The sequence below is a fragment of the Rhinolophus ferrumequinum genome, chromosome 13, assembly GCF_004115265.2.
Source record: "Rhinolophus ferrumequinum isolate MPI-CBG mRhiFer1 chromosome 13, mRhiFer1_v1.p, whole genome shotgun sequence".
NCBI classification, from domain to species: domain Eukaryota; kingdom Metazoa; phylum Chordata; class Mammalia; order Chiroptera; family Rhinolophidae; genus Rhinolophus; species Rhinolophus ferrumequinum.
This window is the reverse complement of record NC_046296.1, coordinates 63,036,023-63,108,111: the sequence shown is the minus strand read 5'-3', so window position 1 is coordinate 63,108,111 and position 72,089 is coordinate 63,036,023.

Below are 72,089 nucleotides of genomic sequence, written 5' to 3'. Positions count from 1 at the left end.
CACTTTATTATTTTTTTTGCATTTGTTAAAGATCTCTCAGATTTCTTCTTCCACTACAAGTAGTATTTTTGCAATCAAAAATAATTTCCTCCTAAGAGTAAATATAGTGTCATTCACTAAAAGAATATGTTTATTGCTCAGTGCATACTTGTAATACAATGCAAATAATACTATGTATTGCAAAGTTATTAAGAAGACAGGATCTAGTCAAATTCAGGAACTCCAGTATTTACTATCTTTGTGTCTCGTCTCTATAAAGTTGCCTAACCTCTTCAAGCCCCTTGATTTTCTGATCTATAAGATGATACTCGTGCTTAGGGATAACAAGGCTATATGTTTCTCAGTAGAGAAAAACTAATATATTAGACACAGAAAGTGCAAGATCAAAGTTAATAGAAATAAAATTGAGTTAAACATTAAATTTAGAGGAGTGCATAAGTTACAAAAAGTGGTGGAGCGATAAACAAAATAATGTAGTGAAACTGTGGCAAGATTTTGGTCTCATGATCAAACAGTGAGTTAAGTGAACAGTAGAGTTGAATCTGACCAAATGGAGCAGATGACGCACCTGAATCTGAACTTCACTCATCCAACTTTCAGTTGCTTGGCAGTGGGCACTGATTGTATTCTAGTACTTTACAATGACACGAAAAACACCTAATGAAGTAGTTCACCATTATTAGAGGAAGGGCTGCACTTTTATTAACTCCTTTTTCATGTGAGATCTGAGAAGGTTTTTGGGATCAATTTGTATTACAGACAAAAGATTAAGTCTGTCAATTAATTTCTAGAACTGCTGTAAGGATGTTGCTAACCTTTATATATATATATATATATATATATATATATATACACATACACACATACACATATATCAGAGGGATTCTTCATTATGAATTTGTACAAGCTGGACAAACAGTTAACTGAGTTTACTATTTGGAAGTGCTGAAAAGGCTGTGTTAAAAATTTAGATGACCTGAATTTTCACCAACAATTCATGTCTCTTGCATCATGACAATGCACCAGCTCACATGGCACTGTCTGTGAGGGAGTTTTCAGCCAGCAAACAAATAACTGTATTGGAACACCCTCCCAACTCACCTGATCTGGCCCCCAATGACTTCTTTCTTTACTGAAGATAAAGGAAATGTTGAAAGGAAGACATTCTGATGACATTCAGGACATCAAGGGTAATACGACGAGAGCTCTGATGGCCATTCCAGAAAAAGAGTTCCAAAATTGCTTTGAAGGATGGACTAGGCACTGGCATCAGTGCATAGCTTCCCAAGGGGAGTACTTTGAAGGTGACCGTAGTGATTTTCAGCAGTGAGGTATGTAGCATCTTTCCTAGGATGAATTCGCGAACTTAACTGACCTCATAGTGTTGTTTTTTGTACACTTGGCAGTTGCTGTCTTGAACTAGGACTCACAGAAGCATGTTCTCCAGTTGTCAGCATGAATTGGGACTTCACAATTTTTAGCTCTTTGCTGCTCAAAAATTTCTGCATGTTACTTTAATTGCCTGGAGCGTTTGGGTCATGTACAGAAGGTAGTACAAACAGAAAATGAAGCCAGGGCCCCTTTCATAGAATGTGGTTATGAGGAGCTAAGGGGTAAGCGATTGTACAAGACTGGCACCACGTCTGTGTCAAGGAAACAAAGGCAGACTGGTTAAGTGGCTAAGAGAGATTTCAATCACTAAGATAATACTACAATACGGAAAAGAGTCCAGCATGAATTGACTGAACTTCCAGTTATATAGAGGTGACTGGGCGTTTTGAAGGGAGAATGAGGGAGTATGAAGGGCGAGTGGGGAGCTCCCCAGAAGAGAAGTGAAAAATTATGTAGTTGGTCAGCGTAAATTTGATTAGGTGAGCCAACTGTGTCTGTTAGCTGGCGATAAAGGAAGTCAGAATCCTGTGTTCCCACAGAAACTGCAGCCAGAGGCCTTGACTTTCCTGATTACATTTGAAAGGAACAACTTTCACGTAAGATATGAACACATCTCAAAGGGACAGAGGAAGGGGTCACATTTGTAAATTCATTTTCATAAATGCTCTGAGAAAGGGAGGCCAGGGGCCTTTGTCAGGTGTTGGTAAAACTAACAATGCATGCATTCCTTTAGCAGCCTTTGCTTTCTCAGGCAGGTACTTTAAGCAGGTTAGGGCCATCCTAGGTATGCAGCCACGGAGCTGTTAAAAACTGTGTTTGTTTAACTCTTTTAAATGTGGGGGTAGGGGACAGACTAGGTGAAATTATTTGTATGGAGCGTCTGTAATTTTTATAAGCCAGTGTTGAGGCTGAGTTAAGAAGAGGGCTCAGAGAAGCCTAGCTAGGGTTTAGTTAAGGGGAGAATTGTTTTAATTGGCTCACGGTAAGTACACAGAAAATGCTAAAAATCATCACTATTATCTAATTGAATGTCCTCATGAGTTAGTTGTTAATCTAATCACTGTGATTAGATTATTAAAGGTCACAAACCCAAACACCTTTCCACTATGTCCTTCTCTCCACCTCCTTCTGGATTCTCTTACTCATTACCTTCACAGAATAACACCCATGAATGCAAAACAAACAAAGAAAAATCAACCAACCAACCAACCAAGTAAAAAAACACACACATATAAACACACAGACTTAAATTCAGTATGCTTGGTCCATACTCTTATCACAGGTCACCTAGAATCATAAAATAGTTTCAAACTTGACTCTTTGCTATCAGTATTGTCATTTTTGTCACTTCCTAAATATTCTATAAAGTGGCACCATATTTACCTTTCTAATAAACAGTTTGATTTTTCACTCACTTCTGCTAATTACACACACACACACACACACACACACACACACACACTCCTTAGCTTATCACGTTTAGTCTTTCATGATCAGATACCTACCTTTCTCTTCAGCCTCTTCTCTTGCCTTTTTCCCTCCTACACTAATTTGTTGTCACTCTTTGAATAGCATTTGGCCTAAAAGGATTTCCTCAATCACCATCTCTCCACACCTCAAATAAACTCATGCTTCAGGAGTTTTCATATAGGTGACCTCATCTTTTAAGCCTTCCGTGATTCCCAGATTTAGCATCCTCTAGGCTTGAACTTTAAAAACGTTCTGTGGATAATTTAGTTATGGTATTTGGCAAATTATACTGGGATGTATCCTTTTAAGTATCTATTTCTTTCAATAATATGTAAGTGCTAGAAAAGCGAGGGTTTCTTTGTTCCTCGGTTTCTCAGATTAGCAACTACTGACACAGTAAACAATATATATGCTAAATGAATGAATGGATAATTGAAAAAATGAATAATAAGAGCAGAAAATGTTACAAAGATTCATTAAATGCTCACACAGTGTGAATCTGTGAGCTAGACATTGCAGCTACAAATACAAATGGGGAAGGTAATGGAAGCATTTACTTAAGGGTTTGAGTGTTTTTTTTCATTTATTTGAAATAGTATGTTGCCAACTGAACTTGAACCCGGGTTAATGCGTGCTCTATTATTACCTACATTTTCTCTAAGGACTGTCCTGTGGAGTTTTCTATATGACACAGTATAAAAAAAATCACAGAATGGAAAACAAGTTGATGAGGTGAGGAAATCCCCACAAGCTTTAAGTCCCAACCTCATTATTTATTTACTCCTGGAGGCTGTAACCTTTTCTCCAAAGAACTGCTCACTCATACAGAGAATTTAAATCCATTCCCGAAAATTAGCATCCAGACCAGGGATTGAGACCTATGGGAATCAAATGTGACTTAAAACAAATCTGAATCTAGTTCCATGAAAACAAATAAACAGCAAGGGACAGACAGCACTGTTACTAGAGAATTGCCTTAGAAAAACTGTAGAGAATTATAAGTGCATTTCTCTTTTCAGTGAGCTATCCAACTACAAAATTACAAATGTCTCATCCCAAAGTTACCCAGTCTAAGGAACTTAAGTAAGAGAGGTCACTGAATACATTCTCTGAGTTTGGGAAGCTGCTAACGTCTGGCCCTCGTCATCTCTCAGATCACCTTTCACCTGCACAGGAATGGCCTGGTTTGTAAAAGATGAAACATTTAGGGGATTGAGATTCCCAAGAATCATACTTAAAATTGCTTGATAGACGTTATAAAATTGTTGCGATGTGGACGGGACCATCTGTGCATTGAGAGATACTGGCTTCCGACATCAATGGCATGTATGACCCTGTGCTATTATATTAGGTTGGTGCAAAAGTAATTGTGGTTTTTTGCAGTTGTTTTTAACCTTTTAAACAGAAATTCCTTTTGCACCAACCTAATATAAGCTTTCTGAGCCTAGGTGTCCTAAGGTGTCCTAATCCAGATCACTTCCTTCTCAAAGGCTATAATTGAAGTGATATTATTCTTGTTTTTTCAACTTGACACACTATCTATCTATCTATCATCTATCTATCTATCTATCTATCTATCTATCTATCTATCTATCTATCTATCATCTATCTATCTATCATCTATCTATCTATCTATCTATCTATCTATCTATCTATCTATCTATCTATCATCTATCTACTTATTTATCTTGTACATCTGTGGTTTGCAATGCCCTATGGTAAAGGCTGAGGGGTATCAGAAAGGACTGAACCAGACTTCCTGCTTTGAGTTGCTTCAGTCTTGCGGGAAACACTGATCTGTTGTAAACAACTTTTGGAAACATGTGGCAGGATGAAGTAAGTGCTATAACTGAGTAAAAATGAAGTGCTTTGTGAGCCAGAGGACGGGAAACTCATTCAGACAAGGATAATAGAAAACTTCAGGAAGAGGAGAGATTTGTGGTGGGCTGTGAAGAACAGTAGGATTTAGAGAGAAAAAAGCAGTGGGAAGGCATTTTTGTCTCAGGGCCCAGAGGAGCACAGTTGGCGGGTATGAAATGTTTTATTTCACCAAGAGATGACTATCCAGTGAGGGACCTGTGAATGTCTGAGCATGGAGGGAAAAGGCCAGGCACAAAGGAGGAAGGTCACAGAGGTGTTAAGAGTTGAGGTGGGATTTTCCCTCACTTCTATGGAGATATAATTGCCATGTATAGCACTGTATCACTTTAAGGTGTACAACATAAGGATTTCATATATGTATATACTGAGAAATAGTTACCACAGTAGGTTTAGTTAACATTCATCACCTCACATAATTTTAAATTTTATTTCCTTGTGATGAGACCTTTTAGGATGTACTCTCTTAGCAGCTTTCAAATATACAATAGAGCATTGTTAGCTACAGTCACCATGCTGTACACTACATCCCCAGAATGTACTCATCTCATAACCGGAAGTTCGTACCTTCTGACCAACGTCACAAAGTTCCCCCACCCCAGCCTCCCTCCTCTGGCAACCACATTTCTGTTCTCTGTATGTTGTTGGCTTTTTCACATATAAGTGAGATCACACTATTTGTCGGACTTACTTCCCTTAGCATCGTGCCCTCAAAGTCCATCCATGTTGTTACAAATGGCAGGATTTTCTCCTTTTTAGGGCTAAATAGTATTCTACTGTAACTTTTGTTTTTTTTTAACCACAATTTTCTTTATGCATTCATCCACTAAGGGACACTTACACTGTTTGCATATCTTTACTACTCTAAATAATGAACATGGGTGTGCAGTTATCTCTTTGAGGTAGTCATTTTGTTTCCTTCGGATAAAATACCAGGAAATGGCAATAGGATTATATGGAGTTCCATATTGAATTTTTTGAGGATCCTCTATACTGTTTCCTATAATGGCAATATCAATTTACATTCCCACAAACAAAAGCTATAATTGATATTATGTTATTCATATATAAAAAGAAAAACTAGAAATTAATGAAGACTTCGAAAGTTAGAAATTGAGATAGTAAAATAGGAATGTTAAAACTGTGTGTGCATTCTTACTGATATCATTAGAAATGAATCTTAAGAGCCATTCTCTTCTGCACACAAAATAGGATAATGTGAAATTGTGTTCTTCTCCAAAAAAAAGCAAACGAACATTACTCTGTCTTTTTAAAAGCTTTACATTATTCATAATGTGGTATGGGTTATAAAGAAACATAATCTATGGAATGTGTTCAACATGAAATGTGTGCCTCTAAACATATAAAGTGTCAGGTGAAGAGAAAACCCCTCCCGAATCTTGCTAGTTTTTCCTCCCTGCTAATTTCAGAGGTGTTACCACAGTGAACCTGCCTTCATTCAAGATGCCACGATTGCCACTGTTTAAATCAGATGGCACAGATAGAAGTGGGATCAGTCTGTACCAAAAACGCATTTTAAAATAATTTTTCCTACAAATATGTGTTTTATACATGAGATATAAACAGAAAATATATTTTGAAGTATTTATTGGAAGCTTGTTTGGAAATTGGATGCTCAATGGGGAAGAGGGTTGTATGAGGCAATTTTCTAGCTGGACAACTTGTCTGAAAAGGGAAGGAGACCAGGAGAGGAGTGGGTGACAGACGTGATCTCGTGTAAGACATTTAATGACTCCATCAGTGAGGGGACAAGATTGCACTCAATTTACAATGCTCTCTATGCCTTGTATGGTCAGTTTGGAGCATGAAGCCCCCGCAAAGCACCTAGCATGTTACACCTGGACATGTGAGTCACAGGGACGATAGGTAGGATGGCGGTGGGAAGCTAATTCTAAAGTCTGGCAGCACCAGGAGCTTTCTATTTTCTCAATCCGTATCAGTTTCAAGCTTCCCTCCAGTATCAGAACTCTTTCCCTGTGCCTATTCTCCATTCTTAAGATGCCAAGCCAACTAAGAGAGCCCCAGGATCAGACACCTACTGGGCAGTGGGGGAGAATTACCCTGTTTCGCCGAAAATAAGACCTAGCCGGACAATCAGCTCTAATGCGTCTTTTGGAGCAGAAATTAATATAAGACGCGATCTTATATTATTTAAGACCTGGTTTTACGTTATACTAAAATAAGACTGGGTCTTATATTAATTTTTGCTCCAAAAGACCATTAGAACTGATTGTCTGACTAGGTCTTATTTTCGGGGAAACACGGTACTACCAATGGGGAGGCATAGATGTCTCTGTGGGGAATAGTGTTTGATATTGTTTCTTTCCCCCTGGGGGAAGTACATTGTCCCCCACTTAGTCTACTGTCATGCTTACATGGAATTACTGGGTTTCCTTCCCCAGCTTATATGATGTGTTCTTCTGGAAGGTGGAAAACAATTGAATTTGGGCCCTGGCATGGAGTAGTGCACAACGAATAGGAAGAGAAGAGAGAAAGGAGACAGCAAGAGGGAAAACGAGAAAAGGAGATAAGGGAAAGAGACAGGAAGGAATTTTAGAAGAATATATTTTAGCTAATTGTACTAAATCATTATCTATTGTTTTCACCCCGGAATGCCGCCATTCCGTTCCGCTTGCCACATTAGAGATGTCCAAAAAATAGCATCTGTTTAAACAGATGCTTTAAAAATACTTTGCATATCAAATACCAGACTTAATTTTAAACCATGGGGCAGCTATGAGGTGGGTATTATAAGAAAGGTGAGTATTTTTCTTCCCTCTGAGCAGAGAAGCAAAAGGTCATAGAGTGTGACATTAGATTACAAATCCCGTTCTACTAGATTCTACTTAGTTGTCAAGGTTGAAGTTCGTCTCCCCTCCTTCAGAATGCCTACCAAAGTTGGCAATGCTTTCTGAGGTTTCTGAACAAACAATAAAAAGTAAAGATTTAGGTCTTATCCAAATTTTGCTGCATGGCTTTCATTATGTTTTTTTGTATGCACCATCTTTCTATTTAGAAAACGTGCCATATTTCCAAACATCTGAAAAAGAAAATGAACTTAATAGTTCTTTGGTTATCAGACCAGAGGAGCACGTGATAAGGAATTAGGGGGAAACATATATAATTTAAATAGATTTCAATTCAAATGCTGAGCATGGACGTAGAATTCCAGAACAGTTTAAAGTTTGATGTGTGTACTTCTATCTCTACCTTGGGTATACAAGTATATCCATCAATATCAGGATATGTTTGTTAAAAGTTAAAATATGCTTAATCTCGGCCTTACACCAACACAGTCTTTTCCAGTGGTTTTCCCTTTAAAAGTATCTTCCACTTGACTCTCAGTACATCCTTTCCATAATTATTTATGCAATATTCACTTGCTTAAATCATCTCAATGGTACCCTAGTACTTACAGGATAGTTCAAATTCTTTGCTTCATTAGCCATAAAACTTGCCATTCTCAAAATGTTAAATTTACTTTTATGATTTTCTGTCTTCTTCCTGTGCCCAAGATATATTTTTTTCTTTACTTGCCAAACTTTTCCTGTCCTTTAGTATCAAACTCGAGTGCGTCATCTTTCCAAAGTCTTCTCTGGACAAATTTTTCCCCCGTACTGTAGGACTTTGTGCCTTTGTCATTCATCATTATTTTTTTCCACATAAATTAACACTGTGCTTGGCACCTTACAAGTGCTCAATAACTATATGTAGAATAAGTGAAAAAGTTATATAATTATCGATTTAATTCATATGTTAACCAGCTAACTAAGCAGGTGGTTTTCTGCTCTGTGTCTCATTTTCATTTCCTATGGAATAGAACAGTATCGTTGTTCAATATACAGGGAGTGCCAAAAAAATGTACACCCATTTTAAGAGATGTTATCTTAAAATGGGTGTACATTTTTTTGGCATTCTTTTGGTCCTCTCTGTATACTCTGAGTCCCTTCTAAACACTGACATTCTAAGCGTCTACATTATTGAGACAATATTGTTAGTATGATATAATGCATTGTTCCCAACCGAGTTGCAAATCATAGGTTTACAACGTCAAGTAATTTTGGGAAAGGTGGCACACTCCTCTTTCCATTGTCTCCCTAGGCACGCATATTTGCACATGAAACGCTAAATAAGCCCACAATAATATGTGCAATTTCCCTGAACTCACTCATTTCAAAATCCAGGTAGGTGTGTCATACGTTGTATGACCCATTCACGTTACGCCATTAATGTCTCAAAGTCAAGCCAAAGCTTCTCTATTCAAATAAAGCAAAGAACCAGGTAAGATTTAAGGTTTCTGATTGGGAAAAATATGACAGTGACGGATTCTACACACTTCCATGAGTCTAGCACTAGCTTAGGTACCATCTTTCCCACTAAGGAATGACACAATGCTATCAGAGAAACACGATGACCATCATGAATAATAGAGGAAATTAAGGAGGAAAGAGAAGTTACGGATTTACTTGAAGTCATCCAGCCATGAATTAGGGAGGCTCAGATTAGATGCTATTCTTTTATTTTCTGTTCTGTTTGACATATAGATTATTTTTAGTTTCAAATTGAACCTCACATTTTAGCAAAGTTCCAACATATCACTGAATTTTAAATTAACTGCACATGGCATAATATTTTTAAAATTTCAATTACTACACTTAATGGAACTATATGGGCGTATTTTCCCCCCAGAAGCTCCTGTAGATGTAAGAACATTTTTAAACTGTGGAATTATTACTTATAGAAGAGAAGGTGACAACCAAGCATTTTAACCATATGCAGCTTCGTCATAATATGCTGTAGATACGAAAAGCAGTAATAATAACATTACAGACTTTGATGAGATCAAGACAAATTATGTACCCAGTATTTAAATAACAAGACCACTGGGGATTACCTAGAATGGCAATAATTTTTCTGGGTAATTTTTTTTTTTTTTTTAAATAAAGCACACTGGAAAGGCAGTTTTCAGGATTACCGTGGTCTCTCAAAAATAAGACTTAGCCGGACCATCAGCTCTAATGCATCTTTTGGAGCAAAAATTAATATAAGACCCAGTCTTATTTTATTATACTATAAGACATATTAATTTTTGCTCCAAAAGACGCATTAGAGCTGATGGTTCAGCTAGGTCTTATTTTCAGGGATACACGGTAGATGTTAGTGGTGGGGATAATATTAAAGCTTTGATTATATTGCTATTTTTCATTGAAGATCTCTGGCACCAAAATCTCATTTAAAAGTGATAGATAAAAAGAAATTATAATGCACCTGTGATGAAAATCCTGATTCTGTTTACCACATTTTTGGACAAGTAAATGATCTCCCTGGTTCTTAGACACCTTCATGACAGAATGTTTCTCTTGCTGTGTGAGTCAAGGCCCAACGTCCACTACTGGGGAAGCCACATGAGACAAAGAAAGCTGGGTGGGGGAAAGACCACAGGTGGGCACCTCCTTGGCTTCTCTTTTTCAGTTGCTCTCTAATTCCCTGACAGTGCCATTGTCCAAGAAACCTAGAGAAAAAATGTCTTAGGAGCCAGCAACTCTTCCAGAGCAGAGCAGAGACAAGAAAGGCGGAAGATACCCTAAGAATGAATTAATAAAGGAACAGCACACACACCTATGTATACAATTATTGTTCAGATCAAAATGTGTTCACAATAGAAATAACAGTACAGACCTAGGACTTTATAGTTTTAAAAGCACAATCAGCTGATATTACTTAATTGTCCTGATAAATCTGTGAGGTCCTTGTCATTAAGGAGGAAACGGGTCAGAGAGGAGAATTAATTTACACAGGATTACACTGAGGAAAAGTGGGGTTTGAATCCACCCCAGTATATTCTCTCTCTCTCTCTGTCTCTCTGTCTCTGTCTCTCTCTCTCACACACACACAGGGTGCCAAAAAATGTACACACATTTTAAGAAAGGAAAGAACTGCATTAAAATTGTGCTGATTCTAACTACTTTGAGCACTTCCTGTAATTGCAGAAGTCAAATGTGACTTGTATTCATCTTTTGTTACCAGTGTATATCGAGTATTACAATTTTAACACCGTTTCTTTCCTTTCTTAAAATGTGTATATATTCTTTTTGGCACTCTGTGTGTGTGTGTGCAATATATATGTATATTATCGAGCCCCTTTAACATCTATAAATTTCTATCTCTTCTCCCTAAGTTAGCAAAATCATGGTCTGTGGATACCTGCTCTTTGCTCAGCAAGGTATAGATATCAGTGCCACAACTAGACTTTGGGAGGGAGGCTTTTTTCTTAACCTTTTCACTGCATTACATTGATTTCAAATGTGTTCTCCAAACTGTTTCAAAAATTCCAAAGACAATAATTGTAGTATTTATATTTTTAAGTAAATACAGTTAAGGCACTGAATTTTATTAAAATAAATGATTACTTTAAAATGTAAGAATTTCCTATTGTTATTCATTCTTGAAAAATGCAAAAATATAGAAAAATGTTCATCTGCTTTCCTAAACTTCCTTTCTGGAACACTGAGCTCATGGGGTAAAGTCGAACGTTGTAGTCAGTGGCCTGGAAACATCATTCGACTATAGGTGAACGTCACAGCAAAAATGTTACGAGTTGTAGATTTCTAAGTGGTAAACCCCGCACAAGGAAGATAGATTGGCTACTCAGGAGAATCTAAAGTCATGAAACTTTCTCTTTTTCTATTTTCTGTTTCCTCCCTCTATCCCGTCTTCTTGAACAATGCTGACTTTTTATTATGGTCTATGCTTTGAAGCAGCAGTTACTGCAAGTCCTTTAGGGTGTTATTAACTCATATTTTAAAGGCCTTTATTCATACCCAAATCAGACCATCTGTTTGACATTCATAGGAAGGTTAGAACAAAAAAAAAAAGATCAACATTTGTATTAGCTCTATAATGCAATAATACTGCATTATATTCTAGATGATAATGCAAATTCACAAATGAATTTTGGCTGTGTTTGCAGCCACTCAGGTCAAATGTATTAAATGGCTCTGTGGGCAACTTAAGAACTTTGAATATTGTAATACATAAATATGATTAGCTTAACCTAGGAAACCTCATTAATAAAACACAATCAGCCTTTATGAGCACACAGAGTATGTAAGGACTCTCACTTCTGTTTTAGGAATTCTAATGGTTTGTTAGTTTAAAATGCAGGGTCATCTTCTCTCTATGTAGTTTTCAATACTCTTGGAAATATAAGTTTTATCACTTTTTTATTGTAAATATAAGCTATTTTACATATTGGTCTTTTATTTCTCCCACATAGAAAGGATATAAAATAAGGAAACATGAGAGTTGGATTTGTGATTTCTGTTCAGTTTAGTGACCTTGAGCATATTTCTTAAAATTTCTCAACACATTCTTCTTAACTGTAAAATAAGAATAATTTCTAACTCATATAATTTTCTGACATCAGCAGTAAAAACTAATGTGGAAGAATTTTATAAACAGTAAAATATTTTGCATTAGTTTTTGATAATATTGATATATTTATTTAGCCATCTTCTCAAGAAAGAGTGAACCAAAGACATAAACCCTAAATCAGCGGTTTAATATGGCTGAATCACTCCCATGCTTGACTTCACAAATCTCTTAGTGTGAAGAATATAAAAAGAGATAATGAAATACACTATTGTCTGCTGAGGTTTATGCCCCAGACTCTTAAATTCACTAAACCAGAACCCTTCACACTTAGGCTTCTCTGAGCCCTATTTTATTTTCACGAGCTTCTTAAATAGAGCCCCAAACCCTTTTAAACTCAGTCACACAGAAGGAAAATCATAAGGAAGAGCAATATGACATCATCCAAAAGAACAAAGAGAAATGGAGACTATTGCAAACTATGTGGAACTTTTGAATTTCGAATCACTCTTCTGAAAGCTCCATTCCATAGCACTAAGACTCAAGTTAATCCTTGGTTCAAATGACAGCTCTTCTTGGGGGGGTATGGGAGGGAATTTCCTCATCTTCCTTACAGGCTGGGACTTGTCAGTGACAATCCCTCACATTATATATTTTTATTGTAAAGAGTTGAGGAGTTCTATTGTCAGTGAGAATTATTAACAACACTCTAGAAGGCAGAACTCAGTAGAGAATCGGAGGATTTTACCGTTTTAAGTTCACATTTTTCACCTTGCTATAGACGCTTCGTAACCTCCTAGGTCTAATGACATACTAAGGCTCACCAGCTTTTTGGAAATAATCCGTTTAATGCCATCTCCAAAAATCACTTCAATGTGTAAGAATAATCCTTTAATTACATTTCCCCAAAGAAATTACATTTCTACCTCATACACTGAGATGAGGATTCTTTCCACTTCCATTTCTCACCTTGATGTTATCCTACTGAGTGATTTTACCAAAACATGCTCATCAAACAGAATCATGCATGGTTTAGATAATCCAAATTCTAGAACACCCAGCATCGCAAACTATCTCCAAATATTCCCAAGACAGTAAAATTTAAATCTGTGCCCTGTATATTCTTAAATCCTTCATATGTTCCTACAGGAAAAAATTTGAATCCCCAAAAGTATAAATCATAATTTCTTTATTGTTTTTGTTTTGTTTTAGTCTCTTCAGTCCTAGTCACAGTGGTTTAGGAATTTTGATTGGCTATCTGGAAGAGAAGCCAAGAAGAGGCGCCTCAATTTGTCGTACTATTCTATGAAGTCAAGTAAGATAAGTGACTATTGGATACGTCAACAAACAAGTCATCGACAACCATGAGAAGAGTTGAAGCTGCACAGTGATAGGGATCCAGTGGGGGAGAGAAGATGAGAGGTTAGGATGTGGGGACGCGTAGAGACACTTCGCTCATTATTTTTTCCATGTAAACAAGTCAAGAGTATACACAGGTGAGTCAAATACGGATTGATTTTTGTATACAAGTTCTGCCAATTAAGTTGGCGAAATTCTTGCAATAATGTTGCTAACCTTTTTTGATATCAGAGGGACTATTCATTATGAATTTGTACCAACTGGACAGTTAACCAAGTTTACTATTTGGAAGTGCTGAAAAGGCTGCATGAAAAACTTAGACGACCTGAACTTGTCTCCAACTATTCATGGCTCTTGCATCACGACAATGCACCAGCTCACACAGCACTGTCTATGAGAGTTTTTAGCCAGTAAACAAATAACTGTATTGGAAAACCCTCCCTACTCACCTGATCTGGCCCCCAGTGGCTTCTTTCTTTACCTGAAGATAAAGGAAATACTGAAAGGCAGACATTTTGATGAAATTCAGGACACCAAGTGTAATACGATGGCAGCTCTGATGGCCATTCCAGAAAAAGAGTTCCAAAATTGTTTTGAAAGGTGGACTAGGCACTGGCGTTGGTGCATAGCTTCCCAAGGGGAGTACTTTGGAGGTGACCATAGTGATATTCAGCATGAGGTATGGGGCACTTTTTCTAGGATGAGTTTGCGAACTTAATTGTCAGACCCATATGTGCATAAGACCATAAGAGGAATTCAACAAAGAAAGAGAAATTGATGGTTCAGGAGAGAGATGGGATGATTGCAGGAATACTATCATTACCCTGATGAAGGTGATCATGTGATATCTAAGTGGACTCTTGAGAAATACATAGAAATTATCTAGACCTCTAAGGCAACATGGCTAATATTAAATGCAAAACTTTCATACAAAATTTAAACAACAAATCTTTATCCCCAGATATTCCAGAACAATGAATTTAATAATGTCCCACACCCTAAAACTAATGCAGATGTTTCTTATCTTCCAAAGTGTATTTGCTTTTCATTTATTTTCCATTAAGTATTGCTTAAACTTTTTGCCATGAACTATCCGTATTTTTGTTTCTAATGATGCCAATTATTAATGACATACATAAGAATAAAAAGTTGATTTTTTCATCTCCTACAAATTAATTGAAGCACAAAAAATTCTTACATGTGGTTCTGTTGCTAAATGTGATCATGTTTCATACTCGTTCACATCATATGGCATTAAAAACAGTACTGGACTCACTAGGAACCAAAACCAACTCTGAAATTGTGCCTTGACACTCCTCCTCAGGTTCTTGGCAGCAACATTTGCCCCATTCTTAATTTTTGCTAATGTCCAAAATACACTGTCCCATCACCTAGGCCAGAGCAACAGGTGACAAGAACAGACAGGCCCTTATAACAAGCTCCAAAAGCCAAGGATCTGCCTGCATCAGGTCTAGAGAGCAACAAAACTCACAGCCTAATATAAATTTGAATACATTCCTTTAAGAGGGGAAGTTCCACGGAATGACACCTTTATTTCAATCCACCTCACTCAGAGAATACCATGATTAATTATGACTTAAGGAGAGTCCTTTGATGTTTACTATAGTGCCATGTGCTATGAGGAAAACAAAAATCATTTGAGCAATTTAGAAGTTTGTAATATTCTGATAACTCTAAGGTGAACACATTATTTTTATAGTAACACCTTTTAGGTTTCCTTTTACTGGTTTGTTTTTATTTTGTTTATACAAATTCCTCTTTCGTCTACCTAGAATTTATTATGAAGAATTGTCTGACTTGATCCTCTCACCCACACATACACCCAATGAATAGCAAACTAACCCAAGGACAATCATTCAATAATTTATGCTCCACTACTCAGTTGAAATATTACTAATTTCATGCATATTATATTACTTATTTTATATACCTATGTATGTATATATATACATATATATATATGTATATATATGTCATATATGGTCTGATATATGCATAAGCCCAGTTCTTTGATATTTTATTTCGTTGATCTCTTGGTCAAATCTGTACCACATCACACTCATCTAATTACTAGAATTTTGATACATAATAGGTAGTAAGGCAAGCCCATTATCCTTATTCTTTTTTCTGAAAATTACCTTGACTGTACTTGCACATTTAGGATTTCATATGAATTTTAACACAGCTTCTCAAGATCTACACACATTTGAATTCCTGGGTAGAATGGAGAGCATGGTAAGCTGCTCCCACTTTTGGAATAAAAACAAACAAAAAAAAAACCTTCAAATTTGCTGTCAATTTAATAAACATTATCTAAATTATTACATTGTTCCAGATACTCTTAGTTAGTCATGAGGGCTAAAACACAAATAAGAAAACATCCCTCCTTTAAGGTTTTCATCTAATGATGAGGATGCAGAAATGTAAAAGGTTGATTGCTCTAAATGCATTTTCCTGTGGTCACACCCAGGGTGCTGTTTTCTATTATTCCCTCTATTTAGCACCATGGCTATGTTTCCCTCCCATAAGACAGTCTGTTGCATTTTGCTGTTCAACGCCTTCTTATCAAATTATATTTCATGCTCAACTTTCATACGCTGCATCCTGTAGGTGTATATGGAAATGGCCCATTTCCTCTGGGATCTGCCGATCGAAAGGTGGGGATGGAAAGGCAGACAAGGGCCTTAAGGCTTAGCAAATCCTCTGAAAGAGGCGTGGAGGGTGCCAAGAGTGCCCCAGAAAGTGGGCAGCCGGGTGTGAGCCCCCACTCTCCCATTTACCACTGTGGAAGCTTGAACCTGTTACTTATACTCGTGGAGTCTCAACTTCTTGATGTGTAAAATGAGGATAATAAAGCATTCCCCATAGACTGTGATGATCCATGCAAAACCCTTGGAACAATTGGATACAGAGTGAATGATCGAGGAATAATAACTATATCCTTATTACTGTCATTGGTCAGGGGGAATTGTTGAAGGAGATGAATGCTTTGTATGAGTTCACCCAGAAGTATGCAGAAAAAAGATCCAAGGGACTCGTTTTATAAATGGTGTTGAGCCATTGGGCTCAGTCCAATGTCAAAAGCCGCCAACATTCTACGTAGGAAATCATTTGGATGTACATTTCAGAGATGAGGAAACAAGCCCAGAAAGGTTGAGAAAGCTTCTCAGAGACACTGTGCAGCAAGAATCAGAGATGGCAGTGGAATGTGAGAAGGCTGATTCCACCCTGAGCATCTATTACTGTACACGGGGGGGCCTGCTCCCTGGTCTGTCGCCTGCTCCTGATGAACAGGCGTGATTGTTAGGGCGAGTGAGTCACTGCAGCTGCAGGAGCAGAAGCTGCGCTTCCCTCTGCCCACTCATCTAAAACACCTTTATTTGCTCGGATTGCACACTCTTTCCAACTGGTAATGGAGGAAAAAGTGAAATGAATTCATTTCCATTTTATTTTAAAGGAACGTTACACAGAGTTTAGCTGGGAGGAAGAATCGTGTCTTTTGACCAGTGTAGCCAGAGAATTTTCATCTAGAAGTCATTTTGAGAATGCAGCCAGGTTCCTAAATAGCAAAGCTCGAATGCAGCCCCCTCTCTCAATATGTGTTTAGGGATTGCAAGAAAATGAAAATTTCTACCCAATGGAAAGCAGTTAGAAGTATTGATGGCCTGACACTCTTGTGTGTGTTTTCTCTTTTAGTGCCGAGTCACTTGCAAATTTGCAATGTTAAAAATCATACTATGCCATTTTAGAAAGGGGATGGAAATTGAGATTCTGAGTTCATGATAATTGACTTTTAAACATCCCCTGATTTTTCTTTCCGTATCCTAAATTTTCACATTTATATCCTGGGGCCATCTGCAGTCTCTCAATGTAACAATCCATCAGCTTGATCTTAAACCTATTCTACCAATGCCTGAAGCATAAAACATGCCTATCTACCATGCCAGCCCAGGAAAATATTTCCTTTGGAAAAATCTAACTAGTTACTGTCTGTTATGTGTGCACTGATAACCTCTGGCCATGCACTTGAGTTAGGAAAGACCTCCAACTGCTTTTCTGGGAGGCCTTCACTTGAGGCTAATTTTCACTTCTGTATGTATTTTATTACCTGGAAATTACTCTGAAAATACTTGCAAAAATAATCAGTATGATAAATGATTCTCCATAACAAGGGAGCATAATTACTTGTTCACATGTCCATATTTACAATTTGATTCATAACAGAACACAGATATTATTCAAAAGCAATCTATCTGCCATTGCATTCATACAATTAGCAGGAGGTTAAAAGAAACTTGATTTCTTACTGCAGTGAATTTTGGATTATAAGCACATCAGTATTTTCTTACCATCGCCTTTAACACTGACAGCAAGTCCATAAACAATAACTAACTAGAGCCCATTCCATGATGTTTTTAAAACTCAGCAAGGATATGATCTTTCCCCAGGGGCTTCTTTACCCAGGTAGTTTACTAGTGGCAAGTGAATGTACTACCAACAACCTTTTAGCTTTTAAATAGTATTTTTTTTTGAATGAAATAAAAAGAGGCTTTCTTATCTTCCTCATACTTATTGAACATTGAGTCGGCTGTCATAAAGAATGTTGGGTCCAAAGAACTAAGAAAAAGGGTGGTAGTGGAAATTGTAACTCATCATTTTTCAATGAGTTTTTCAGTGAGTTTTTTATTTATACAATAAGTAATTCCATAACTCAATTCACTTTCAGTCCAAGAAGTACTGTCCTACAAATTACTCTTGCACTTTAGACAAATGAAGCTCCCAAATATAAATTTGTCTTAGGAAACTTTGAGTGACAGAACTAGAAAATCAACTCAAATGAAGTTCTCAATTATTATTATTATTATTATTATTATTATTATTATTATTATTACTATTTTAACATGGGAGTTGGTCTACCAGTGTATAGATTTCAGACTCCACAATATTATTTTCTGTGAAAGGAACCCAGGACTCCTTTGTGGTAGGATAAAACCTAGAACACCTTATCATACCATAAGATACAAAATAGGAAGTTTATGTCAAAAGGAATTAGAATCAATGCAAGGAAACTTCTTTTTGATGCAAAGATGTGAAAAACAAAACAAACAAATAAAAACAAGTTAGTAAAAAATGAAATGAAGCAGAAAACAAATATTTTAAATAGATGATTCCATGATGATAGCTAAAAAATAATGGTTCGTCACCTTTTGAGCATGTTAGAGAGGAAACTTCTTACTTAAAAAGAGATGAAGGTACAGAATAAGTCATATATAATGCCTTTGCTACATAAACTGTACAACAGGATAACCAAATAAATGATTATAGGAAGTTTCTTGTTTATGGAAGTATCACAGCTGATAAGTGAAGGGATGATGGCAAATCACCATTTTGCAGCCTACACTGGGCTAATGGATCCAGACAAAGATCCAATGGCTACTAACTTCATCAAACATTTTGGAAAAGCCCAAGAGCTTTCTGCATATTGATAATTTACATTCTAGGATTATGATGTTAATATTGGAGGAAATTGCAATTTAGAGTTATGAATCCAGAGCACTTCCTAAGAGTTTGGTTTTGTTGTTTAAGTATCTCAGCACAGTCGACCTGTTCTTCCTTCCTTTCTCCAGTCATCCTTCTGCTTGAAACACAGAATTTTTATGTCATCATGAACAGATCAGGAAACCCCAAAGGACTACACCCTAAATTGTAGTTTTTAGTTTCAATAACATCTCTTCTGTTACTAAGTTTCGATCTCTATTGAGACGACTCTGGTTCACACTCATAACTTCATCTCCGAACAATGGCAATAGCCTCCTAACCGTTCTGTTATCTACTCTGCACCAAAGTTAGCTTCCTAAATCACTGCGACAATCACATTACTGCATTTTGCAGAAATTTCCCAAAGTTTTCTTCCTAGAAGCCACCTCTGTCAACTTCATATGGACTTCATTTTTTCCATTTCACTTCCTGCTACATCCCTGACTATAGTTTATAATCACAGTAGGCAACTATGCCTGGGTTTTCAGGTCTCATGGGATTGCATTTGCTATTCCATAAGCCTAGACTACTTTCACATCCGGTTGTATGTTGTAGTAGATTTCCACATATTAACATATGTGAAAATTATCATTCGTATGTGTATGTATGCGTGTACATGAGCTACTATCTAAAAATGTGAAAAATTGGATGCTTGCCACAGGAGAGCATTTGTTAATGGGTATAAAGTCTGTCTGCCCCAACGCATATTGCTGAAATGCACACTGACTCATAGCCAATGAGTATACAGAGGTCTGATGCTACTGTAATATAGAAGTCAAGTTGATTTATTCACAATTTTTCCCATTACATTAACAGTTTTATGCCATCCAAGTTATAGCAGCTAAATGCAAAGTACACTGAGACAGCTGAACACAAACCACAGAGAAATGAATTAGTGTGCATGATGTTTATTCACCTCAGGTTTTTTTTTTTCTTTTTAGTCCTGGCTCAGGCTAAACATGTCCTGTTCTGTCTTACGAGGGCTTCTCACACGGTTCCCCTGAATCTCTGTGCATTTTGTCCTCATCTCTATAATTTAGCGGCTTCAAACTTATTTGCACACCCCCGCATCAGGAGCACTACCCTCTGTCTTGATGTTAAGTTTAAATATGTTTTCTAGCATTTTATTTCATTTCATTTTGTAAAAATTACACATTTTTTTTTTACTGTGCTAGCATTGATAATGTATTTATATCACACTGTATTTTTCCATAAAGATGTACTGGTTTTGAAAGGTTTGTCCAAAATTCTATATTTTCCCATAAGGCCTGCTTTTGATTCAGGAATGCATATATTATACTACAGTACTCAGCTCAGTAATGCTAATGAGAAAACATAAATACTCAGAAGGGGTTTCCTCTATTTCCCTCCCCATTACATGAGGATATGTATCTTCAGACTTACCTACAATGACTATGTTAATCTCCTCATGTCTAACAAATAGGAGACTCGTTTTATTTCTGGTCTATTTTGTCTCAGTATCATGTAACATTCCTAAGATTGCTTTTCTAAACCTTTAATTTGGCTCTGCTTTTCACTTTATCACCTGTTTTTCTCTAGTTGCTCTAATTATTGCCAATGTTATAAAAACAATTATCTTGTAATCTTTGATTAATAGAATGACTCTGTATGACCTTACTATATGAGATGGGTTTTGATTATTTTCAAATACATCTGAAAATACAAACTAATCTTAGTAGGACTGACTTAACAGTATCTCACAAATAATATAAGATCCACTAATGTCAAGTTGTGCATATTTCATGCTGTGATGGATAAAATTCCACCTGTGTGTTTGGACAAAGTCAGTCTTGGCTTGCTTACCTGAGGGTTCTAAAGGCCAACACCGTTGGGCTCTGCTCTTCCCAGTTTGTGGCCCAGTGAGAACTCAGTGGTCAGGGTGTCAAGGGTGAGGCCTGGAAATGGTCCCCTGCCACCTTCCTAAGGCCAGCGTGCATGAAGCTAACTGAGCCCAGCCCCCACCTGTACTATGCTGACCTCTCAATCTTTCACTCCAGCCAAACGTGGCCTCCTCAGGACTCCAACTGAATTTCAGGTTTTTCCTCATGGAACTGGATGCCATGGAAGGAAGGTCCAGCCAGGTAAGATGGAACTTGATTCTCTGAGTTACATTTAAACAACCCTTCTTCCCTGGGCTCAAGTGGGAATTCTTCCTTTTTTTTTTTTTTCTGTAACTGCATTTTGTTCTACATTTCTGTCCCTGAACTATGCATCAGCCACCCACATAAAGGAATAATTCCTTTCTAGAAGCCTTGGGACTATGTGTCCTCCGAATCCTACACAACTCTCAACACAGCAAGACACCGGCTTCAGACTTGCCTCTGCTCTGGAATTACAATTTAAGCTCCTGACTTCTCCCTTGTTTACCAAGTTTAGTTACTATTCTTCGGGGTCTCCTTGGCTTTTTTAATTCCAGCCAGGATCTCCTGTGGGGTAGGGGGATGTTTGCTATTCTCACAAACCAAGCCATCCTCTGGGTGGTTTAAAGTACGTAATATGTTTGACTCTGACTCATGTAATAGTCCAGTGTGGTATCTGATTAGTGTGAGTGCCTGGCTTCTAATGTCACGCGGCTCATCTGCGTCAAAGTGCAGAAGGGAATTATTTATGGGCCAAGCCTGGAAGCTGTGTATACCTGTATTAGGTTGGCTGCAGAAAAACACCTAGATGCTACAGAAATTGGGAGACACAGACTCCCTATGTGATGACAACAACAACAAAAGATTACTGATCAGCAAGCACCCTCTACCTGGCACATAAGAAAATATAAAAAGCACTAAAAATGTGTGTGACACATTAAAAGCCACTAAAATCCTGACATATGCTTTAAATTATACTTAAATTGTGACATACTGATTCTGAAGTAACTAAAAAAAAATGTCTTTAGAATAAGGGCATGGTAAAATGAACACTCCACACATAATAATCTTGTATCACATCTGGGTTTTTATAGTTAGAGAATTTAAAATGGCAAAACTGAAAAGAGAGTGTAACCAACCCAAATGACTTCAAGAGTTTTTATTCTAACACTGTCTGTATGGATGACACCGAGATGATCCCAATTCGGGCGTGGTTCAGAGGGCTTGTTTTCTGGTGGGGAGTCAACATAGAAAGACAAGACTCTATCCTGAAGACCAGAAGAATAACAAATAACGTAGAGAAAATGAGTTAAAATGGATGTGGAAAGATCTTTGACTTCTGCTGGGATCTGACTAACCTAACTTGATTGCCTGACTCCTGGTCCCTGCAGGGCTGATTCTTTCCAGCATTGTCTATATGACACGTTCAAGGGCCATTCTCTGGGAATGAACCTCTCCTCCATTTACTGACACATTCATCAGCATGCAAATGTCAGCATCACTAACACTTTTTCTTAATCTTCTATTTGAACTTAAACATAAATTACCGACTCTCTCCAGGGTCAAACTCCTGTATCTTGGAGGTGAGCAATATTAAATTACTGAAAGCAACAAATGGGTAAACAAATAAATTGGAATGGTCTCTGGGGAAATGTACAGTGTGTCATTGTCTATTATTATACATGTATACTCAGTAGCTTTTCTTCTCCCAGCCTTCTCATCTTCTCTGTCAGCCTTCCCAGGAGAATGTCTGTGTAGCAACTTTCACTTCACTGGTCATTCATAATAGCATCTTTCCATGATTGACAGGGAGTCAACTTTGTGCAAGGGTTCGCTTTACATCATCTGTGGAATATTTTTATGAGCTGCAAAATTCTCAGATTTATCACGGCACAATAGTCTCCTCAAATCTAGCGGCTGATTTTTCTCCAGGTACATGCGCCATCAAATTTCCTGTGAACGTGTACTTGATTCTTTCTCACTCTGGATTCTTGGCAGTTAGTTCTCTGCTTCCTGTGCTTTGTGGATGTTGCTCCATGTGCCTAGAAAATTCATCTTGAAAATTCCTTCTCCTCATTCACGTCTCAACTTATCACGAACATACCAGGTTGAATTTGTTTCATTATTTGCGTGCTTTCACTGAATCTCAAACACACTTCTATTATAGCATCCAGTACAGGTTTGTGTATCTTTCTGTGTATGTGACTATTTATTCATCCAGCCATGAGCTTTTCAAGGACAGAGAATGTATGTTGTTTTTTCCCCCCGCTACAGTTTTAATGCCCACACAATGGAACCCAATCAGTTATCGATGTATAAATCAAAGAATGAATCAAGGAGCCCATGCTTCAGGTGTGGGAGACAGGCTATATACACAAAAATAAATCTTTCATTGACTTATTCACATATTTATTTAATACCTTTTTCACTGTGCCAAATGTTGTACGTGGCAAGGAGAATTCAAGGATGAGCAGCACACAGAGCTTGACCTAGAGGAGCTCACCTTCACAGAGAAGCAGATATTTGAAGACGTTGTCTCTGATGCTAGGACATTATTGATCAGAACTTTCGCCATTGGGTTATGTGCTACTAAGAAATGTAAAATACTGCCAACGCAACTCTGACATATTGCATTTATTTTATAGGATTCTTACTGTATTCTTGTTGAGTTTCTTTTTTCTTAAGACTTATTCAAAACTAAATTTGTTCAATTACCCTTTAAATTTCTTCACATTTGAAATCTGATTCATTTGAATCCTTTTCAACTCAGAGTTGTCAATCCTGTGTTTACCCAATCAATGTCATCTTCTGTGCTCAGCAAAAGTATCGATTGGTTTTGCTGAATTTCTTAAAATAATTCATAAAAAAACTAAAAGTCATTCAGCCAGATTTGCAAATGTTTCCTCCCGTGTTTTGAATGTTCCCAAAACTTTTGATTTATCACCTCCCTCATCACCTCTTTACAATCAATTTGATGCTAGGGGTTAAGAACATTTCCACATTTTGTTTCTGGAAGTATCTTTTAAATTCTGATGTTGCTGCTTTTGATGTTTGTCCATGTAAAGGCCATGGCACCTCCATCATAGCTGATGTCTAACTGACAGCAACTATGGCACTGATTAAAAAACACACCTCAAGTGCAAAGATGTTAAAATGTAAAAATAATAAGTAAATTTCATTTTAGAATTGACATGATACAGCATCACCTATCACAACGGTGCTAAAATCATTACAAGCACAACACACTACAGGAATACAGAGGATCAGGTAATTAATTTTGCTAAATGAATCTAGGAAACCTCTATATACATACAGAAACAGTGATATTTAATAGAGCTGAATTTTTAAAAGTTGAATAAAAAGGAATGCAGAATGTTTGTGACTTAATACTCTTAGATACTGTTATGTCTACACGGCCTTCTAGAAATAGATGACAACTCCAATGTCCAGGTTTCCAAGGTACTTCACATAGAAGAGGTGAAAAGTGTTGCAAATATTTTATGAAAATAATTTCATCTTTAGGTAGGATGTGCATATATTAAATATTGACTACTGAAGATATTAATACTTAATGCTATTTTTGACACAATGAATGTTTTATGTTTAAGAATATTGTACAAAGGCACATGGTTGTTTGCAAAACTAAATTTAATATTTAACGGTATCAGTGATGGTAACTGTTGAAATGAGAAACATGATCCACTTTGAAATGCATAAAATTGTAAAAAGAACAAACTTTAAAAATGTTAGAAAATAACAATTACAGGTCTTATTTAATAAATAGAATTGCTGGGGGGAAAAAAGCTATCTCCAAATGAATATATACAATTACCACTGCTACTGATTCTGCAAATAATAATAATAACACTGGCAATAACAACAGTGATAATTTATAGGATGCTTAATATATGTCAGGCCATGTTGTAAAGATTTACATGTATTTAACTCATTTAATCCCCCTAGAAATCCTATGTGACAGGCACTCCTATTGTCCAGATAGTAAAGATAGGGAATCAGTGTGGAACCAGGTCACCTAACCCCAGAGGAGAGTTTCCTCAGCACCATTCAGGCAGTTTGCCCAGGAGGCTTGAGGTGGATGCAGGAGAACTGGTCGATATGCAGAACCAGAAGGCTTTGGGGACGGCAGCCTGGCCTGGCAGATAAACACAGGCTTTCAAGTCAAATGAATCAGAATTGTCACTCACCACTTATTTTTCATGTGATTTGAGGTGATTTCCTTAATCTGGTGGATCTGATTAATAGAATGACTCTTTGCATGGCCTTATTCTACGAGATGGCTTTTGATTATTTGCAAATACATCTTATAAGACAAGCCAATCTTAGTAGGATTGTGCACTGAACATTTAGGTTCCTTCATATCAAAACTGGAGCATAATATCTGTCTTGCAGAAATGTTAGGATAACTGGAAACAGTGTTTCTATGAAGTGTCCAAGTAGAAAAATGGAATGATTATCTGCAGGTGGTGATACATTCCCAAAAGAACGGGAATCTCCAATCCAGGTAAGCAAAGGAGCACTTGGAGGAACACGACAGAAGGGAGAGATGCCGACCTGTGAAGCAGAGACCTAGATTTTAATCCAGACTCCACCACTCCCTTACATTGTGACCGTGAACAAGGTTCTCCAACAACTTGAGTCTCAGTTTTATCCTCTTTAAATTGAGACAATAACACCTACCTCTGACTTGTAGGATGAATAAAGGAACCAGAGTAAAGCACCAGTCAGAGTGCTACAGACATACATATTAGGTCCTGCTCTAATGTGCCATGATTCTCCCCCATGAAATTTAGTCCAGGAGGTTATTGCTAAGACTTTCCACTGCTGAATACCAACCGATGTGCAGGGATGGTGGTGTTGTTCATGGATATGAGTCAAAATTGTTCATGGATATGACCCTTCAGCAGAGATGAGAGATTCAGAGAAAGTATAATGCAACCCCTTGCTTTACCAGAGGTGAAAAGACTTGTACGAAGACACGAAGCTACCAGTGCTGAGCACGACCCATTCTCCAGTGGACGCATCGGTTCCCACTGTAGTCACTTCTGGACAATTAAAAAAAAAAAAATCAGTCTGAACAGGAACGACGTATTTATGGTCTTTGTTTAAATGCAACATAAAGGCAGTAAAGGAATAATGATAGCGTTTCCCCATTCAATGATATTCACATTTTCTTACAGACTTTTTATTTCAAATAGTTCTCATACTTTAAACAATGTAAGCCTCAACTCTGCCCTATAAATTACACAGCAGAAGGATCATTCAATGTACTATACAGATGTCCAACTCTGTTCTACTAGTTACAGATGGTCCCCAAGCCCGTACGGTCAGGGACACAGACTCCTGGGTCAGGCTGTTTGTCCCCCACAGCCCAGACCTCAGTACCCAGCTGGGTGAAAGCCTTCTTCCAAGACACAAAACAGAACGTAACTTTTTTTCTCTCTTTAACTCTCTTGGGCTGTCACTCTGGGTGAAACTTTTGCTAAATCTTACCTAGCGTGTTAAATAATAAATGATTTTATTGAAAGCAAAATGCATTATTTCACACACCTCCAATTTAGGAAACTTCTAACGTGACAAACCTGAAAGGCTGAAGAATCAAACTTGGACAACAAGGGACTTCAGTCTCTGGGAGTGTTTGGGATGGGAGAATAAACCAGCCAATTTGCCACATAACTTAAATTATTTTAATGGCTCTTATGAAGAAGATAAATAAGGAATCTTGCCGATGGTACATCTCTTTTATTTCATTTTTGGTTTCAAATATACACAACCCTGGTGAAAGATAAACTAATACAGGCAGGACAGTATAAATTCCACAGAGCACATGCACATTGCTTATATTTTATGAGTTATCCCAGAACAGTAGCAAAGGGATTCACACAAAGTGGTTTTAATAAAAAAAAATTAAAAAAAAATTCCCTTCCACTTGTATATTTTATAGGCTCTAGAAATATTGAAAGGGAATAGCGAGTTGGAGTAAACTAATAAAAGTAAAAGCATGAACAATTGTCACAGAGCACAGACCAGCGATAACAATTTCAAGAGGATTTGAAATTGTCTTAGGAATAAAAGTTGACTCCATCAAGGAATAATGGCTGCTGTATGTGAGGACAAGTTAGAAATATACAAAATTCCACCTCAAGCTGAAGTTTTCCGCATGTTACGTGATACCAAGATAAAGGTTCAGGTCACAAGATGGTAAACACTGATTACTTGTTTGTTTATATTAGCTTTCTTTTTTATTTATTTATGTATTTACTTATTTTTGATAAAAGGGATCAAATATATGGTGATGGAAGGAGAACAGACTCTCCTTGTGTGGTGAACACACAACATGATATATAGGTGATGGATTATAGAATTGTATGCCTGAAACCAATATAACGTTACTAACAATTGTCACCCAATAAACTTTAACTTTAAAAAAATATGTATTAGCTTTTAAATTAATTCCTCATTGTTAGAATTAATAATGAAATAGGCAGTGAGGAGGAGAGTATGAAATGGACCAATCTTGATATTTTGTAAATTCTTGCCAAAGATTCTTTCAGAATTTAAAAGTTTCCTATGTATTCAAGTATGAATGTACTAAGTATTTGGATCCTAACTTTTTTGAAAAATAATTGACACTTATTTCCAGAATGTGTTCGTCTCTTCCTTTCCTTGCACAGTTTATAACTGCCATGAGACAGTTCGCGAAACAATGTGAGGCCATAGAATATAAAACCATGCTATGTAAACACTAGGATGAACACACCACTCAGAATATAACAAAACAAGTGTCTTGTTTTTGGCCCCACTCTCTTCAGTAGGGATCATTTACTCTGCCGCTGAATAGAAATGTGGATGGAACAGATGCCATGAATTTTCTCCACTGCATTAGAAGATAGGGTGTCCTGTGGTCACATTGTCACAAAACCAAGTCAGAGTGCATCTGTCTAAGGGACAACGCTCAGTAACATTAAGGAACAGAGCACTGATACACAGATGCAATAACACGATCAAAACAGCATTGCATGAAGTGAAAATAGCCAGACACAAAGATTACTTACTGCGATTCATTTATAAAACTTTCTGAAAACGCTGAAACCAGAGGGACAGAGATCAGACCAGCACTTGCCAGCCAGCAGTGGATGCGAGCACTTAGTGCATTCAGACTTTGGCAACACCCCAAAGGAGCGGGCAGGAATCTTGGAGGTGATGACAATGTTTTTATCTAATTTTGGTGGTGTAACTGCATACATTAGACAAAATTCATAGATGTGTGTGATACTGTGATTTATAATAAGATATATATATATATCTTCCTCCCTGGTCTTCCTCCCTGTTTCTGGCACAGAGCTCCTAAAACCCTTGGAATTTCCAAAGTGTTGAGAGTGGTAAGGTGTCTTTTGTTATGTTAATGCAGGGACTAAGAATGGGGTCCCCTAAGGATGGGTATTGGTTACCAATCGAGTCAACTTTCAGCCCCACTCCCTGACCTTCTAGCAGCGAAAGGAGTTGGAAGTTAAATCAATTCCCAGTAGCCAAGGATGAAATCAATCATGCCTGTGAGCTGAAGCCTTCACTAAAACCCAAAAGGACAGGGTACGGGGAGTTTTCAGGTTGGCAAACATGGAGATTGGGGTGGGGGTGTGCTCAGAGCATGGAAATTCCATGCCTTTTCCCATATTTCTTCCCGCATCTCTTCCATCTGGCTGTTCCTGAGTTATATCCTTTCACAATAAACTGGTAATCGAGTAAACAACGTGAATGTCTGAGTTCTGTGAGCTGCTTTAGCAAATTAATCGAACCCATGGTAGGGGTCCTGGGCATCTCTGACTTATAGCCAATCCATCGGAGGTATACACACAACCTGGATTTGTGACTGGCAGCTGAAATCCAAGTAGGGGGCTGTGGAAATCTCTAGTTTATAGCTGGTAGCTTAGAAGCACAGGTAACAACCTAGGCTCAAGATTGGCATCTAAAGTGTGTGTGTTTCGGAGAGTCAGTCTTGTAGGACTGAACTCTTAAACCTTAACCTGTGGAATCTGATGCCATCTCCAGGTAGATGGTGTCAGAATCGAGGTGAATTTTTGGCCACCCCCTTGGTGTCAGAGAGTTGCTAAGTGTTCTGTGGGAAGCCCCACATATGTTGGAACTGGGTACAGGAAGCCTCTGAACAGATGTACCGAAAAAGAGTGAATTTTCTGGTATATAAATTCTAATTCGCTTAACCTGACTTAAACACCCACACTGGGATTATTATCCTCTGGTTATAGAAAAAGGGCAAGAGAAGAATTTATGGGTCAATTAAATTTCTTAATTGACCTAGTGTCTTTATAATAATGCTAAGAGGTGATTCCTAATAAGAATGTTATAAAAGCTTTCACAATTAGCACAGGTACGAGTTTAAGGTTAGAAAAGCCATTACTGGATCTAATACTGTGATAATATTATTGACTGTTTAGCATGTTCTAGTCACTGGACCTTTCATTATACCCATTTTATAAAAGGGGAAACTGAGGCACAAAAGATTACAGATTAAATAGTTTGCACAAGTCACACAGTTCTTTTTGTTTGCTTGTTTGTTTGTTTTTGTTTTGTTTTGTTTTGCTTTCTGAAGAGTGTCCGCACGAGGATTTGATCCCAGGAAATCTGACACCCGAGTATATATTTTAACAGACACCATAGGCTATCGGCATGAGCTGGTTTGGGGCTTGCTGCTGCTGGCAAGTGGTGGAAGCTGCTGACTCTTTCTTCTGCAGCTGCTTTTATGTAATTTTGAAATGTCCATCCCCAGAACATTTCTCCTGAGGTTCTCACTTATCAATATCCCAGATTTCTGCTTGAATCTACTTTCGAACCCTAGGGCGTTTCCTGCAGCTTCTGAATGCAGAAGCTGACTCCTCTCTGATCTGCCTTTCAGAGACGTGATGCTGCTGCATCCGTGTTTCCTTCCCTGTGGCCTGCTGGCAGTGCATGAGACACGTGTGCACATCTTTTGCTCTGGTCCATTTCAGTGCAGCACCCTCTCCTACTCCCACAGTCTGCTTTCCGATTCTCAGTCATGGATCAGTGCTGGTTCTGTTCGTCCCAAAGGTAGGGGACATGCTTGAATCTGAGTTTGCCCAAGAAAGCCTCCTCATAAAACTTGATAGGAAGGAGGTAAAACACACACACACACACACACACACACACACACACACACACACACAGCTCTATGTGAAGAAGATTGACCTGCTTCTACACACACCTCCCTGGGTGGGCTTCATGAACATAGGGGCGGGGACAGTGCAATAGCACAGGGAACCTTGCTAAGAGGGGGCTTTACACACAGGGTTCAATGCCCTGTGGCCACCATCTTGAAATGCTTGCTAATTTTGCCTTTGACTTTGTGTTTTGTAAGTGAAGTCTGATGGGACAATGGACAATACACTTAAGAGTTTGAAGCCTGCATTTCAGTAAGGCCCCCTATCTCCTCATGTCCCTGTCTCCTTAGTATGAGTTCTCTGACCCCCTCATGGGCCCTAGCATGGGTGCTGGGGTGTGTGTGGCGCGGTCAGGGTGAAGCACGTGCACCCCAAGTGCAGTGTCACAGGCTGGGGTCAGGGCTCTCGGTGGTCACCTGCGCTCGAACAGTGATATCCCCTGTTCAACGGGGTGCAACGTTATATAGCAAATTAAAATCTTTCTGATTGTTGCCATGTCTTGGCCACCATAAATAAAGCTGCAATGAACATAGGAGCACATACATTTTTACGGACAAATGTTTTCAGAAGGAGGTTGAAGAAGGGGAAAAATGCTTCTCTTGCATTCTGAAAAAGATCCCTCTATTTTAGTTCTATACTGAGCCCCCAAAATTATGGAGCCGAGTCAGCATCTACCCCATCCTTTTGGGCAGGAGAAGAGGTGCACAGTCTGGCTACAGCCTCCTTCATAGACATGTTTGCTGGATTTCAAATACTCTTCTCCACCCTCTGATTCTTGTTATGTCCTAAATGTGTCTTTGAGGTTCTAGAGTCATGGAATTACTTCATATAAAGAAGTTTCGCTCAGGAATTTTACCTCTATTATATTTGCTCTCTTTTCCAAACTTCCATTTTTACATTCTGTTAAAAAATGTGAATTTGTTTTTCTGTCTTCATCATGTTTCTTTCTTCAGCTCAATTCCTCACCCAGGAAAGCAGTAGTTATGTTTTTAATTACCTTTGGTGAGTTAGAAATTGAAGCCCTGTCTTAGAAAGATTATGTTGAGAATCAATGTTTGTTACTGAGTCAAATACAAATGCACATCATAAACAGCCATGAAGTCCTAACTCTGTACCAGGCACCATCGGTGTGCGTCCTATACCTTAATTCGTTGCACCCTCAGTGTCTTGATGCACTGGGCACTGTTATTAACTCCATCTTATAGATGATGGATTTGAAGCAGAGAGAGGTTAATAAACAACCCACAGTCAAAAAACTAGCAAGTAACGTAGCCAGGATTCAGATCCAAACACATGAACTCCAGACTCCACAGTCTCAGTCACCTGGGTACACTATCTTAGGACGTACCAGAAGTATTTCTTGTAGGGTCTTGATCCTCCCCTGCTTTTAGAATAGTAACAATAATAATGTTAATTTTTTTTTCACTGAGGGCTCACTGTACCAAGCACTGGACCATGTTATTGCTGCTTTATAATTTAATTTTCAAAACAACTCTCTAAAGAAGGTATTAGCCCTAGTTTGAAAATGAGTACGTTGAAGTTTAGATGGATGAGAACTTGAGTTGGTCCATAAGACTACTCAAGATGGCAGCAATCTACTTCAGTGCCAGGTCTGCACAAAGCAAGGTAGTAGGTGCATGGCACCTGCTACTTGGACCGTCACTGGAGCGGGCTCGCGTCCAGATAGCACTCAACGCCACCAGCTCCCTCCTGAGAACACATTAGGTGCATCTCTTCCTAACTCCACATTCAGTTATATCAGGCTAATACCTTGAAATTAACCATGATGGGTGTATTTACGTGACAGAAATTAACAGACTACAAATCATGGTTTACCCACTTCCCCTTCGGAAAGAACTGGCTTACCAGCACACCACTGCGTGACCTTCAGGAAATTATTTAACCATTGTGCAGCCTTTCAATTTGACACCATTTCCTGACGTATTCTTGTCATTTATACTCCCAAAGCCCTTTCCCACTTGACAATGAAATCTTTCTCCATCGATTTCTTGTCTGAGCTGTGGGTACAACCCTGCATCTAGGCTTCTCCCTGTTTCTGTCCACTCTCCACATTTCAGTCAGAATCATTGCTTTTCATTTTTTGTTTTTTCTGTTTTGTTTTTATTTGAAAACTAAAAATAAAATATAATGAGGTGTAACATTTAATGTAACAATATCCCGTGGTTAGTCCCTAGCACTGTGATTCCTACACATGCAGAATTTATCATGAAATCACCCTTCATAAACCCTTCAGGGGTTCTCCCTGAATGAGAAGAGGCTTGGCATGGCATATAAAGTTTCTAAAGGATGTGACTCCTACGTGGGCATCAGCTTTATATCCTGGCCAATCCCTCCACACTCTGACTTTCTGGAGTGGTGCAGCACGAGGGGTGAAAGGTCAGGCTCTAGAGCGAGACAGGGTGTGTGGGCTGGAAAACTTGGCTCTGCTGTGGTTCAGATGTGCAATTTGCATCCATTATCTAAATGTTCCAGTCTCTTCCCATTCAGAAATGTGAAGAGCATGGGTAGCTAGCTTGTTAAGACATGTGTGAAATGTAAATAAATAAATAGATATAAATGGACTTAAAGCTTGGCATACAATGAGAGCTATATAAATGTAACTTATATTATTGTTGTTTTTAATATTATTATCATTATTGTGAATAGCCTTTCTTAGTAGGTTTGATCATTTAGAACTGGAGGGAAGGAATTATCAAAATCCTTCTGAAACTTAACCATATACTTCTATTGAATTGAGTGCTTGATGCTAGAACACTCATTGACTTACCAGGTGTTTGGGAAGATAATAGACTTATTTGTTAGATATAATGAAAAAGAAGACAAGGGCACAAATTTCCTGCTTCCCTATGCATCCCTGTCAGACTCCCATCTCTGGTACCAGGATGGTCATGGTGATGTGTGTGTGTTAGGAGAGGTTTAGGGGGTGGAAGAACAAAATAAAATCAACCACTCACAAACAACTTTACTTACATAAACGAGGTCATATGGATCTAATGATTCTGTATTCCCTCAGTATTCCGTGACCATACATGACTTTGGACATTGATACCTATACCTCTTTGACTAGAATATCCTGCATTCCCCACCTTCTTCAGCTTTTGTCTGAAAAAAACTCCCATTTACCTTTCAAACACTAGCTCATGAATGAACCATTCTGGGAAATCATCTCTAATCTCTCCAGATATAGTGTACCACTTCCTCCTCTTTATGCCCAGCATCAAGGGTATATCTCTAACTTGAATTTATTAATTTGCACTGCCAGTTATTTTTATGTGGCCCTATTTAAAAATAGAATGTGAGATCCCTTAGGGCGGGGTTGTGTTATCCTCCTAAACTAGTACAGAGGAAACTGATGTATCCCATCAACATTTGCTAAATTGCATCCCATGACATCAAATTGCATTAAAGAGAGATGCAATCCCACCAGGTAGGTGTTCTGTGTAGTCCTCTTCTGGGGGGAGTATTATGTCTTTGCAAGACACCAATACTGTATCTTCAGTGATGGAGAAGTGAACATCAATATTTAAGTGCACACAAACTTCAATTTTCTTCAACATATCTGAAGGCTCTACATTCACCCACACAAAACTAGAACATTAGAGATAATTTATGTTTAATGATCGCTTTTATAGAAAAGAGACCAAATTAAGGCAACATATTGACAATTTTTCAAGAATCCACTAACGAAAGCTCATCAGCTGAACTTAAGTCTACTGACTCTAAAATTAAGGACTTTATGGGATGGTTCCTTGTTTCATCCAAACTCTAATACACTCAATTGCTTCACTTGTTTTGTATAGTCCTTTTTGTGTAATGCAATTCTGAAGGTGCTTCAGTTTTATTCTTTTGCATGTGGACATTAAGTTGTCTCAGGATAATTTGTTAAAAAACTATTATTTCTCTTGTAAATTGTCTTGGCACCCTTGTTGAACAATACACACTCTTGAATACATGGGAAAGACTGGCTTATTAAAGGAGTACAATTAAATATATTTTAATACTTAATTGAACTTTTTAAGATTACAGTTTAGAATCATGACATTTTTTGAAACAAAAACTTGTTTTCTCAGCAAATTGATGAATTTCATTTTGGAATTCTAGACATGCAAACAATGAGAATATTTACAGAAACAAGCTAAGTTGAAGCTGATGGCTAAAAAGATATTGGGACACAAAAATTAAGTTTATTACTTAATAACGTGATCAGAAATTCAGAATAATACTTCTACTGCAGAAAATATTTTAATGCATACCTGATATATATGAATTAGTATTTATCTAATGACATATTTAGCTGATGATATTTAATAAAAAACAAAAAGAGAACATTATATTGCTTAGTCATAGATATCAGAAGATGGAGACATGGTTAGGTTAAATTTTTACCTATTTTAGGTAGCTGGCTCCAGCACAAAGGGCAGTTAAGTTATTAGCTCTTCCAGTATTTTGTATTTCTAATATGATAACAACTTTAAATGTCACATACTGACCCAGAAATAGAATTAAACTTCCCTTTGCTTTGCTGATTAGATCTGTGAAAGTCGCAAATTAGTTGAAAGGCAGGAGTATTGAAATAACATTTTACATGACTTATTTCTGCACTGGGGGACTAAACGTGAAGTAGTGACACTAGAAATATTATAGGGGAGATAAACATGGAGGCAGGAAGTAGGGAGATATGAAAAACAAAAATGTGTGAAAAAGAGCAAAAGCCTTCTTAACCAAAGTAGACCTGTATGGGAGAGAGGGCCATTTATCTGTCATACATGTGTTTTCTCCTTCCACAATCACAAGTTTAGCTGGCACTTTACCACTCAAGGTGAAAACCACATTTTACAGCCTCTTTTGCAGAGAAATGTGGCCACGAGACTGAGTTCTGGCAAAGGAGATGTAAGTGTACATGATAAAGTTAATTACATAATTTCATAATGATGGAGGGGAATTATAAAGAGCCCTAACTACGTAACTCAATACACGTAGTGGCAGATTTGAGAGCTCTGCATAAGAAAATGATAGCCATAAGAAGAAAAAATAATCAAATTTATTACTGACAGATAGAAATAAAATATGAATGTGACAGATTAATAGGTGGTGAATCTGGAAAAAGGATATTTGGGGGTTCATTGTACTATTCTTGTACCTCTACTGAAAGATTAAAATTCCCTTAAAAGAAAATCACGTTAACAAAAGCAGAAATTTTTTAAAAAGAAGTTATACTGGTAACCAAATTCTTCCTCACTTAAAACCCCAGGGTAAAAAGCTATTATGTTAAATTTTCCATTTTTAAACAACGTTAAACTTATTGAAAAGCTATAAAAATAATACAGAATTTCTATGTAATTTTCATCTGTCTTTCTGTAATGTTAACATCTTGCATAACCAGGGTGTACTTCTCAAAACGAAGACATTAATATTGGTAAAATACTAATTACCAAACTACAAATTTTACTCAGATTTTGCCAGTTTTTCCACTGATATAATTTTGTGAACCCTATTTGCTATGCCTCCTTACTGTCTACTAATCTATGGGAGTAGCTCAGTTATTCCTTGTTTTTCATGACCTTGTTATTTTTGAAGAATGTCAGTCATCTTTAAAGACTATCCCACAATTTAGATTTGTTGATATTTCTCATAATTAGATTGGATTAATCGATTTTTGGCTCAAATGCCAACAAAGTGTTGTGTCTTTCTCAGTGTGTCATATAAGCAAATATATAATGTCAATATGTCTTATTTCTGGTAATATTTACCCTGCTCACTTATCTAAGGCTATGTACAAGGTATGATCAAACTCTACAGTGAATGTTTTTTTTTTTTTTTAAATTATCACAGTAAAAGACACATTACATAGGACTATATCAAACTAAAAAGCCTATGCACAGCAAACAAAACCATCAACAAAATAAAGAGGCAACCGACCAAATGGGAGAAGATTTTTGCAAATAACGCCTCTGATAAGGGGCTAATATCCAAAATATATAAGGAACTCATGCAACTCAACAACAACAACAACAAAAAATCAATTAAAAATGGGCAGAGAACCTGTCCATTCATTTTGTTGGTATTTGAGCCAATAAGAAGACATACAGATAGCCAATAGACATATGAAAAAATGTTCAACGTCACTAATCATCAGAGAAATGCAAATAAAAACCACAATGAGATATCACCTCACATCAGTTAGAATGGCTGTTATCAACAAGACAAATAGTAACAAGTGTTGGAGAGGCTGTGGAGAAAAAGGAACCCTCATACACTGTTGGTGGGAGTGCAGACTGGTGCAGCCGCTATGGAAGGCAGTGTGGAGGTTCCTCAAAAAATTAAGAATAGAATTGCCGTATGTTCCAGCAATCCCTCTCCTGGGTATCTATCCAAAAAATCTGAAAACATTTATCTGCAAAGAAATATGCGCTCCGATGTTCACTGCAGCTTTGTTTACAGTGGCCAAGACATGGAAACAACCAAAATGTCCTTCGATAGATGAATGGATAAAGAAGTTGTGGTATATATACACAATGGAATACTATTTGGTGATAGGAAAAGATGATATAGGAACATTTGTGACAACATGGATGGATCTTGAGTGTATAATGCTAAGCGAAATAAGTCAGACAGAAAAAGCAGAGAACCATATGATTTCACTGATATGTGGTATATAAACCAAAAACAACAAAAGAACAAGACAAACAAATGAGAAACAAAAACTCATAGACACAGACAATAGTTTAGTGGTTACCCGAGGGTCAGGGGGGTTGGGGGGTGGGAGATGAGGGTAAGGGGGATCAAATATATGGTGATGGAGGGAGAACTGACTCTTGGTGGTGAACACATAATGGGATTTATAGATGATGTAATACAGAATTGTACACCTGAAATCTACGTAATTTTATGAACAATTGTCACCCCAATAAACTTTAGTTTTAAAGAAAAAGGACACATTGCCATTAATCCCCCTCAAAATACAGTATTAACGATATTTGCCTTGCTCACTTACCTAAGGCTATGTAGGAGGTATGATCAAACTCTACAGTAATTTTTTTTTTTTAAATATTACAGTAAAAGACAAGGAAGCTTTACAGGATCAATCAATAAACAGCACTGGAACTACTGGTATATTCATACCAGGAAAAAAAATACATATGTATTTCACCCAATTGGTTAACAGTCTAAATTTGAAGAGCTAAATTTTTAAATGTTTATTACAAAGTATGTAAGGCTATCCTTATGATCCAAGAGTGTGTTTCTCACAGTGTAAAACCTGGGTCAGAAGCTACAGCATCACCTTGGATCTTGTTAGAAATACAAATTCTCATCCCCTTCTCAAACCTAGTGAATCAGAAACTCTGGGGGTGGGTTCCAGCGGTCTTCATTTTAACAGGGCCTCCATCCAGGTGATTCAGAAGCACATTAAAGTTCCAGAACCACAATTTTCAGAACAGGGAATACTTTATTCAGCAGGATACAAAAGTACTAGCTATACAAGTAGGATTGATACAATTGGCTTCATTGACATGGAAAACTGATTTATCAAAGAAAAACAAACACACTAAAAGAAGACAGGCCATTGACAAATAAAAGATGCGTGATTGCATATAACTACTAAAAGAATATGTAAGGAACTCCTAAAATTCATTAAGAAATGGGCAGCATGTTAAAAAAGAAAACTGTACAAAGGCATCAATGGATATATTAAGGAAGAAAAAATGAAATATGACCATATGACCTCATAGAGAGCTGTAGATCATGGAAACAATGATCTATCATTTCAAATTCTTCAGTGATGTCTTGTTTGCATTTTATAGGTGTTTCCTTAGGTCAATCATTTAATTCTTTAAGAGCTAGTGACCAATACACTTTTGTTACATACCTCCTATTCTGACAGGCGTCTGACTGGTTGCTGGGGACTATGCTAATTTGCAATACACAACTCGTAAGTCATTTGCTGTGATTTAGCCCTGCTCAGGGTAAGCAGGAGTTGGTTCAAGTCCAGGTGTTGTCTAAGAGGGAAACCAGATCTGAAGCCCAGTAGACAGACCAATCAAAATGTCAAATTTACGGAACTAAGCAAAGAGGCAAAATTCCTGTAAAGGAATTCTGAAACTCCAGGAAGATTCCTTTAGAATAAGAGAATTTAGGACTAAAGAAGCAGAGAGGGAGAACCTGGAGAGATCATCAGTCTTGCTAAAATTTTTCTGTGAACTTTTTATAGGGTCTTACTATCTCAGCTGCACTGATATTAACGATGCTAATCTCTCCCTCTGACAGGTGAATATAACTCACCCCAATCCTCAAGGAACTCACAGTCTAGTCTGGGACAAGAGACACAAACAGAACCTAAAACAGCTGCCAGAGATCTGGGAGAAATTTTGATTTTAACTTATGACAAATAATCTTTTTGTTTTTTTTTCCTGAGTACTTTTTATTTCTGATAGTGAATTATTTAATTGACTCTTTGTTTTAACATCTCTTCTTATTGACTGCTTGCATAATTTATGACCTAATTTCAGCAAGTATATGAAACCATTATAGCAAGTATTTTGGGAATTTTCATGGCGTGTTTTCCATCACTCCCCCTTTCATTTTTATTTGCCACTTCAATTTTTAAATGTTCCAAATTTGTATATTCAATGTATTTACATAAGCTTAATTTCTGTAGAAAGGGAAGTATCAATGAATATTAAAAATTAATACAATAATTGCAGTGTGATATATTAATAATACATTGAATTTGCATAAAATGATAATAGATGATAATTACAGATGTAATAAATTTTCTGGGAAATCCAAAGATAGACTGACAAAGGACTATCTGTAATTTAGACCTGAAATTATAATTAGGAATTAAGTGAATTGAGTGGGTCAACCAGAGGGCTAAGAATGTCTACGGCTAGGTGCAAAGTCAGAGTAAAGAATGCCACAGAAAACTTCCTTTTCTGTATAAGGAGGATATCTCAGTTTCCTTACCTACCTAGTACATTTGCTCTGAAGACCACATATTAGTACGTGTGCAAAGCATGTTGAAAATTTCCATAAATTTTATATAGTGTTAGCACATCAAATTTTTTTCAAAAATGTGCTTGTTCACAGGCAAACAGTTTGCAGTCGGAAATACAAAATATGACCTTATTTATTTTCTGTAGAACACAATTATAAGCTTTTGGGGATACTATTTCAGTAGAAAATAATTTACTTTAATCAGCATCTGACTTACTCTGACTACTTTTTTTCAAATGTTGATATTCAAACATAAAATAAGATTTTTCAGAAGACCCTGGAATATGTATTTTTCATTATCTTTTAAGTTCTGAACATCCAAATTGATTGAATTATTTAACATAAAAAATTAAATGATGCTTCTCCTATGTTTGTATGGATTATTTGATTGGATACCCTTAAGCCAATCAAATACAGAGGGTGTCAAAAATGTATACACATTTTAAGAAAGGAAAATTGTATTAAAATTGTAATACTCAGTATATGTTGATAACAAAAAATGAATACAAGTCACATTTGACTTCTGCAATTACAAGAGGTGCTCATAGTGGTTAGTTACTATCAGCATCCAGACACTTCTGATTATGGCGAACTACTGCTTGAGCAACGTTGACCAAAGTGTCCACTTGTGTACTTTTTTTGGCACCCCCGGTAGATTTGCCGTGTGACACTCTTCTCATTGGTAATGTGTGATTGCTCCCACCTTGTGATGGACAAGACATTTTTCTAAGAATAGACTTAATTTGGAGTGCACTGAGTTTCTTCTCAGCAGAAACATATATTCCCTAAAACTTTTGTGGGAGATGTTAAAGATTTTTCCCCTTCCCCGCCCCCACCCAACTCCAATTCAAGTTTGTTCTCAGTCTAGTTGTGTAGGCCACAGCTCCCTGGCCCATGTTGGTATTGTGAGCCTTGCGCTCCACCTGGCTGAGGCAGTGGTCCAGGGTGCCAGCAGCACACAGTAGCCGACAGAGAAGACCAGCTCCAGGTCCAGACGTTGTTCACAATCTTAGCTGTAGAGGGTGCAGCTCACTGGCCCATGTGGGAATCAAACCTGTGACCTTGATGTTAGGAGCACAGCGCTCCAGACACATGAACCACCCCGCCAGCCAAAGATATTTTATTTAGGTTTTTCTCTTTCTTTCTTCTTCTTCTTCTTCTTCTTTTTTTTTTTTTTTTTTTTTTTGTGATTTGGTTTTGGTTTTGGAACATTCACATTATGTTCCCTTTTAAAAGTAATTGCCAACGTTAAATACCTGATTAATTTGAGCAAGGAGATGGGGCCAGTGATGCAGTCACCTATCTATGTGTGCAAAGTATTCCATTTGATAGTCAGAAGGAGAACCCAGTAAGAATATAATAAATGGTAAGAACAAGGGACTTAGTGTCACACAATTTGTCTTCTGGCAGCCCTTCTTCAAACAATGCCATCAATGGAAAATCACTTAAACCTTAGTATCAATTTTCTTATCTATTTAATGGAGATTTTACACTTACCCCGTCTGGATAACTGACCCGTTATTAGTTCCCATTTTAATTATTATTAAATTGTCCACTGAATGTGATGCCCTGAAGGAATCTCTAGGATACCAGGTTGAATTACATAAGCCAGTCTGAGAATAAATTTAGTTAGTATTTAGTTGAATCTTCCATTTCCCCGTGGAGAAACTCAGCTGTAGAAATCATTGTGATGAAAGCCTAAAGGCTTTCAGCAAATTGCGGCCAACATTAGGACTAGAAAGCCATATCTCCTTACCCAAGAAGAAACAAAGCTGCAAAGATTTTGTGTTGAAATGCATCTCGAGGTACAGCTGCCCTACACTTGGCTGCCAGGTGAGATGAACACTGCGTACTTTCGAGTGTTGACATGGTCAGAGGGACTCTGACCAAATCCAATACTTATTTTTACATTCTTCCCTGGAAAAGTGGATTCAGATTCAGATCTGCCTTACAATTAACACTCAGCACTCTGGGTTAGTGTGCTGATGGATCTCATCCACACACTGTGAGTGACACCATGGAGGTCTCTCGAAGAGTTAAAGAGAAATATAAGCTCAATCACAAAGAAAAAAAATAAAGCATATGTTATATATGCAGAGGATACCAAAAAATGTCTACGCATTTTAAGAAAGGAAAAAACTGTATTAAAACCACGCTGATGGTAATTACTTTCAGCACTTCTTGTAATTGCAGAAGTCAAACGTTACTTGTATTCATCTTTTGTTACCAGTACATATTGAGTACGACAGTTTTAGTAGTTTTTTCCTTTCTTAAAATATATACACTTTATATATATATATATATATATATATATATATATATATATATATGTCTCATGTTTCCCCAAAAATAAGACTTAGTCAATCAGCTCTAATGCATCTTTTGGAGAAAAAATTAATATAAGACTCTGTCTTATTTTACTATAATATAAGACTGGGCCTATAATATAATATAATATAATATAATATAATATAATATTAGACTGGGTCTTATATTAATTTTTGCTCCAAAAGATGCATTAGACCTGATTGTCTGGCTAAGACTTATTTTTGGGGAAACAGGATATATATATATATATATATATATATATATATATATATATATATATATATGTATATACACACACACACACATGTATATATATATACGTGTATATATGTATATATACACACATATATATATATACGTGTATATATACACATACATACACGTATATATATACGTATATATATACACATACATATATGTGTGTGTGTGTATATATGTATATATATATGTATATATACATATATATATACATATATATATATATACACCGCATTTCCCCCAAAATAAGACTGGGTCTTGTATTAATTTTTGCTCCAAAAGATGCATTAGGGCTTATTTTATATTAAGAGCATCCTGAAAAATCATGCCATGGCTTATTTTCCAGCTAGGTCTTATTTTCGGGGAAACATTTTATATATATATATATATATCTCCAAAAAAAGTGTATATATTTTAAGAAAGAAAAAAACTATTAAAACTGTCGTTTTAACACACATACATATATATATACACACTTATATAAATATCTAGATATACATATATATGGATATATCTAGATATACCTGTATATATAGATAGATAGATAGAGAGATAACAGGTATCTTAATGAGTTTTAAGAAAACTAAACAAATACTGTGTCTACAAAAAGAGGATCTTTCAGTAGTGCGCATAAAATGAGGTAGAGAAAACACTAGTGTTGGGCATCCAGCACTGTTTTGAAGCAAGGCTCTCACAGTATTTGGTTTCTATGATAGTCAGTCTGAACTGCAGACTTGAATGATTATGCATCAGGTGATTGTAACAGCTTGTCATTAGCCATTAATCTCATCTATTTGATTTTTCTTGATCTACTTCTGTAATCATCCAACAATCTTGTGATCATAGTTTGGCAGTCTGTAGAGCTTTTCTACATGGTGAGGTTCTTCTGAGATCGGCGATTATTTTCTCATTGGGAAGTAATAAGTGTCATCTGGTTAAATAAATTATGAATCAGGTTTAGCGGGAGTCTGACTGCTTGAAACCAATTACTGAGAAAAGTAGGCTATTAGAGATATTTTAATAGCTGAGTATGTCACAGAGTGAGGGCATGATACCAGGTCAGAGAAAATCAAAGATCCTCTTGGGATAATTCTAATAATGACCTAAAAATGATGTCTGACCAGCAAGGACAAAAGGTGGTATGGAAGTACAGCTCACAGAAAAATATGCCTCTTAGCTATGATTTAAATTTGTGGAACAGAGGAGAAATTATGAAAACAACATTCTAGGGAAATTCAAGGTCAGAGTCAGGGAATAAAACATTTGGAAACCAAAAATAAGAGTAGATGAAGAAAAGTAGCCTGTGTACAAAAATAAATTATACAAAATGTGGAAAATCAAGTTTAGTATAAGAAAAGAACAGTATCATAGTGGTTAAGAAAATAGACAGAAAACGGACTGTAGGAGTTTAAATTGCAGCTCTTCTATTTTTCTACTTACTAAACATTTAATCATTTACACACAGAAACCTAGTCTCATAAGATTATATTATATATTTATTATATTATGTATCTATACAGATAGATATGTATATAATCTTATGAGAATAAGATATATATATATATGTATATATGTATATATATATATATATATATATATATATATATAGAGAGAGAGAGAGAGAGAGAGAGAGAGAGTTAATTAGTTAAAATATAACAGGGTATATATCTCTATCTATCTATTTATCTATTATCTATCCATCTATTTATATCATATTAAAGTAGGTCTGGCTAATAGTTAATACTTAATAAGTGCAAAATGTAGACAGGTGTGTCCATGGTTCTCTGGGCTGCTGAGTTACACAGGCCTGAAACTTTTAAAGAGGTCAAAGTAGAGCAGATGGCAGTATAGAAATTTCAGGCCACAAACAAATGTAGGTACAGAACTGGATCAGTGGAAAATTGGCAAAGACTGGAATGATGATATGACTCAAGAAGCCAGCTTAAGGCCTCAGGCTTAGTCTCGAGAAACCAATTATAAGTGAAGATGCAAGGAACAAAAGGTGGATTTCCTTGTGTTCACACAGCACTTCCTTATCAGTTATGTCTCTTAAGTTTCAGTATTAAAATTGCCATTTTACAAAAAAGGAGTCCAATCTAGGGAAATGAAAGAATTTGCCCAATGTCAAGGAAACAGTTTAGAAATATCAAAAAACGGCTTTATTGTGTTAAATACTATAGAGTTCTCCATTCATTCCACAAATATTTTTTTTTCTAATTAGTAAAACAGTCCCTTCTCTCACACAAAATATTTTTTTTCCAGTGTGATGGCACAGAAAAGAAACATGGAGTCCTACAAATAAGTAATATCACTTACTTGTTATGAAATGGAGATGCCATTTATTGGGGTGGGGTGAGGTTGGGACAGGGGGCAGCTCTAGATTATCCCAGCTATTTAGACATGGTTTTAAATTCACGCTTTGTAAGTATTTGAAAATTCTGTTGTAAGGGAAAGGATTATTTTCCTCTATGATATGATGTGACCAAAGTTAAATTACCATTTATGAGCCTTCCACTCAGAAATCATATCAGTAAATAGTTCTTAATGTATTACTTTAAGTTTCGTGGAGTCGAATGCCTATGAAATGTGAAATTTGATGATACTATGTAGCTTTGGCAATAGAAAGTTATGGTAGAAATAAAATATGCATATTTTGGGGGGTGGACAAACTGCTTCTGAATGTGAAGATCTTGGAGGACAAAAGTGACAACCTTGGGACTTATAATTTAGGCTCTCGGCATGGATAGAAAACAAACTTTCTATGACAACTCTACTGCTGTATTGCTATAGGACAAATAGTTCAAGAAACAAAATCCAAAGTCTTATGTCGCTGAATTACAAAGTAAATGGAATTCATAAAGTCCCCAAGTCTCTCACATTATGATTGGGAACACACGGAATTCTAAAAATTGGTATTGGGAATGTGAATTCCCAAATTCCAGGGAAGGAAAACAACAACAAAAACAAAACCAAAAAAATAAAACACACACACACACACACACACACACACACACACACACACCATCCTCCCCATCTGAGATTTGCTTCCCCTGGACTAAGATCCTAGTAATAATCTTGCCAGGGGCAATTGTTTTGTACAGGCAAGTTGAATCTGCTAAGACCCAACTCCATAACCCCCACTGCTTCAAAACCCATGTGAGACTAAAATCCCAGTAGATCGCAAGGAGCATAAATACAGTCTGAGAAGAGTTATCATCCATATAAAAATATTGTAAAATTTTACCAACTCACACATGTAGAAACCTGAGGAATATGTATCCAAATGGATTCTAAGGGTATTTGACAAGGGAGGGAGGAATGCACATTTGGACCAGTGTAAATTTATTAATAAGGATCGGCTGACCAGAAATTCTGGATTCAAAGTTAATGGAAGCAGCTTGATGTTTAAAAGTGAGATTCAATGGAAATATTGCTTACTCAGTGTTAACTTAAACCCTCAAATACAAAGAGTAGCTGTCTTTTCCTGATTTTATTTTACCAGTGCACTACCCCATTCAACTATAGCAGCCTCAAGCAGCCAGGGGGAGGTCTTGGAATACGTGGGTGCCAGTGTTTCAATCACAGCTCTCCTATCTGTGTGACTGGATTGTTTTAGGCATATTGTGCTCTTTTTGCATGTTTTATCGAGTCTTGGACATCCTTGATCAAATCAGATGATTACTAAATCAACGTTTACTGATGGTGAGACTTACTTTTATTAACATCCGTATTCTCTGGGAGGTCTGAGAAATGTTTGTTCTTTCTCAGCAAGCTTCCTCATGTAGAGGAAATCATTAGAGAAATTTGCAGATGACACTCATAATTTGTGGTATGGATTTAGGACATTTTTTAAAAAAAATATTCTATTTATTGGTTTTGTATTTTTGTTTTGGATGTGTTTTAATTATATTGAATAGAGTAATGATAGATTTACTCTGCTACCTTAACTCCATGACATTTAATAGAAAAACTAAGGCTCAGTGAAGTTGAATATTCTGACCCATGCACATGGAAAATAAGAGTTAAACTATAACTTAAAACATGTCTGACTGAATCTATAGAATTTTTCATTAAAAAGAAAATCCTCTTCTCCAGCAAGTCTAATAAACCAGTATGTGACAAAACCAGAGACCTTACTAAACATTTGTCATGAGACTGGGCAATGGGAAAGAAACCATTACAGAATAAGGTGGTCTAGACCAGCATCTGTAAACTTGCATTCATGGTGTGACTTAAATCCCATGTTTAATATGGTTAAGAAAAAAGAAAATATTTACAATTAAAGTTAGTGACATCCTCACATAGAATATAAGATGTATTTTTATATTAAACTCCGTTTTACTCGCTATTATTTTATGATACTGTTGTCTGCCTCCTGCTATCCCTTTTGTTCCAAATAGGATGGCACAATGGAGCAGTCAAGTATAAAAGTCAAAAATTATATGTGCAAATCCACATTTATCTGTGACTATTATCTGCACCACGTGAAGTAGCATGGATGTGAAGAGAAATGCTACACACTGGAAAAGCAGCTTACTACTTTTTTCACTTTGCTTACCTCAGGCAAGTGTTACAACATTTTTAAATTCCTGTTTTGATGTCTGTAAAATGAGCCTAACACTCTACAGGGTTGTGGAGAAAAAGAACATATTTGGTATAAAGCATTAATACAACACTAATATTAATACTGAGCTAAATATGTAGTCTTGGACCACCCAACCTTTGGAACTTGTGTCCTCACCTGCAAAATAGGAACAATTACATTCATTCATAGAATGTTATTGTGACAATTAGATGCAATGCAACCAGCACTGTCACTGACAAGGGCAGAGGGGGAAAATGGCTAAAACTGCCCATCACTCTCTATTCAACTCACACATCTTTAGCAGAAAAACAAATAAGTGGAGCAAGGGATAAATTCAACCCAGAGGGCATTATTTTTATCAAGTATATTTCCAAATGATGAGGTTTAAATACCATTCCTAAAATAGTTCAGATAGATAGAGGTCTTGCTGATGATGAAGTCAAAAGGTACAATGCATTAAGTGAGAGAGTATTTATAATAATAAGCAGTGTCTATAAAATGTGAAAAGTTCTGAGATATGCCTATTGAGGATCAAGAAGGAAAAAGTACTTCCCTGTCCTTTGTGAATCATTGGGAGGCAATATTTTTAATGTAAAAATGAACATTTTAATAACATTTATGACAGGCAATATGGCAAAATGTATCAAAAGCCTTAAAAATTGTTATTACCTCTAGACCCCAAAATCTTTTGTTAATCAGTAAGAAAATAATCAAGGTTTCATGTACAGATTCACTGCAGGGTTACTCATTAAAATTATTATAAAATTTCAAATGCTATAAATGGTATAAACCAAAGAATAAAATAAATGCCCACGAGTCCAGACAGAGATAAACAAATGATTGAATAAATAAGTGGGGGAGAATAGAAAACATTCCTATGTAGAAGAATCCCAAATAATTTGTATAGGTACTCTGCCCTAAGGAGGTGGGCTGCAGTCCCCACTATTTAAGTGTCGCCTGTGTGGGGTGACGTTTCTGCAGACAGTGCAGTATGTAAAGTGGCTTTACAGTTGAAAGACCTGACAGGCACCACCTCAAGGATGACGCTAAAGGTTGACGCAGCAATGGGAAGTCATATGGATCGTTATGTACCTTTCATGATATGAAGTGACAAGAATGACACTTGACCTCTCCCCAAACAGGGAGTAGTCACCCTCCCCAAAACACAGTGCTCCAGTATAATCATAAAGAAAACATCAGACAAATCTCAACTGAGGGGCATTTTACAAAATCTTTGACCAATACTCCTCGGCATTTTCCAAGTTACCAAAAACAACGGAAGTCTCCGCATTGTGAATTCAACATTTTAGATTAAATTATACATATATGATATAAGCACACTGTACACCTTAGAAACCTGAGAAAATTAAAATAAAACCAATATGAGCAATAATTGTGTAATTATTTGATATGTTTTCAAAACGCTCAAGCTAAAGGATCACACCTTGTCTGCTTTAGTGAGAGTTGATGTTTCTCTTTCCAATTTCTACTGAAGTGAAGAAGAAAATGTTCCATTCAATTGGGTGTAAACATAGATGCTTTTCCTAATTATAATAGTTTTCAGAATTGTAGATATAGATGACATCTTACAAATTGCTTAGCCTAGTCAGCTAGTCTTCTCCTTTTTGACATGAAGAATCTGAAGATCACAGATATTTAGTGACTTGACCAAGACTGCAAATTATTAGAGAATCCAGATTTAGTTTTTCCTAATCTTTTTTGCAAATATAGAACTCTGTCTTTTTATTCTAATAATATTCATCGCATATTATACAAGTTATGTTTTAAATGTAGAGATTAAAAATATATTTTAAAAATAAAACGTAACTTGATAACATTCACATCTCTCAAAAATAAATATTTTTTGGAATTAAAACAAAACAGGGGGCAGACGGATGGTTCAGTTAGTTAGAGCACGAGCTCTAAACAACAGGGTTGCCAGTCAGATTCCCACATGGGCCAGTGAGCTGTGTCCTCCACCACTAGATTGAAGAAAACGAGCTGCTGCTGAGCTTCCAGAGGGTTGGCCTGATGGCTCAGCTGGTAGAGCGCGAGTTCTCAACAACAAGGTTGCTGGTTCAATTCCCACATGGGATAGTGGATTGTGCCCCATGCAACTAAAGATTGAAAACAGCACCTGGACTTGGAGCTGAGCTGCACCCTCCACAACTAGATTGAAGGACTCCGACTTGGAGCTGATGGGCCCTGGAGAACACTGGTCCCCAATATTCCCCAATAAAAAACAAAAAAAAAAAACAGAACAAAAGGCCTGAGAAACGGTAATAATGAAGAAAAATCCCAAACATACAGGACTACTAAATATAATGTGGTTTCCTAGATGGGATCATGGAACAATCAAAGGACTTAGGTAGAATCTAAAGCCATTTGATTAAAATATGGAGTTCAGTTAATAATAATAAGGATAAATCAATACTGGCTCATTATTATGACAAATTACCATACACATGTAAGAAGTTAATAATAGGGGAAAGAGAATATATGAGAAATCTGTACTATCTTCTTGATAAATCTAAAACTGTTCTAAAACAAGGAAGGTGTTTAAAAATAAATATTAAAAAATTCAAAGTGATGAACTATAGAGTTTGCTCATTAACAGAAATATACTGGATTACCCAATGTTTAAGAATGATATAATCTGAATTACGAGGTTAAGGGTTTTCATTAAATCTCACAATACAGAAATAAAATTTTAGTTAGCCAACAACTGTTAAGTTCGACTTAACAATGTACACAAACTTTGACTGATCAATCCACTTACAGGATTTTATTCTAAGGAAAAATAAAATATAAGTATGAATTACATGCTCAAATGTATATTTTCTACAGCCTTAAAAATCAGAAATAAAATAATTGTCCAAAACCTGGTCATATTTTTTTAAGGTGATACTTTGAGAAAAGGTAACCATTAAAAAGATATTTTTTCAGGAAAGTATAAGAAATAAAAAATCAGAACTCAGGTGGGTATATCTAACAGTGATCAGCATCGAGGTGGTAATTAAAACCTTGAAAAAGCATGAAATTGTCTGGAAAGAGATCACAGAGAAGAAGAGTTGAAGGGAAAATTGTGGGAAATTGTAAGTTCTCTAAAATCTAATAGCTAAATATCGAAGAAACCTGTAAAGATAGTCACAAAGGGAAAACCAAGAGGGGTGGCTAAACCAATGATGTGTTCACATGGATTAAACCAGGAGTGCACAGTGTGACAGAAACCAGGTATGTTTCAAGGAAGAATAAATATAAAAAGCAACATGAGAAAAGTAAAAAATGTTCTTTGGATTTAGCAAACTGGAGGTATTTGATGAATTAACCAAGATGTGTTTCAGTTGAGAGGATTGAGGAAATAACCCTCTTGGAATGAGATGAGAGGTAAGAGTGTTATAAATGAATAACTGTGGACGTTAAGTAGGAAAAATTTTAAAAATTTTACTAGGAAAATAAGAATTATGAAGGGTATTGATTCATAGTAAAGTTTGTTTCAAACTTTACATATATATATATTTACATATATATATTTATATTTACATATATTTAGTATACTAAATATATGTAAATATAAATATATATATGTAAATATATATAGAAAGTTTATTTAGTATATTTAGTAGACTAAATTTATGTAAATATAAATATGTATATGAAATATATATACATATAAATATATGTTATAGATATATAACATTTTATATATATATATATAGAGAGAGAGAGAGAGTGAGAGAGAGCCAAAAAAATGTATATACATTTTAACAAAGGAACACTGTGTTAAAATTATAATGCTCAATATATACCAATAACAAAAGATGAATACAAGTCACGTTTGACATCTGCAATTAGAAGAGATGTTCAAAGTAGTTACCGTCAGTGTCCAGACACTTCTGATTACGGCGAACTACTGCTTGAGCAACGTTGACCAAAGTGTCTACTTGTATACACTTTTTTAGCACCCCTGGTATTTAGTGTGTATGTACACAGACACACACACACACACACACACACACACACACGGGGTTGGAAAGAATGAGACTATCTGACGAATATTTTGGTAATACTAATAATAGGAAAAGGATGGAGGCCAGGGCACAGGGGGAGGAATTTGAGTTTCAGACATTGAGAAGTATGTTCTCTATCACAGCAGTTCTCAAAGTGTGGTTTGTAGGCTAATAACATCCTTGTCACTTGGAAGTGTTTCAGAGTTAGACAGCCTGAGGGTGAGCACTAGCAATCCGTAATTTTATAAGCCATCCAGGTGATTGTGATGCATCCTAAAGTTGAGAGTTACTGATCTGTGGCAACAAGACACAGGAAGGAGAGGGTGGGTATCATGCAGCTTGGTTTGTGTGTTTGGTGAGTGGAAGTTAAGAGATTTCTCATCTGATAGGTCATATGTCCTTCGTTAAGAAGGAGATACTATCAAGTGATAGTGAAAGAAAAGATGAGCTGGTCAGATTGTGACGAGACAAGATGTTTCACTCAGGAGATGAATTGAGTAATGTAGTGTAATTTCCAGGGGGATTTGAGGTCCTGCTTAGGGTTGGCAGTCATTAACTAATATTGATATCTACATGCCCTACAGAGCTTTTCAGCACTGTAAGGAGTTCAGCTGGAAGTGTGAGGAAAACAGATGTTATTATCAACTGGTATAAGACTTGGACGCCAGCAATACTCAACTATGTCCAAGAGTGGTACTGAAATGACAGACCATAAAATGTAAGTTGAATAAGAAGAGGAATTGAAAGTAGGTAGGACTGGCAATTGATGAAATATCATTCTTAATATGATTAGCCGATCAAGTAAAACTTAAGGAGAGATGGTTGTGTTAGACATATGTTTGAATGAATAAGTGATTTTACTGTTGGGGTTCTTTTGAGTTTTTTAGAGTGTGATTGTAAGGGTGGGTGGATGAGATGAAGTGAGGGAGAAGTCCACTGAAAATGGCCAGGAAATTGGAAGAGTCATTTGTGGTAGCAAGCAAGATGGATCTCATCTTGATTTCTGGTTTTTACAGCTTTGTATAATTCCCTCCCATACTGAATCCTGTCTGGCCTGTGTGACCAACTAAATAACAAGAAAATAATGACATGTAACTGCTGAGGTACTGCTACATTTACATCTTTCTCTCTCTTCGATGGTTCACATTGGAAAGCTAGCCCTTTGCCGTGAAGATAACAAGCAGCTCTCTAGAGAATCTACCTGCTGAAAAACTGACAGCCCGTGCAGACATTAGGCAACAACTCACCAACCATTTGAGAGAGTCACTTTGGAAGTGGAAACTCCAGCGCCAGTCAAGCCTTCAGATGACTACAACCCCAACTGACATCTGATTGAATGTTGTGAGAGACCCTGAACAAAAATCACCCAGCCACGTCATTCCCTAATTCCTGACCCACAGAGAGTATGAGTGATAATATATGTTTACTGTTATTTTAGGCCACTGCCTTTTGGAATAATTTGTTACACAATAGTGGATAACTGACCCACATCCATGTGAATATTATAGTTACCCCAGATTATCACAAGAAAAAGTATAGGAAGAAAAGATTGAACCAGGTTTCAAAATCTTTGAAGAATATTACATCACTCCCAAAATTGTTACAGGAAAAAAAAGTGTGTGTGTGTGTGTGTGTGTGTGTGTGTGTGTGTAGTGGGGAGGCTACTTACTTTCTATGAAGACAAGTTAATTTTAAGAAGTTGAGGACAATGATAATCCTGACACTTCCTGTTTTCTTATGCTTGGTTAAATGCAGTTTAGAAACTTTACAAACTATAGCTATCGTACAGTCAGCTCTAGCTGACCAAATCAAGACAATTATATTTGCTTTCTTTTAATAATAGTTATTGAAAATAAGCAAACTTGTGTTATCTCTTATTTGTAAAGGCAACAAGAGACCAAATAGCTGTCCATATACTATTTGTAGTAAGTTCTTTGGGATCATGATAGTTTAACTAACCTGTGCTATGAAAAAGGTGTTTTTTCAAATATGTGGTGATGGAAAGAGAACTGACTCTGGGTGGTGAACACACAATGGGATTTATAGATGATGTAATACAGAATTGTACACCTGAAATCTATGTAAATACACTAACTGTCACCCCAATAAACTTTAATTAAAAAAAAAAAAAAGATGTGGTTCTTTTTTCTCCAAGCTGGAGTCAGAAAGAAGTTCAGAGAAGGAGGAGCTACATAGTTTCCAACCTGCACTTCTGCCTCCAAGCATCATGGGAAAGTGTGTGCCAGAAACCAGTGGGAGATGGTGGACGGAGAGGTGCAGGGTGAAAATTATGGAACAAAAGCCACTGTATCCTGCATGCCACCTCTCTTCACTGGGGGATATGCCTGTCAGTGAACATTGATTTACTCCCGATGCTTTCTTTTCTTAAAACAATAATGATTTCTTTTTATTTCTGTTTAACAATACAAACTATATAGTGGTGTGATTTTATTTGTAAGACCTTTCACCCTTTTTTGTCAGTTTGCACAGTAAGCATTTTTCACAGCCTTCTGAAGATAACTGAACCTGAGAAAAAAATAGTCTTGAGAGTTTGGTGAATTCATAGCCAAAAAATTCCCAACACCTCAATAAAAGCCAAACATTTCTTAAAGTAAAATGGAACTGCAGTATAAACAAGTGTTTCTTGTCACATTTGTTTTTATAAATTCTAAAATATTTCATAAGTCAGACAGGAAAAGTCGAGAACCATATGACTTCACTCATATGTGGGATATATAACTGAAAGCAACAAAGGAACAAGACAAACAAATAAAGAAACAAAAACTCATAGAAACAGAAAACAGTACTCCTATGTGGTTACCAGAGGGGAAGCAGGAAGGAGGGGTGGTAGAAGACGATAAAGGGGGTCAAATATATGGCGATGGAAGGAGAACTGACTCTGGGTGGTGAACACGTAATGCAATATATGGATGATGTGTTACAGAATTGTACACTTGAAACCTATGTAGTTTTGTTGAATTAATACCCCAATACATTTTAATTTTAAAAAATAAAACAATAAATTTTAAAGATAGTTCTTCTCTGAAAATGATCAGCCTCTGAAAAGTTGAAAATCAAAGTATTTGTCCTGAAATTGTAGCACTGGGCAAAAGAAAGGCCAGAAATTAGTTTCATAACCAATGTAATAACATTATAGGGAATGGGAATAAAAGGAATGTCTCTGATCCTTTTGATTCATATTTATGCTGCAGCTATATTTGTCGCCAATGTGGGGATGATGGATTACACTGAAGACCTTAATCACGTGGTTCTGAGAGATGGGGAATCTCCTCAGCATTCATGAAGGAGACCTTGCCAGAAATGATAGACTACTGTTCACTACTGTGTCAGAGGAGTATGCGTGAGGCTAAGTGAACATTAGACATGCTAATTTAAAAACAGAATTTTGATTTGCAACAACATGGATAGATCTTGAGATTATCATGCTAGGTGAAATGAGTCAGACAGAAAAAATTGAGAAGATGACTTCATTCATATGTGGGATATGAAACTGAAAGCAACAAAGGAACAAGACAAACAAACAAAAACTCATAGACACAGACAACAGCTTAGTGGTTACCAGAGGGTAAGGGGGAAGGAAGAGTGGTAGAAGAGAGTGAAGGGGATCGATGTATAGTGACTGAAGGAGATTTGACTTTGGTTGGTGAATATACAATGTATAGGTAATGTATTATAGAATTGCATACTTTAAACCTATATAATTTTATTAACCAATGCCACCCCAATAAATTTAATTTAAAAATATTCCCCTTATCCTTAGGGCAATGGGGAGTTTTAACAGAATACGAGCCAAGAGTTAATATTTCTATACTTCTGTTTTAAATGGATGTCTATTTGCAGTGGAAATAACAAACCAGAAGGGAAAACTCTAGAAGCTAGGAGAGCAATCAGGATGTGGTTGCACTAATAGAAAGAAAGAACTGAGATCGTGGGAGTGAATGGAGAGAAAAATGAATGAACCTAAAAGATATCTAGCCGATGAAATCATAGGATGGTCCATTTGAAAGCATATTGTGCATAACAGAAATATGCAAAGGATGATTGTCAGGCAAAATGTAGTTCAGGAAGAGCCTTCAGGGTTAAGCTAGTTTGTACTTTTTAAAGAACATCTGGGGCTCAATCGTAATATTTAAGCATAAAGGTTGCAAGATTAGATATACATTTTTGAATGAGCATTCAAATGCAGGATGCTGGTAAGGCTGAAGTTAAAGAGGCTCAATTAAGAGGCCACTGCTATAATTGAGGTTAGAAATGATGAAGGCAATGAGAATTAAAGGATTAAATATCTTGCTGGGTGAGGTGGGAAAAAGACATTTTGGAGAGTTCCCAAGTTCTGCTTGAGCGACTGGATGGGTGGCCAGTGCCAGTCAATAAAATTGGATTATAAAAGGAGGAATAGCTTCCTGTTTTGGAGGGAGTATTGTTCATATAGCTCAAGTTGAGTTTTTGGTGTTTGGGGATTAAAGTGGAGATAAGTAGTTTGGTTTTGTCCTTAATGTAAAAAGAACTGGCCAGAAGACTAAGTCCTTAAGAAGTCAACTACCACAGTTTCTCTTTGGCTCTCAACAAAGGAATACATTAAGGAAGAGCAACACGTTGGTGAGCAATGAGAAATCGGTCTTTTCCTCTGGATCTAACGTTTCTAGGCGGCCGTGTCCTGAGCTCACCCCATCCTCTGCTTCTGACTTGTCTTGTGGTTAGAGGAAGAACAAGATGCCAAGTTCAAGAGAAAGTAGGCTTGCCCCTGCACAAGGCTCATTTATAATTCTCACACCACAGTCAAAAGTTATTTTAAAAAAAAAATGGTTCAACTGTGTTTTGTTCAGAAATTTCTTCCTGGGTCCATTCTCATCCAGGAGAAAGGGAAATGTTGGGCTTCTCCTTGATGTCAAGATGTGTCTTTACATCAAACAGGTTGTTGCAGATACTGACCTGGTCATCTCAGGAGAGAGGTAAAGAGTTTGGAATCTCTCACATGCATGGGGGCTGAAAGCCACAGTGATAAAGAGCAACCAGAAATAAACCTGAAGCCCTCCCTTCCTCCATGGCAGAACTTATTCTCTGGGAATTTAGAAAGATCCATAGAAGGTTATGGACTCAATTCAAGTAAGCAGTTCTATTTTTAACATTTCATAAACTCATACTCTTATATCACCAATCACAGGCATCACATCCCTAATGAATCTTTGTAGCAAATAGATCAACTCAGCTGTACAGCTTATATATTTTCTTTCAAATAGTCTATTTTCTGCCTGTAGGAAACTATGAGGTTGGTGCAAAAGTAATTGCGTTTTTTGCATTTATTTTTAACATTTAAACCACAATTATTTTTGCACCAACCTAATATCTCCCAAACTTGATATATGCAGGTATCATCTCCTGATGCTGTTTACTCCAAGCCCTATTGCTTACCTCTGTCTCTCCGAATGCACTGAATCTGCACACCTGTGGTCGTTTATCTGTTCAGGCAGCATGCTTCATCATGGAGGTGCTTATTTAGCCTAGTCTAGGTACTCACATGACTTCCGTACAGCATAGCAGCGAATGCAGCCCATCTGACAATACATATTCTTCTCCTTTTCTGTTCATATTCACCCTATTCCCACAACCAATACTACTTATTATTGAATCCACGAAACTGGCTTAATTCCAAAGTCAGGATAAGATGGTATCAATAAAAGGCTTGCAGGACTACACCTTAAGGATACGGGAAAGATCACAGTTGTTAAATGTTGGATGTTATGGGGCCGCTGAGATATTTAAAAGAGGTAGATGAGGTTTCTAAATCTGGAAAAAAAACCAAGAATGCCCTAGTGTCTCAGTTGAATATATACCAACTATCTATGATGTGTTGCTTTTAAAACAGATATATGTACAAGATGCCAACAGATACCATGGTCCCCAGAGAAATGGCAGAGGCCACAGTGTAGGACTCAATGTCTATAATTGTCTGAATTCCAAACCTTAACTCCTGAACTCTGTGGGCAATAGTTGACCCTGATGCTACTTGAGTTCAACAAACAGTGAGAGACTTGGCCAAAGCAAGGCTAGAGGGGCTCAGAATGTTAACTTCTTTAACTACAAAGTGCCTAGTGCACGGAGTCAGGGATAATTGATGGAGGATGATGGCTGGCTTTCAACTTCAAGACAGCTGTCTCCTAGTGGGGAAAGGCCGGCCACACCAAAGCCAGACATGGACTGAAATCAATTACAGACTGTTAGGAGAGGCACTTGGTTTCAGGGCGTGAAGAAAAAGGTAACAGAAGAGCTGTTCTTAGTGCCAGTGACAGGATTGGATTTTTTTTTTTAAGGGGAAAGTGGCAGATATTAAGGAGCCAGGGAACTTCAAGCATCAAAGGAAAAGAATCGTTAATAAGGGCACAGAAGTCTTGAGAAAAGGAGCAAATGAGCTCTGAGAAAATTGACAGTACTCATTTTAACAGACGGGAAGATTTCTCAATTGCTAGTGGAGAGGTAGGGATGGGACCAAACAGGCAGAAATGGCAACTCACAGAGGAGGAGCTGCAGGTAGAAACACTGGGAGAAGAACCTACTCCTGTACGACAGGCAGCGTGTAAAAATAACCCCAGGTCAGAGGGCCCTGCTATCCCTGGTTCAGGGTTAGAGAAAAATGCTCTCTTGGGACTCCTTAGCACGGAATGCCTTTCCCAGATGAGCAGAGGCCCCCCAAACTGATATGCACGATCCATTCTGAGATGTTTAAAGATACAGATATTCATCCATTCATCCATAAGCATACACTGCGTGGAAAGCACAGACAAATTACAATACAGTACATCTCAAGCAGAGGAAGACAAGGTGTCCTGGGAACATTTGAGATATGGCCTCGGGGTGTCAGAGAGATTTGCCGGAACTGAGACTTAATGGATGTGTGGCAGTGGGAGAAACAACAGCAAAAACCGAAGTCCAGACAGGCGCAAAAAACAATTGAAGAGAATAATATTCTGGTAACGGACTTCTGGAAAGCAGTTGCAATAGTGCGAAGTAAAGAGGGTATGTAGTCAGACAAATATGAACTTGAATTCTTGTCTGACACCTACTGTGTTTCCCCATACATACTACTAGCTTGTTAACTTTGGTCTCATGACATAAAACAGTTGAGTCAGTTCTCTTACCTGGAAATGAAAATGTTGCCTTTTTCCTGAGTTTTGTGAGGATTAAATGAGGTCATGTATGTAGAAACGTGCACACCACCTAGCATGTAACTATCCTGTTCTAGGATCTACAGCTGGATGACAGTAAGGAGATATGTAGACAGTATGTCCCACAAGCCCTCCCCCTGCTTCCTTCCAACAGGGTCGGGCATAGAACATGGAAGCTGTCGGTGTTGCTCCAGGAACAGGGATGGGGGCTGGACTGACTGGAAATATCGAGGAGAAAACGGCTGGGAAGGCGTGCATCACATAACAGTGATTGCCAGGAGCGAGTGAAAGGTGGCCTGAGGACCGGTAAGGATCAGAAACTAAGATGGAAAGACACAGGAGCATTGGGGATTGTCGTGGCAATGTGATGTTGGCTAGTGCATGTTGGAGCAGTGGTCAAATTTAGAAACTTTGTGGCATTTACATGTGTATATATACGGTGTTTAACATGGCAGGGTATAGAATTGAGAACTCAATATTTTCATTTTGGAAATTTGTTTTGGTTCCAATGACCTTATCTAGCACAAAGGGCTCTCTATGGAACTGAAGTGAAGGAAGAACTCAAACTTATCTCTGCTTTAAGTCCTCACAACCTGACAAACATGTCCAAAGTCCAGGGACAGGCTGGCTGCACACTACACAGAAAGCTTTCACTAAAGAGCAGTGGCATTTAATACTTGTTAAGGTCACTCTTGTGGACCGATGTCCTTGTACAGGACATAGATTCCCCAACAAACAGCTGCCAATGTCTCCTGAAGACCATCAGGCTAGACTGGGGAGGGCTGTAGCGCCCTCTGTATACGTAGTCCTGGGGGGACAGGTTCCTCTGCGCTGAAGCAGGTCAGTGGCTGACCGGTCGGATTGTAATTTGCACCCACAAAAGTGAGGTGCTGTGAGCGACAGGAAATCTGTGGCCAAACCTCACAGATATTGCTCCCATCAGAGAGAAGAAAAAAATGTTGTTGTTTTTCCTGAAGCACATATTCTTCCATTTCTTACGGGGGGTGCTCTTTAGTGGTATCGTCCCCACTTTCTGTCCTTTTCCAACACCCTGCAATTTGGCTTCTATTTCATTATTTCACTGAATTCTTACTTGTTGAGACTACTAATGCCAAATATAATGATCACTTCTCTGTCCTCATGAGAAGCTCCCAGCAGCATTCATACTGAAGACTAATTCCTTCTTGAAAATCTTTCTGTTCTGAGCTTGTGGGATGGCACCTCTTTGGACAGCGTATAAATCTCCTTAGGTTCCTTCCATCCAGTCCCTGGTCTGGGCAACCTGGAGTGCTCAGAGTTCGGTAGAGATGTAGTTTCTTTATTTTTCTTTATTTTTTAAAAATACTCTAAGTCACTTCATCAAGACCTGACTTGAAAATTTCATTTCTATATTTATGACACTCAAATTACATCTGAGGTTTTTTTTTTTCTATTTTGTTATTTTCTTTTCTCATTGTGTTCTACTTTTCCTTTACGTGAAACATGTGAATTATCTTCATAATGTCTATTTTAAAGTTCTAATCTGCTAGTTCCAATGTCTCTGTTATTTCAGTGACTCTTTCTCTTCCTTTCTTGTGTTCTGGTTATGGGTCATTTGTGTATCTGGTAATTTTTTATTGAAGGCCAAATATTGTATAGTGTGTGTTGATGATTGTGAGGTTTTGTGATTTTGAAAAATTGATTCAGCTTTAGTTCTGATGCGCATGTGGCTCCTTCAGATTCCTGTCAGCTGGCCCTTTTCTGTTACTCTAACCCTACTAAAGCAGGCAGTCTCATTCGGAGGAGCCTACCCGCTGCCCCAAGCATTTCAAGAACTTTCCACCCTAGCAGGTAACAACGGGTTTCTACCCTCGAAAAAGTATCCACAGACCTGTTTAAGTTCTGGAAATTTTTCTTTTTTCCTTTTTGCCTATTCTTTTGTAGTGGTTCATTTTCTAACTTTGGGTAGTTTCTTTTCACACTTGTGAACTCGAAGAATCAAGGTGACCTCATTGCTGTTGTTCAAAGTTTCTCTTTCTCCCCATCATTTTCGGTACTCTCTATTCCACATATTTTAGCCAGTTTATCCTTCCCAGATTCTTATATGTGCCCCCTCAATTATCCAGACAATCAGTCTCGATTTATTGTACTCCTCTCTGTTTATTTTACCATCTGTGGTCTGGAGATTTTTCTCCAGGTCGCTCGTTGATGCAACCATAGGACTCACATTATTCACTATTCTTTGCTCTTGGATCACAGTCTTAACCTGCCTGTTACCAAATGCTGAAAACTCGTCTCATACACTTTACCAGTTTCTACTTTTTTTATGGTAAAAAGGAAATTCCAGGAACCATTAATTCTTCATGGGCAAAATTGAATCTCAATACATATTTAAAGAATAAAGACTTGAAGTGGTGACACAGAAAAAATAACTGAAAATTAGAAATCAATTACTTGTAAGATGAATTATAGCAAATTTAAAACCCCTTAGCAGGGTAGGATGAGAAGGGACATAGAGGTTTACCAATTCATTTTATAAATTTGGGAACTAGACTAGAAAAGTTATCTGATTTAGCCACGATTAGAAAACCCCAAACCTGAGCTATATGGCCCCACTTCCTGACCTCATGGCGTGTATGTGTGTGAGATCACAAACTGTATAACCTTAAAACATAGAAAGATTAATATAAAATCATATATAAAAGTTGGAATTTTTCATTTTTAATATTTTTCTTTTTAGAACATCTATAATGCCGGGGGTGGGGGGTGCCCATCAGATAATCCCCACACTCTGGGGAAATAACTCTGTCTCTAGCAAACCCACAGTGTCCCTGCTATTCTCTCATCAAGGCTGTCAGAACCAACAGAGCTGCACAGCAGACTTCCGAGGACCTAGCCATGAGTTGTCACCAGACCAATAGCGCCAGTGCTGGTCCCAGCTCTAACAAGCGTATTTACTTTGCCCATAGGCCTGTCAGCATAAGTTTTATGGAATAGTTTGTCTGCGCTGAACACAGACTCACCTACTACTTGAAAAAGCAGTTTTCCAATATATTTGACTAAATGGAACTCTGCTCTAAGGATGGGGGGTGGGTCGAAATATGTTATTATAACAATTGGGGCGACTCCCAATGTCCACCTCACACATACGCACGGTAGGTTACTGCCTACCTGTTAAGATTTTAGAGATGCTGAAGAGTTTCTCTTGTCTGACAAAACTCTATCACCTACTGCTCTAAAAGTTCTACTTTTTAAGGCTATTTAGCCTTTGAATCTATGAAAAGACTATTAATCCTGGGTAATGTTTCAACTCTGGCATTATTATTAAGGGTCTACTTCCAAAGAAAACATTTTAACAAGCAATCAGCAGTCTCGTATACCTAGAATTTTAAAAACACTGGTCTAACATTTGACCCTCAACACTCATTCTAAAACTCAGTGTTTGATTAATCTGTCTGATTTTGATTTATTCCAGCTGACATACGCACAGCCCACACTGATCTGGGCTTTGGCGTAGTCAAAAAGGTGGTCTCTCCTGATGGCATAGGTCAGGGATCCAGGCACACAAGAGACATACAGTACATATCTTAGAAGTCTACACATGGAATTTTACTGTTTTGTATATTTCAGCTTGGTTAATACTGTCTAATATTTATGTTTTTATGGCTATTTATGACATATTGCAGGTACTTGGTAAATAAGAGCACTTTTCAGTTTGTAAATTTCAAAGTTGCCGTAGTTTTAGAGATGTCTTTTCCCCTCAATTCTACCTAGCAATATTCTACTGTCTCTTCAGAGCCGTAGTTCTGAACCTTGGCTACATACTGGCAATCCATATGAACAGGTACCACTGAGAATACAGCTCTAGGTCAAGTTCATTAATGCCTCCTCCATGAAGTTTTTCTTTCCATCAAATAACATTATCTAAATAATACTTAGTTTTCTGAGTTTCCACAGGACACGATTTGGAATTCTATTATTCCACTTAACTATATGCATGGACTGTGTGTGTGTGTGTGTGTGTGTGTGTGTGTGTGTATGTGTGTGTTTCTACACTTGGACGTGAGCTCCTTGAAGGCATCTTGAGCTGTGTTCATTTTCTATCATCCATGGCGCTTTTTCTAATTCACCCTAATCTTTGAGCACCTCCATTCAATATGTGCAAAAGCATCTGGTGTACCAAAATGGGTCAGGAAAACAAAATCCTAGAACACAAAAATATACCACTGAAGGTAACAAGAAACAAGGTCGTTTCCAATCATTCTTAAAAGCACGTACAAAGTTTCCATCCAGACGATCGGATCACCAGAGCAAGACAGAGAAAGACATTAACAGACAACTCTAACCTGATTCTATGAGAAATGTAGGGTGTAACAAAATGCAGTGATAAACTGGGGAAGCTAAACTGATGAAGCTGGGGAAGCTTTACTCCCGCGTTCGAATTCTATCTCTAATAGTTAGTATCAGTATGTTGAACAAACTTAACCTCATGTTTGTGTATACTTTTTTAATCTGTACTAAAAATAGTACTGACATGATATTATTTCTGTGAGAAAATCTGGTGTACAAAAACATTCGATCCACATGAGCCATGTGTACCTTTTAGACAGTTAATAATCCAGGCAGTAGCACTAACACATTTAATCTTGCTTGGAAGACAGCCATTTTATTATTCATGGTGGTGGCATTCAAAAATATTGGTGATCCAGAATACTATGCATCATACCTATTTATCACATTAGTCAATCACTTCTCACTACGAGCACCTGTCATGTTTTTGTCGCGTACACTATGCTTTGATTGAGATGTGTATTTCCTTTGAGTAGAAAGTTTACAGAACGTGTTCTCAAGTTCTTAATTATAATTAAAATGCCAACGTTATAATTACTTTGAAGATCTTGATTACAACATAGCATACATAATGATATAAAATTGCCATGGAAAATGTGATATTGTTGTCTGTTTTACCGTATTTTGCTGTGAATAATGCACACATTTTTTGCCCAAGTTTGTGAGGTAAAAAAAAGAATGCGTATTATACATGGGTAGTACTAATTCTGTATCTATATACATGTTTTGAATTCTTTGATTTATGCTTATAAGTTAAAAGTGTAACTCTAGAAATCAACAACAATATCTGTATGCAAAATAAATACCCTGGAATATGATAATCGGTTTTGTTGAACTTATGACGAACTTGCAATGACTAAGAGTTCTTGACCTTCTACAGTATGATGTGTAAATACCATAAATTTGTTACCGACACATAAAATGTTTTGTACCTTGTATCTGTTCATGTGTTGTTGCTTTTCTTTTGTTGTTTTTAAGTTTATTGGGGTGACAACTGTTAGTAAAGTTAGATTTCAGGTGTACAATTCTGTAATGTTCTTGTGTTTTTAAATTATTTGTTACATAAAATTTGTTGCACCATAATATGTTAAAGAATAAATGCTATTCCTTTATAATACAAAAAATAAGTATCTAAATGTAAACAAATAAAAGTTTGAATTTAAAAAACTGAAATTTTTTTTCCCTGAAAGTTTGGGCCAAAACAGTGGTTGCACATTATACACGGGAGTGCCTTATACACAACAAAATACAGTATTTCTTTTGTAGACATTATTTACCTCAAGTACTTGAAGCAAAATTCTACATACACAGCATGTAAATGAAAAGATTTACGGGATTTCTTTGTATCTGTTTATAGTAATTTTACAATTGGTAGATGTTATTCCATTCAGATATTCTAATTAAATAGTGATAACAGTAAAATTTCATTCTGTATCTTAAATTAACAACAAAAAAAGCATTTTTATACAGCATGGCATTAAGTTCAGCCAAAGTAAAATAATTTTAAGCACAGAATAAAACATTAATATTAAATTTATTTTTTTATTCAAAATTATACTGGATTTTTCCATGGAAGTGTGTATGTGCACACACATTAACAAGAAGGCAAACAGCTCACTTAGAAAATGGGAAAATGGATGAAATAGATATCTTTCCAAAGAATATAGACCAATGGCAAATAGACACATAAAAAGATGATCAACATGAAAATATACTAAGGTGATGCAAACAAAAACACACAGTTGGATACCACTTCACACCACTAGCATGGCTATAATCAAATAGGTAGAGAATAATAAATTTTTTGATAATGGGAAAAAATTGGGACCCTCATATATTTTTGGTTGCAAGATAAAACAGTGCCACTGGTTTCTCAAAAGATTATACGTTGTTACCATATGACCCAGCAATTTCATTCCTAAGTATAAACCCTAGAGAAACACCTGTACACACAGACTTGTACATAAATGTTCCTAGCAGCATATAGTCAAAACACATGGAATCAATTGGCAAATGGATAAATAAAATGTATTAGGTAGGTGTAAAAGTAATTGCAGTTTTTGCAATTTTTAACCTTTTAAACCACAAGTACTTTTGCACCAACCTAACAGTATGAGGTCTGACAATTAGGTTTGCAAACTCATCCTAGAAAAAGCACTACATACCTCATTGCTGAAAATCACTACAGTTACCTTTGAAATACGCCCCTTGGGAAGCTATGCACTGACATCAGCACCTAGTCCACCCTTCAAAGCAATTTTGGAACTCTTTTACTGGAATGGCCATCAGAGTTGTCATCATATTACCTTTGATGTCCTGAATGTCATCAAAATGTCTTCCTTTCAATATTTCTTTTATCTATGGTAAAGAAAGAAGTCATTGGGGGCCAGATCAGGTGAGTGGGGAGGGTGTTCCAATACAGTTATTTGTTTCCTGGCTAAAAACTCCCTCACAGACAGTGCCATGTGAGCTGGTGCATTGTCGTGATGCAACAGCCATGAACTGTTTGCAAAAAGTTCAGGTCGTCTAACTTTTACATGCAGCCTTTTCAGCACTTCCAAATAGTAAACTTGGTTAACTGTTTGTCCAGTTGGTAAAAATTCATAATGAATAATCCCTCCGATATCAAAAAAGGTTACCAACATTGTTGGAACAACTTCGGGAACCTAACTGTCAGACTTTGCATAATAAAACAGCAGACTATTATTTGGCAATGAAAATTAATGAAATATTGACACATGCTGCAACATGGGTAAGATTTGAAAACTTAGACTATGTGAAAGAAACAGCTCACAGAAGAACATATATGATTTCATTGATGTGAAATATTCAGAATCAATAACTATCTAGAGAAAGTTGGTTATTGGTTGCATAAGGTTTGAGTTGTGTGATTGGGAAGTGAATGCAAATGGTACAGCCTTTCTACTTGGGAAGATTAAAATGTTTTAAACTTAGATTATGTGATGGTTGCACACTGTAAACATATATAAACAATTAATTATACAACTTACATTTTCTCTTACATGAATTTTATCTCAATAAAGCTGTTTAAAAAGCATATCTTTGGTGACTAACTACTTTTAAACAAAAAAATTATCTTTTATATCTCAGCCAGTTAAATTTTTATTCATTAAATCATGCAAAATCAGTAACAGAATTTCCCACCTTTCCACCATTTCAATCACCACATTGTTGATTTTATCTTCTCCATTTGTCATAATCCTATCTTCTTTCCTCTATAGCCATTCCTTCCAGCAGAATTAATTTTTACCTATTTTGAGTTTGTGTTTCTGATCCCTTTCTGTGTAAAAAATCAGCACAAGGATACATGTGACTGGAGTTTAAGTATTTTAAATATTTTCTATGCCCTTGGTTGGCAGCTCAGTGAGGATGGCTAAAATGGCTAAGGGGTCTCAGAGTGGCTAGAGTTCTCTAACTCTCTCTCTCTCTCTCTGGCCATATAATCATGTTTTAGGTGACTCGGGTCTCTCAGGAATGGTAATGGAAGCTGCCAGGTTTCTCGAATATAGACCTGGAACTGTTTTCACAAAGCCTCGGAGAGTGATTGACACATAGTAGGTGTTCAGTAAATATTTGTTGACTACATGCATTAATAAATGCTTTACAAGTAACAAACACTGATCTATATTCTGAAGACGCATAGTACCTACCTCACAGAGAAAATATTTTAAATAAAAAGATGGACAATAAACATACAATAAATACAATATACTAATTCTAAGATAGAACATATACAAGGAGCTAGCATAATGAAGTATAAATTAATCTGGTCTAGTAAGTGGGAGGGAAGATTTCCTAGAGGAGATGAAAAGTAAGCATAAACCACAAAGCTGAGTAGAATAAGGATTATACTGCATGTTTGTATACTGAGCCTGGCTGAATTTAAGACCTCTAACCTACATTTTTTGCTCTGTTCTAGCCCCATAGATCTATATCACATTTGGTTTATTTTCTCCTATGTGGTCTAGCTTGATATGGTTTTATCTTCACCTTAGAATTCATTTCCTTTCCCCTACTATGAGAAAATATCCTGAAAGACAACCTAGCTTATGGCTATTCTTACCTAACTAGAGTGGGGTGATTAGAATGTTGGTTCCTAGATGTTCAAACAATATTGGAGCTTAGGAAAAAAATGATGAAAGTTGAGAAAAAGAGATTTATAAATCTTATTTGACTTAAATCTCCAAAAAAGTGATTTTTATGGTTTTTATTCAACTAATATATATGTGAAACCCCAAAAGAGCTACTATTCTCTTCTTTTTTACAAGAAAATCATTTTGTTATAAATTTCCTAGAGATTCAAAAAATAAAATCCATTTTTTCTATCCTATGAAGTTGTTACTTTTGATATTTATTGTGAAATGTCAGACAAATTCCTGTTTTATGTTTCAGAAATGTCTAGCTGCCTCACTGAACTGTAAGAAAAGGGTTATCAATGATTTGACCAGGTTTGTAAGGGAATGAATGAGTGCGTGTGTGTGTGTCTGTCTGTCTGTGTGTGTGTGTGTGTGTCTGTGTGTGTACGTGAGCATACACTTGCTCCTTGTATGGGAAATTATAAGCACTTAAATTTAAGCTAAAATCTTTTGCATTTTTGGAAGGATATGTAGTTGACCAGCTTGTGATTTTACATTTTGAGGAAGTGAAGTGTTTGTATCTTTCAGTAACAAATATGCTATTTGTCTTTTAAATATTTTATCTGTGGTTATTTTAGTTATATCATTATTGTAAAATATTTAAACATGCAGTCTGGTAAAAACAAAAACTAACAAAACAAATACTATGCACGGGCACCAAATGTTGACAACTGTTAACACTTTGCCTATTTGTATCATATTGTTTTTAAATATAAGGCTACCAATGAAGGTAAAACAATAAATTTTATCCTTAATTTAATAAGAGTAACTGCTGTTCTAAGCATGGTGACTCCAAAATGTACGTATATTTTACATGATACATGTAGTACCTATCCAAAAACAATATTAAAATTGTTTATGTAAAATTTTTCATAAATCATATATAGAAAAAAACTAATTATATATTAAAAATGCAAATAAAATTTTTCAATGTTATGTTGAACAAAGGAAACAAGACACAAAGGACTGCATACTGGATTATGATTAGAGAATGTGGTCTATAAAATGTGTCTTTGGAGGTGAAGTTTCTGGAATGGTATAGTAAGAAGTTCAGCAAGTTCCCCAACAGTCTAACACTGCACAAAACTATTTGAAACAACCAAAATTCTAAACTGAATAGTATATTTAGAATTCTGAAAAATGTGCACAAATATCTGACAAATTCAGACACATTTACACAAGGAAAACTAATGAACCTTGGATAAAAACAGTAGTAGTCTATGGCGTTTTGACCTGGGTCTATTCAAATCCTTCCCTTCATCCTGGCTCTGAGCTTAACGCAGAAAGCAGAAAAAAAAGAGTCAGAATGCTCTGGATGACAACGCTTGCAACCAAGGCAATGCCTGCTGAGTAGTGTCCCCATAGGTTTCACACGATAGGAGAAATAGACTTTACTAAAGCAGTACAACCAAGGTACTAAACAAATAAGCAAGCGAACAACAAGTCCTAAATAATAGAGGAAAACAGTATCCAGACGTTATTTTTAATAACCAGTTTCAACAAATTGCACAGACGTAAAAAGAAACAGAGAAGTGTGAACCTATACACAGGGGGAAAAATAGGCAACCCAAAGTGCCTGTGACCGACCCCAGATGTCACATGTAACAAAGATTCCAAAGCAACCATTACGAATCTATTTAGGAACTAAAGGAAACTATGTTTATGAAAGTAAAGGAAGTTTGATGTTAATGTCAATCCAAATAGAGAATGTCAATAAAGAGACAGAAATTATTTTAAACAAGAACAAGATAAAAAATTTGGAGTTTTAAAATATAATAACTGAAGTGATAATTCACTAGAGGAGCTCAACAGCAGAATGAACTAGAATCAGTGAACTTGCCAGTAGATTGAAAGAGATTATACAATTCAAAAACAGAATGAAGAAAAATGAACAAATCATCAGAGAAAGATGGAAAGCATTAACATGACCAATATAATCATGATGGTGGTACCAGAATAAGAGGAGAGAAAGAAAAGAGCAGAGAAAAATTCAAATAAATTATGGCTGTATATTTACTAAACTTGATTTAAAAAAAAAAAAACACAAAAACAGCAAACATTAATTTGTATATGCAGCAAACCCAACATACTTGAAATGGGATAAACACAAAGAGATCCATATGCAAATACATCATGTAAAAATGCTAAAAGCCAAAGACGTACATGAAATCATGAAAGAAGAGATCAATAAATTGTCATGTGTAAGAAAACAAGATTAGGAGCTGGCTTCTCATGAGAAAAAAATGAAGGCTAGAAAGCTGTGGGATGACAGTCATAATGTGGAATGGAAAACAAACAAAACAACAAAAAATACTGTCAATTAATAAAAAAGACAAAATAAAAACATTACTTGATAAATGAAAATTGAGATAATTCATTGCTAGAAAACCAACTTTAAAATGAATACGAAAGGACATCTTTAGACAGAAAACATGTGACCCCAAACATTCATTCAAATTCACGTGGGGAAAAAAAAAAGACATTGGTAAAGTTAATTGTGCAATTAGCAATGGCAATCAAAATCCATATTACTTTTTTTCTTTTAATTTAAAAAAGTTGTGTAAAACAATATTATATAAGTTATTATTTAAAGAGAACCGAGTTGGAGAATTCATATTTCCCTATTCCAAACTTGCTAAAATTGTACAGTAATAAAGACAGTGAGGTGATGACTTAACAATAGCAATACGAATCAGTGGAATAGAATTGACAGTACAGAAATACACCCACATATCTGTGAACAACTGATTTCAACAGGGTGCCAAGAAAATTTTACTGGGAAAAATAGCCATTTTAAAGAATCGTGTCATGACAATTCAGTATCTGCATGCAGTGGAATAGTTTGATTGCCTACCTCACACCATGTACAGAATTTAACTCAAAATTGATCAAATACCTCATTATTAGAGCTAAAACTAGAATTCTTCGAGGAAAATACAGTCATAAATCTTCATGACATTGGGAAAAGCAAAGGTTTCTTATATATGGGACCAAAAACACAAGCGACAACACAAAAATAGATTAATTGGAATGTATCAAAATTAAAAACTTAAATTTCCCTGAGGACTTTATTAATAAATCCCCTTATAAGCAAAGAATCTGTGAGGTAGCTCAGGATATCGGATACCAATTAATGGTAACTTTGAGTCATGGGAAAAATCCAAGAGATAAAGTGGGTTGTACAAAAATGAAGCATTAGAAATTTTAAGAACTTAATGAAAATAATTTAAATTAAAAAAAATATTAAAGGTTAAAGAATTTTGTAAAAAGATTTAACCTCAAAGTTTAAAAATTCAAAAGCGTACGCTTCCTGTAGCTTAAAAACTAATAGTTACAATTCAATAAGAGGATTTGAGAAGCGTTCTATAAATTGTCATAAGAGTCTAGATGAAGAAGAGTTTAACTTTTCCTGAAAGTAGGCAGTGAAATTCCCCATCCTCATGCCACTTCAGTTTTAGTGTCCTTTGGATAGATATTATCCTACCATAATGCTTTTAAAATATCAAAGTATTTAAACATGCATTTGAGAGGGGAATAAACAAACTAGTTTCTGTCCAGGAAAAACAGGTACTTGAATTATAATCTGTTCTTGGAGTCTGCCTATTAAATTGGAACTTTGTTAAGATCTTGAAGGAAGAATTAAGTCTGGCTGCTCTAATTTATACACTGGTGAACTTTATCCTTTTAATTGGTCTGATAATAGCATTCATTTTAAGCTTAGAGAAAATGAGAGCTGAATGTATAAAGCTTATGCAAATAGAATCCTGAGTTTTCTGGATGTGGAGTGAATATTGTTCATAGGAGGGAGTGGCCTAAAATAACAAGAAAATTTATTCCTCAGGAAGAATGAAACATTTGTCCTAAGTTTTTGGATATGCTTTTTGTTTATGTGAGGAACAGAATATTTCAAATGGGCTTTCCAAGTCAAGATGGAAAATAGAGATCTATTAATTTCTTCTATGTACCTTTTCAGTTTTCATACCTTTATCACGTATTTTGAGAAATACTTTTTAGTGACTTTATTATTATTCTCTTGTAATAAACTTACCCCCACATTTTATTATTTTGTCCTTTTTTAATAATCCCCTAAGATCCATATTATTTACAATTTTACAGTTATTTTGTTTTTCAGTCGTGTAAAAAAAAACAACAAGAAAACCCCCAGAGGGTCAGAGAAGCAAATATTAATCATCTTTATTCACAGATGTTGAAATGTCATCACCCTGTGTCTGATACTGAGAATTTATCATAAGCAAAGTACGCAATGCTTTACATTCACATTTTATTTGACTCTAAAAATAAACTAGACTTTGAATGTCTTATATGGGAGCCAATGATCTCTTCCATTTTTGCCTAAGGGATTTTCTGTTTGTTTTCTTTCACTTTCATTAAGAGGAGCCCTTATGTCCTGGCAATGTCAAATCCATACTAAAACCCAAGGATTGATTCCCAGGTTCTTAGAGCTACATTTTTCTTCTCCATCATGGTACCTCGGACTATTTGATTTACCTTCATGATTGCCAGACTGAGGTACAATCTGGATAACATTTAACTTTTATAATCATTGTTCATCCCAGCAATGTGTCCAACTCTTGAATCAAGGGTTCCTGGCAATGACTCCATGACAACAAGGAAACACAAGCTGAATACATACTAAGACATTCCCAAACAAGGAAGTGGAACTCTCTTCACCTTCTTTTGGCAAGTAGGATAAAGCAACAAGAGCCATTTCTTTCTCCTCCTCCTCTCCCTCTTCTTCCCTCTCCCTCGCCTCCTCCTCTTTCTCTTCCTCCTCCTCCTTGTTCTTTATTTATATAGACCATAATGGACAGTCACAAAGAAATGATGATTACAATCTGTTTATTTTAAGCACATATCTAAAGTAAGAAATTTTGATTACGAGACCAAGTAATAGAAATTGTCTTTTCATTTCGGAGATGGCACCAGGAATCTTATAACAATCTGCTGTAAGAAATTTCAGAACAGAATGACCACCTATCTGTTCCATTTCACGATATAATCATTTGATTCATGGAGTTATATTTATCACTGTAAAATGCAACATCACAACATCAATTATGTGATAACAACACATTAAAATAATTTCTGCATTGTATCCATCAATACTCATGCAACCAAGTTTATAAAATAAGGAAATAAAAAATACCCCAATAGAAAACAAACAAGATATTATGACCAAGCAATTCCACTCCTGGGTATTTATCCAAAGAAATCCAAAACACTAATTTGAAAAAATATATGCACCCCTATGTTTACTGCAGCACTCTTAATAAAAGCCAAGATATGGAAATAATTGAAATGCCCATCAACAGATGATTGGAAAAAGAAATTGTGGTATATTTATACAATGGGGTATTCCTCTGCCAAAAAACAGAATGGAATCTTACCATTTGCAACATGGATGGACCTAGAGGATATTATGCTAAGTGAAATAAGTCAGACTAAGAAAGACAAATACACATGATCTCACTTATATGTGGAATCTAAAGAACAGAATAAATGAGCAAACAAAACAAAAATCATAAATTTTTGTTTACTCATAAATACAGAGACTCAAAGACTCATAAATACAGGAACAAACTGAGAGTCGCTGGATGGGAGGATGGTTGGGGGATGGGGGACAAGGTGAAGGGATTAGAAAGTACAAGTTTGTAGTCACAAAACAGTCACAGGGATGTGAAATACAGTACGCAGAACATAATCAATACTGTTGTAAAGATTATGTAGGGTGTCAAATGGGAACTGGACTCATAGGGGGATCACTGCATAGATTAAATGCCTAACCACTTCGCTGTACATCTGAAACTAATATAAAATGATGCTGAATGTCAACTATAATGAAACATATATATATACCTACGTATACATATGTATACGTATATATACATATATATGTATATATATGTGTATATGTATATATATATATATATATATATATATATTTCATGGGATATAAAGTACAGCATAGGAAATATAGTCAATGTTATTGTAACAGCTATGTACGATGTCAGAGGGGTAATAAACTTGAGGAGGGGTATCACTTTGTGAGGGGGGTAAATG